This window comes from Hypanus sabinus, unplaced genomic scaffold (assembly GCF_030144855.1).
Source record: "Hypanus sabinus isolate sHypSab1 unplaced genomic scaffold, sHypSab1.hap1 scaffold_1872, whole genome shotgun sequence".
NCBI lineage: Eukaryota > Metazoa > Chordata > Chondrichthyes > Myliobatiformes > Dasyatidae > Hypanus > Hypanus sabinus.
In genome coordinates, this window is record NW_026779962.1 from 1 (window position 1) to 61,252 (window position 61,252).

A 61,252-nucleotide genomic window follows, 5' to 3' on the forward strand; every position below is an offset into this window, starting at 1 on the left:
GGTGGTGGTAGTGATGGCAACCATGGCTGCATTTCTCCTGGCTCTCTTGTGCCATCTTCTGGTTGTTCTTTCCATCTCCCGAATATGAACCCCCTCCCTACACAGCTGTCACCAAGTGTTGCGGTCAGCAGCAACATCCTCCAGGTCCTCAGGTCTGATCTTGCACTTCCTTAAAGCATTCTTCATCTGATCCTTATAGCGCTTCTTCCGCCCTCCAGCTGAGCGTCCACCATGATGTAGCTGGCCGTATAACACTCTGCGGGGTAGCCGACATGGGGGCATACTTATCACGTGCCCCAGCCACTGCAACTGACGACTGACAGTCATCAGATTTGCAGCTGACAAATCGTATCTACTATTTGTGTAGCAGATACAAAAGCCTGAAAGCACATCTCACCCTGCTCAAGGACAATTTCTTTCCGCTGTCATAAGACTTTTGAAAGCAAAACTTCACACTATTTAAAAAATGTCTTTCCTCATCAGTTAATCTGAGTCAGCCCCACCCCTATGGAATATCTCAGTCAATACACTGCACTGTAAACGCTTTAAACTACTTTTTATAAAGCTACTTACACTGTGAAACGATGGGGCTTTTGATGTTTTTATACAGATTTTACCCCATACTCAACATTAACTTCTAAATTTACTTTATATAAATCTTCATAATTATGGAAATGTCTTTTTTTGTTGTTGTTGCATGATCACCAGTACACCAACAGCAAATTCCTAGCAACACACATGAAATGCTGGATGAATTCTGGAGATACTTATCTCTCACTAAGGCTGTGAGACTGACCCCGTTTGCTTTTTGTCTGTGAACTTTGTAACTGTTTACCCCGTTAAAATGATGAAGTGAATACCAACGCTTTGGGCCTACTCCAGGCTGCTCCAGGGATTTGTATCTAAAGACTCAATTTGGTTCAGAATGTGTTGTTGTTGCTCACTTCTATTGTTTATATGATTTGTTTTGGTGTTTATTTTTCTCTTTCACTGTGGGCACTGGAGGGGTGGTCTTAATTTTTTCAACTGGATTCTTTCAAATTCCTTGCCTTGTGACTGCCTGTAAGCAAACAAAGCTCAATGTTGTATAATTTATACATACTTTCATAATAAATGCTTTGACTTTGACCTGGTAGCGTCAATGGAAATGACGATTCCGGCTGAGACCCTTCATCAGGATTGTTTTGTATTGTTAGCAAATTCCTAACACATGTTAATATTTATGGTGAATAAATCTGCTTCTTGAATGGTTTCTTACTACGACAAAATGGAGTCTCAAACTCACAATTGACCTCATCATGCCCTTTCACCTCACAGTCTCTTTGCTCTGAGCTTTCTGGGGAAATGTAACACTTCATATCTCATTCCGTTGTTGTACATATTCCTTTGTACCACCTCACTGTACTAATGAGGCGGTAGTTCTGTATGACTTGTAAAAGAAAAGTTTTACATGTCCCTCCAATTTAACAAAACAGTCAGGTTCTAGAATTGAACTGAAAACCCCAAACACTACTTCTTTCTCTCTCAGCTGGCACCAATGTGGTTGTGTTTATTTGTTCATGTAAATTGTGTTTTGCTGAGTTGTAATCGATATAAAATTGAAAGAAGCATATTGTTCAAGAGACTGTCTGACTTAAATGTATTTTGTTTTTCTATTAAATCTTTGTTTGGCCACCAAGAGAACCACCATCTGACTGAAGAGTTTATTATTCTGTGTCTATGAGCAACCAGTTTATATTAAAGAATTTGACTGTTTTGAAATTCTATAATTAATTATACATCCTGCAGAGGGCAGTAATACGCCTAGATGCGTCTGAACCGCCGGAAAAAAAGAAGAAAAGGAAGTTCTTTAAGTTTAATTTCAGTTATGTGAACAAAGAAAAAGAGGAAGAAATTTTAGTAACACACACATGTGCTGGTGGAGTGCAGCAGGCCAGGCAGCATCTATAGGAAGAAGCACTGTCGTTTCCGGCCGAGACCCTGCGTCAGGACTAACTGAAAAAATAGATAGTAAGAGATTTGAAAGCAGTGGGGGGAGGGGGAAATCTGAAATGATAGGAGAAGACCGGAGGGGGAGGGATGAAGCTAAGAGCTAGAAAGGTGATTGGGAAAAGGGATACCGAGCTGGAGAAGGAAGAGGATCATGGGACGGGAGGCCTAGGGAGAAAGAAAGGGGGAGAGGAGCACCAGAGGGAGATGGAGAACAGGCAAGGAGCGATTGGGAGAAAAAGGAGGCAGGAAATAAATAAATAAATAAGGGATGGGGTAAGAAGGGGAGGGGGGCATTAACGGAAGTTAGAGAAAGCAATGTTCATGCCATCGGGTTGTAGACTACCCAGACGCAATATAAGGTGTTGTTCCTCCAACTTGAGTGTGGCTTATCTTGACAGTAGAGGAGGCCATGGATAGACATATCAGAATGGGAATGGCATGTGGAATTAAAATGTGAGAGATACTGGGAGATACTGCTTCCTCTGGCAGACAGAGCAAAACGGTCTCCCAGTCTGCGTCGGATCTCACCAATATATAGAAGGCCGCACTGGAAGCACTGGACGCAGGCTGGGGTAAGCAGTGTGTGTGACGGTTGAGGAGAGGGGATATGCTGGGTGGCAAACTGCTGGGGTGCATACATGAATGTGGTTTGGAACTTGTTGAGGGAAAGAGAGTGGGGAAGGAGTGGGAATTGCTGGGAGGGGTTTGCGTGAGTCCAGTAATGGCAGACAAGGTGCGGGGGGGGGGGGGGGGGGTTGAGGGAAAGAATGTGGAGAAGGAGCGGGTTAGGGATTTGGGATCAGAGGTAGGCAGCTAGGGAGAAATGGATTATGGTGAAGGGAGAAATAAAGAAAATGAGGAGATAGTGAGGGGTGGATGAATGAAAACCGAGACAAAGAGAATAAAAGAATAAGAAATGACAGTGGAGAGAGTTCTGAAAGTGAGGAAGATGAACAAGTTCAGAGAGAAGGTGTTGTCATAATTAGGTTTAATGAGAAGGTGCAAGGACACATGAAGAAAATTAACCTGTCTGTGCTAACAACAACTCTGGCAGATAAGATAGGGGAAATAGTATTTGCAATAGTCCATAATGATGGCAACCTATTGGTAAGATGTGTGAATGAGGAACAACTTGAGAAAGCAACTTGAAAAAAGATAGGAAAATGTAAGGTGGAGTATACAGGGAGGGTGGGAGCACGAAATGGTGGTTGTACAGGAGTGATCATGGGTGTACCAATGAGTATAAACATGGAGGAGTTAAAGAGGAATATCAAAGGAGGAAAAGTAATTAATGTTCTAAGACTGAAAACAACAAAGGAGGGAATGAAAAAGGAAAGTGAAACAGTATTGATTGAATTTGAAGAAGAAAGAGTGCCAAGGAAAGTGTTCCTGGGTTTCATAGTTACCCGGTAAAGGTGTATGTCCCAAAGCCATTGAGGTGCTGTAATTGTCAAAGGTTTGGCATAGCTAAAAACTGTAAAAGGCAGAGGAGATGAGCTAGATGTGGGGATGATCATAAATATGGAGAGTGCAAAGCAGGAGTGCAACCAAAATGCTGTAATTGAGGAGCTCATAATGTGGCATATAGTGGGTTTGAGGTTATGAGTCGGGAGAATAAAATTCAAGAAATAAGAGTGAAAAGAAAGATCACTTATGCAGAAGCTGTAAGAATATCAAGAGAACAGAATAATGCTCCCAATGAATGGAGCAATGGGGATGCAAGAGATGCAGCAAAGAACAAATGACAGGATTTATGTAGACAAAAAGGCTCTATTAACATTCATTGCAGGAGTGATTAATAGTACGGCTGAGGTAAAGTGAAAAAGTGACAAAATTCAGCTGGTGGTCAAAGCAGCAGTAAACCATTTAGGGTTAGTAAGACTGACATGGGAAGAAGTGAGGGAGAACCTCAGTAATCAGTCAAGCCAGGAATGTCATGGGTTGGTTAATACTCATTATGGTGATTCTTTTGCAATGGAATGCAAGGAGCTTGCTGGCCAATAGCCAGGAATTCAAGCACTTTATTAAGGAAATGGTTGTAAAACCAGATGTAGTGTGTATCCAGGAAACTTGGTTGAAACCGGCTTTAAAGTTTGTGGTATATGGGTATATAATGATAAGGAAAGATAGAAATCTAGGGGGAAGAGGGGGTTGTGCTATGTAAATCAAGCAAGGTATACCATATGGGGTACTGGAAAAAGGAGATGATCAGGAATACATAGTGGTGGAAATATGGGAGAGAGGGGAAGGAGTGGTTATAATTAACTACTACAATCCATGTAAAAGGTTGGATTTGGACAGCCTATTTAGGATACAAGGACAAAACAGACATAAAGTAGTATGGTGTACAGATTTCAATGCTCACAGCACAATATGGGGGGATCCGATTACAGATTCAAATGGAATGGTAATTAAAGATTTGATGGAAGAAAGGGGTTTGGTATGTATGAATGATGGTAGAGGAACAAGGATAAACACAACAACTGGAACTGAGTCAGTATTAGATATTATGTTAGTGTCTAATGTCTTGGCTGGCATTAGTAACTGTGGAGTTTGGACTGCTTCAGCAGTAGGCAGTGATCACGACACAGTTTTATGTTCAGTGAAAGAGTAAGACCAGGTGGTGGAATCCCAAAGTGGGTGTTTGGAAAAGCAGATTGGGGTAAGTTCTAGAAGTTAAGTGAAGAAGCATTGACAAAGATTGACATTTCTGGAAATATAGATGAATTAAACAGTCAGGTGACTTCAGCAATTATTATGGCAGCAGAAGGATCTATACCCAGGAGGAAAAATAGGATGAATAGAAAACTGGTACCATGGTGGACAGAGTAATGTTGTCAGGCTGTAAAAAACAGAAATAGAGCATTCAGTCTGGTTAAAAGAACCCATAATATGCAGCATTTAATTCAATATAAGAAGACACAGGCAGTGGTGAGAAGAACTATACGTCAAGCTAAAAGGGCAAGTTGGAGGAGTTTTTGCAACAAAATAGGAAGAACAATGCCTGTGGGAGAGGTATGGGGAATGATTAAAGGGATAGGGGGAGATAGAAGGGATTGGGAGTATCCAGTAATGATATCTGAGGAGGAAACAGCAGTCTCCAGCAGGGATAAGGCTGAGATCATGGCCAAGCCATTTGTAAAGGTACATAGTTCAGAAAATTTGTCTGAAGAAGGGAGAAGGAGAAGGGAAAGAACAATGAATCAATATCCAGATGTGTTAAACAGAAGGGAAGAAACAGATGATATAATTGATAATCCATTTACTTTGGCAGAAATGGTCAGAGCAATAAAGAGATTGAGACCAACCTCTCCAGGGAAAGATCTGATACACTATGTTATGCTAAAAAATCTAGGAGAAGGAGTGATCTTAAGGTTACTGCATTTTTATAACAGAGTGTGGGAGGAGGGAAGATTAACAAGTGCATGGAAAGAAGCAGTAGTAATTCCAATAAGGAAACCTGGCAAGGATCCGTCAAAACCCACTAGCTAGGGGCCAATAGCACTAACATCAAATATATGTAAGATAATGGAAAGGACAATAACTGAAAGGTTATCGTATGATCTTGAGAAGGGAGGAATGCTGGCAAGTTAAGTGTGGCTTTAGGAAGGGAAGGAATTCCATGGATTCAGTGAGAAGGTTAGAGACTGAAATAAGAAAGGCCCAGGCAAATAAAGAATCAGTAGTTGCAGTGTTTTTTGACATAGAAAAAGCCTATGATATGATGTGGAAGGAAGGATTATTAATGAAACAGCACAGGATGGGGGTTGGGGGAGAGTCTGCGAAGCTTTTTTTTTTGTTTGGTTTGGTTTGGTTTGGTTTGGTGTGGTGTGGTGGAGGAGGAGGAGATGGAGATGATCATCGAGATCCCGAATGGCGTATGGGGTGACAGCGGATATGCGTTTGAGAAATTGTGTTTCGTTTGTCACGTGAACAAAGTGAACATCTTTGTCATGTTTGTAATGCACTGTACCGTTAAAAATCTAATGGCCGTGTCATTTATTTATACTCTGTATACTTATGCCTCGGACAACAGACTGCAGCTGCAGTTCCCCAAAAGAAAAAAAAGTTTGTTCAGTCAGCAATCTGTTGTGGTGACACCACAGTCTCCGAGCGCGGAATGGAGACTGTGGCTCTCGGATTCACATCTGAAGTCATTCCCTTACCTTCGGCACCGACCACACCAAGCTGGAGCAGAAGCGAGAAAAGGTGAACGAGTGAAAATATCCGGAGACTGAGAAGCGACATAAACTTCTCAACCCAGGGTTGACGATTCTTGGGTCCGACGCTCATCCGATCCACGTCTCTTCCCGACCGGTCGGTGCCGGGCCTGCTCCAGGATACTGACCCCGTTCGTTGGCGGACAGAGAGCAGAGGAGGGTCAGCACACCGGGTCACGGAGCTCCCCAGCGGGGAGTGGAGGAGAGTGATGTGGAGTGAACTCAGAACCATTAGTAAACAGTAAAACTGAACACGGTCAGAACTTCTTCTATTTCCGGCAGCTGAGACGCATCTAGGCGCATTACTGCCCTCCGCAGGATATAATTGTAGAATTTCAAAACACTCAAAATTCTCCAGAATAAACCAGTCGCACGAAGAAAATGCATAATAAACTCTTCTATCAGATGGTGGTTCTCTTGGTGGCCAAACAAAGCTTTAATAGAAAAACAAAATACGTTTAAGTCAGACAGCCCCTTGAACAATATGCTCCGGTAAACTTTACATTGATTATACCTCAGCAAGACTTGCTGAACTGTCTCTGGACTACCACAGTCACATAATCCAGTAGGATGTTTTCCTATTATCTTTAAGTAATAGTTTAGCCCACAATGCCCCAACCTAAGTCTTGTTGATTTCACCTTATCCCTATGATTTAAAGAGGAACAATCTGAGACATTTTTAACTAGTGGGCGCCTAGAAAAGAAATGCCTTCCCTTTAATTTTTCCAATCCTGCCATTCCTTCGCTATACCTTTTTTATCTTGCTTCTCAATTCTGCTCTGCCTAGGGGTATTCTAATTCCTACTTGCCCGCTCTGTAAAGAAGACTTTGCAATGCCACCCCAATTTCATTTACCTGCCCCCCAGCATGCCCAGGTATCCATGTAAATCTCACTTCACAGCCCACCTTCCCTACTCTAAACAAAACTAAGAGAATCTCAACAACTATGTCAGGACAAGCTTTTGATTTATTCCCTTTTATAGCCTCTAAGGCAGCAGCAGAATCCAAACAGATGATAACTCTGCATGACCGAGAGTCTTCTTTCCACCATAAGACCCAGAGGATTGCTAATAATTCTGTTGCAAAGACAGAAACACCATCTGAAACCCAGTGACCAATCTCAACTCCAAGTTGAGACACGTACGTCCCAAATCCTGCCTTACTGCTCTCTGGGTCCATTGAGACATCAGTAAAAATCTTCAGATAAGATCCCTATTTATTATTTATTTATTCATTTACGATCAACACCGTTGAAATTGCTTTGCTTCCTTGAAGCTGAAAAAGGAGGAATAGGTCTACTTCTGGTTCTGGCAAAAGCCGAAAAGGAATAGGTGGCAAGCAAATTTGGTCAGCTATGTCTTCCTCAATCAGTTTCAATTTCACAGCCGAATTATTAACTAATTCTGAAAATGGATAGCTTTTCATTTTACTTTGGTGCTCTGACATCTCCTGCAAAGGAAATTTTGATGGACAGCTGTGATTAAAGCCAATTAGTTTTGCCCAATACTGCAGGCCCAACTTAAGTCATCTTAACTGTAGAGGCGCTTCTCCCAACCCCACACACAATGCCGGGACTGATGTTGTTCAGAAAGCTCCACCATAGAGTCTAAGTGCTTTGGACTGCACAGTGTCTAATTTTTCAGGTACTGCCGTGGCAGTGGAACCATAAGCAATACAACCATAACCAATAACTGATCTAATCACAGTCAGAACTATTTCAGGTTGATACTTAACTATGGTTAATCTGCCTGCCAGCGAACATGGGCATTTCTTTTCATGACTTTTAATGGAGGTTGGCAGTCCAATTTAAAGGTGCATTACTGCCAGCAACTGGACTGGAGTGTGGTGTGTAGAGTTGGAGAATAAAACCCCCACTAGTACAGTAATTTAGTCAATGAAAAAGAAATTACCCCCAAAGCCCACATATTGTCAATAATGGAAGACAATATTCTGAATTAAATTAAAGTCACATCTATAGCTTAGTAAAGATTTTAAATGAAAACTGTTAACTCCCAAAGCTTGCATTTGTGTGAGGGAATTTAGTGAAAAAGGAACAGAAAATGTCTATAAAATGATAGGGAGATTGGAAAACAAAGTATTATTAAAACATACCGGCAAGACACTGATATAATTGCTAATGACTTCATCTCCATTCCCATTTTCCTCTTTCACCTCATCTCCTTACCTGCCCATCACCTCCCTCTGGTGTACTTCCCCCCTCCCCTTCTTCAATGGCCTTCTGTCCTCTTCAATCAGATTCCAGTCCTTTAACTCTTTCATCGATTGACTTTACTTCACCAGCTCTTTACTTCACCCCTTCCCCCACCCCTGCGTCACCTCTCACCTACCACCTTGTAGTTCTTCCTCCCCTCACCCAACTTTATTACTCTGACTTCTCATCTCTTTTTCCAGTGCTGATGAAGGGTTTTGGGCTGAAATGATGACTGTTTACCCTTTTCCACAGATGCTGCCTGGTCTGCTGAGCTCCACAGCATTTTGTGTGTATTAAGTAAAAATTACCGACCTTCATCTGTGTGTTGTTTGAATTTCCAGCATCTGCAGATTTCCTCATGTTTAACCTCCATCTGCTGTGAGTTATGGTCAGGAATGTGTTTCTAGAAGAGTGTAAATGTTCTGTTTGATCTACACATGCCCTTAATATTAAGTTGGTAGAGTTGAAGAGCTGGACTGATTAATGATCTCAGAAGGGTCCCTTGATTGGCATTTACAGTAGAGGTACACCATTTCTGGGTGTTCTTTTTGATGACCAGCTGAGAAGATCTCAGTGAAACAGTACATGCAGGCAAACCAGGTGGGCCATGGCCTGCTCTCCATTGCCACATCTTTTTTAATGATGCATTAGTTCATACTGAACCTCCATCTTGTACAGTGTGATCCTTTTCAGTGCTTGAAAACGATTCTGAGCTGACTTGGCTGGTTTGAGGAGAAGCTTTGTTAAGAAATCACTCCAGGAAAATCCTGATAAATATAGGCAAAGAGGAGATGTAAATAAATTAAGTCTGAGGATTGAAGACTGTTAAGTGCCTTGAACATTCAGTCAAGCTGACAGCCTTTTTCTGAGATCTCAAATATAATCACTATAAAAGATCCCTCTTCTGTACGTTTTCTTTCTTACATTTATTTCTTAGCCATCAGCTCTCTTATCTCAGACATTATACTTGTAATAGTATCCAGAATCAGGTTTAATAACACCAACATATGTCGTGAAATTTGTTAATTTTGCGGCAGCAGTACAATGCAATACATGATAAATATAGAAAAGATCTGTCAAGTACTGTAAATATATGTATGTCTATTAAAGAGTTAAGTTAAAATAAGTAGTGCAAAAACCAAAATATAAAAGTAGTGAGGTGGTGTTCATGGGTTCAATGTCCATTGAGAAATTGGATCGCAGAGGGGAAGGAGCTGTTCCTGAATTGTTGAGTGTGTGCCTTCAGGCTTCGGTACCTCCTTCCCGATGGTAACAATGAGAAGAGGGCATGTCCTGGGTGGCGGGGATCCTTAATGATGGATGTCACCTTTTTGAGGCACCACTCCTTGAAGGTGTCTTGGATACTACCGAGGCTCGACCCATGAAGGAGCTGAGTAATTTTACAATTTTCTGCAACTTACTGTGATCTCGTGCAGTAGCACTCCCCCTCCCCCCCCCCCCCCAACATACTAGATGGTGATGCAGCCTGTCAAAATGCTCTCCAGGATACATCTGCAGTAGTTTTTGAATATTTTAGGTGACAAACCAAATCTCCTCAAACTCCTAATGAAATGCAGTCACTGTCTTGCCTTTTTTATAGCTGCATCAAAAACAGGTTAGGTCCTCACCCAGGAACCTGAAATTGCTCACTCTCTCCACTTCTGACCCCTCTATGAGGATTGTTCATAGCTCTGTAGACAGGCTGGTGCCCCTGTCTGAGGCTTTGCAGAAGAACACGGAACATTGGGAGCTGCAGACTAGATGGTTTCTCTGTAGCAGCAACATTTGGGTTACTGGACACTAGAATACTATAGCACAGTACAGGCCCTTCAGCCCTCGATGTTGCGCCAACTCATATAATCCTTAAAAAAAAGTACTAAACCCACACTACCCCATAACCCCTCTATTTTTCTTTCATCCATGTGCCTGTCCAAGAGGCTCTTAAATACCCCTAATGTTTTAGCCTCCACCACCATCCCTGGCAAGTCTTTCCAGGCACCCACAAACCTCTGTGTAAAAAACTTACCCCTGATGTCTCCCTTAAACTTCCCTCCCTAAACCTTGTCCATATGCCCTCTGGTGTTTGTTATTGGTGCCCTGGGAAACAGGTACTGACTATCCACTCTATCTATGCCTCTCATAATCTTGTAGACCTCTATCAAGTCCCCTCTCATCCTTCTATGGTCCAAAGAGAAAAGTCCCAGCTCTGCTAACCTTGCTTTATATGACTTGTTCTCCAATCCAGGCAACAACCTGCTAAATCTCCTCTGCACCCTCTCCATAGCTTCAACATCCTTCCTATTGAGGTGACCAGAACTGAACACAAAACTCTTAAGTGTGGTCTCACCAGAGATTTGTAGAGTTGCAACATGACCTCTCTATTCTTAAATTCAATCCCCCTATTAATGAAGCCTAGTATCCCATATGCCTTCTGGACTATCCTATCTTTTGTTACCTCTTCAAAACAAACTCAATTAGGCTCATGAGGCATGACCTTCCCTTCATAAAGCCATGTTGACTATCTTTGCGTAGACTGTGCTCCAAATGCTCGTAGATACTATCCTTAACAATCCTTTCCAGTAGCTTGCAAACCACCGATGTAAGACTCACCTGACTGTAGTTCCCAGGATTCTCCCTATTATCTTTTTTAAACAAGGGAACTACATTTGCCATTCTCCAATCCTCTGGCACCTCCCCTGCAGCCAAAGAGGATTCAAAGATCATTGCTACTGCACCAGCAATCTCTTCTCTCACTTCCCACAGCAACCTGCGATATATCACGTCTGGCCCTGGAGACTTATCAATCTTAAAGTTTTTAAGAAGATCCAACACTTCCTCTTCCTTGATTTCCACATTATTCAGCACACAGGCCTGTTCTATTTTGACCTCACCCTATCGACGTCCTTTTCACTTGTGAATACTGAAGCAAAGGATTCATTTAGGACCTTCCCAACCACCTCCGCTTCCAGACACATGTTGCCTTCTTTATCCTTTAGCAGCTCCACCTTTGTTCTTGTCATCCTTCTGTTCTTCACGTACACATAGAACGTCTTGGGGTTCTCCTTAATCCTACATGCCAAGGCCTTCTCATTCCCCCTTTGAGCTCTCCTAAGTCCTTTCTTAAGCTCCTTCCTGGCTACTCTTGTATGTCTCATGAGCTCCTCTTGCTTCCTGCTTCTTATATCTAAAATATGCTTTCTTCTTTCTCTTGACGAGTTGCCTCACATGTTTCATCAGTCATGCTTCCCATTTTCTACCATTTTTTCCTTGTTTCAGTGGGACAAACATATCCTGAACCCAGCAGAAGTGGTCCCTGAACTTCCTCCACATTACTTCTGTGCTTTCAGCCTTGAACATCTGTTTGCACTTTACTCTCGCTAGTTCCTGCCTCATCCCTTCATAGTTAGCCCTTCTCCAGTTAAGCACTTTCCCATTTTGTCTGTTTTTTATCCCCCTCCATAGTTATACTGAAGCAAAGGGAGTTGTGGTCACTCTCACCAAAATGCTCCCTCACAAAGAGGTCTGTCACCTGACCCGGTTCATTATCCAGAACTAGATCCAGTATGGCCTCTCCTCTCATCAGCCAGTCCTTTTACTTTGTCAGGAATCTTTCTTGAACACACCTGACCAATTCAGCCCCATCTATCTCCCTTGCAGTCAGGAGGTGTCAGTCAATATTAGGGAAGTTGAAATCACCCATAACTACAACTCTGTATTTCCTGCACCATTCCAAAATGTGCCTGCTTATCTGCTCCTCGGTATCCCGAGGGCTATTTGGGGGCCTATAGATTACTCCCAGCACAGTGATTGATCCCTTCCTATTTCTGACTTCCACCCACACGGACTCAGTGTACACTCCCTCTGCAATGTCCTCCCTTTCTATAGCCGTGATACTATCCCTGACCACCTTTTCTACCCCCATCCTACCCCCCCCCCCCCACCTTTTCTACCTCCCATCCTATTCCTTTTAAAACACCTAAACCCCGGCACCTGCATCAGCCAATCCTGCCCTTCCTCCAGCCAAGTTTCAGTAATGGTCACAACATCATAGTTCCATGTAATAATCCTTGCTCTAAGTTCATCCCCTTTATTCCTAAAACACCTAGCATTGAAATAGACACATTTCAACCCCTCTAACTGGCTACATTTATGTTTTGTCCATTGACTGTCCTTCCTCACCAACTCAGAACACACAGCGTCATGCCCTTGTCCTTCTACCTTAATATCTGCACTCACATTCTGATTCCCACCCCCCTGCCAAACTAGTTAAACCCTCCCCAACAGCTTTAGCAAACCTGCCTGCCAGGATATTGGTCCCTTTCCAGTTCAGGTGCAGCCCATCCTTTTGTACAGATCAGACCTTCCCCAGCAGAGATCCCAATGATCCAGAAATCTGAACTCCTGCCCCCTGCACCAACTCTTCAGCCATGCATTCATCTGCCATAACTTCCTGTTCCTACCCTCTCTGTCTCGTGGCACACAAGCATTCCCAAGATTACCACTCTTGAAGGCCTGCTTTTTAACTTCTATCCTAACTCCCTATTTTCCTTCTTCAGGACCTCATCCCTACTCCAGGGACAAGTTATGTTATTGATAGGTCATCATGGAAACAGGCCATCTCGGCCCTTCTAGTCCATGCTGAATGCTTACTCTCACCTAGTCCCACCGACCTGCACTCAACCGATAACCCTCCATTCCTTTCCTGTCCATATACTAATTCTTTTTTAAATGACAATATCGAACCTGCCTCTACCACTTCTACTAGAAGCTCATTCCACACAGCTACCACTCTCTGAGCAAAGAAGCTCCCCCTCTTGTTACCCCTAAACTTTTGCCCCCAACTCTCAAACTCATGTCCTCTTGTTTGAATCTCCCCTAGTCTCAATGGAACAAGCCTATCCACATCAACCCTATGTATCCCCCTCATAATTTTAAATTCCTCTATCAAGTCCCCCCTCAACCTTCTACGCTCCAAAGAATAAAGAACTAACTTGTTCAGCCTTTCTCTGATATGCATCATCTGTTCATACAACCACCCACCACCTGCTCCTATGGCTTCACATGACCCTGGGGTGGGTGGGGCGGGGGCTAAGCAGGTGCTACACTTTGCCCAAGGGTGACCTGCAGGTTACTGGAGGGAAGGAGTGCCTTACACCTCCTTTGGTAGAGACGTATCCCACCGCAACACTCTAAGATAAAGGACATTTACTAAAATAACAATAAGATAAACAACACTAAATAGAAAAACAATAAGATAGAGAACATTGTAATAAAAAAACACAATAATTATAAATACATCCCATAGCTTACATACACAGCACTGATTATATGTCGATAAAGTGATGCTAGGTACAGGAATGTCTGTACGCAGGTGACTGACAGGAATTAATAAAACAGTAGTGGGGGTGTGGAAGGGTGGGTTATTGGGTGGAGCTGCTAATCAACCTAATGTTCCCTTTGGTTTCTGACTGAGTTATCCTATTAGCACAGCCTGAAAGTGTACTCTGAATTTACTCAATCAGCCAGTGACATTCTAATAAATTTGTGATAGATCATCAATTAAAAAAACAACAATGTTGAATTAAAAGCAATTAATTACCTGCTGCAGTCTATTTCTTTCGCCATTTCTATCTGGAATGTAATAATATGCTTCTTAATCCTTGCATTTGTTATTGATTTGTCTCACTAACTCCATTCATGTTACAGCATCTACTATGTTCATGGTCTTCTGCTGCTGTAGCCCATCCACTTCAAGGTTTGACGTGTTGTGTGTTCAGTGATGCTCTTCTGCATGCCACTGTTGTAATATGTGTTTGTTTGAGTTACTGTTGCCTTGCTGTCAGCTTGAAACAGTCTGGCCATTCTCCTCTGACCTCTCTCCTTAACAAGGCGTTATCCCCAACAGAATTGCCGCTTACTGGATTTTTTTTGTTTTGTTTATTTTTGCACCATTCTCTGTAAACTCCAGAGCCTGTTGTGTGAAAACCCCAAGAGATCAGCAGTTTCTGAGATACTCAAACCACTCCTTCTGGCACCAACAATCAATTCCACAGTCAAAGCCACTTAATCACATTTCTTCCCCATTCTGACATTTGGTCAGATCAACAACTGAACCTCTTAATCATGAATGCTTGTTTTTCCTGCACTGAGTTACTGCTACATGATTGGCTGATTAGGTTCTTGCATTAACGAAGTGTACTTAATAAAGTGGCCACTGAATGCATTCAGACAGAGTAAGATAGACAGATAAAGACTGAGACAGAAAAATGGAGACAGTGATTGATCAAACAGGAAGAGCAGACCAGAGCCAAAAATAAATTAGTCAGGGAGAGATATAGCACAGAAACAGGCCCTTCATCCCATCGAGTCCATGCTGACTATTCAACACTAATCCTAGAATTATTTAATTCACTCCACATTCCCAGCTTCTCACAGATCCCACCCCTCAGCCACACACCAGGCGCAGTATAGGGTGACCAGTTTATCCATCTACCACCCCCTCCCCTCACCCAGGGAAGTGGGCGGAAACCAGAGCACCCGGCCCAATCTCATGGTCACAGGAACAACGTGCAAACTCCACATAGAGGAGGCTGGAGGTTAGTATCACAAATGGGTCACTGGAACAGTGAGGGCAGTGCACCTCTGGGTCACCCATTTCACAGAAAATGTCCTCAACAATAAATTAGTCACAATGTGAAGTCTGAAACAAATATGTTGGATGTGACTGACATGTCTTGATGAATTTACCCTGAGGTTTACATATTCTCTAGTTTGCAAATGTTATTGCAATGCTGTCAGCTTGGGGTGATGTACATGTATACGTGCAATATAAATACAGAATCCAATGTTCCCTCAGATAGGTGTCTGAGTGATGTAATAGTGACATAAGGATGTAATGCTGAGGCTTTGGGCAGGCAGCACTTGGAGTATCCATGCAGTTAGCAGTCTGGGCCCCTTATCTAAGAAAAGATGAACTGGCATTGAAAAGGATCCAGAAGAGGTGCAAAGATAATTAGTTCCTGAACCTGGTTGCGTGGGACATAAGGTTGCTGTACCGCCTTCCTGATCGCAGCAACGAGAAGAGAGTTGGGGGAGAGGGATCCTTGATAATGGATGTTGCTGTCTTGTGGCAGTGCTCGTTGTAGATGTGGTAAGTGTTGGAGAAGACTGTTACTGTGATGGAACGGGCTATATCCACTTTTTTTTAGGCTTTTCTGCATTCATGTCCATCCCCTGTAAGCTTCCAATGCCTCGCTCAGAAAAACAGCCCCAGCCACTGCCATAAAAACACTCAAACACTATGTCTATTGTGCCTTGAGGAAGAGAGAAAAACTGTTCACCTAGTTTCAAATAGGTAACACTTTATTTTAATCACTAAACCCCTGTCTACAATCTTCAGTGAGGAAATATCATTTCCATACCCACTGTCAGTATATCTCAGGGTCTTCATGTTTAAATCTAGTTTTTTCTCACTCTTTTAAGCTACAGCAAGTGCAAACCCATGCTCCAATGACAGGTTTCCAATGCAGGTTTCAGCTTAGCAAACCTTCCTTGATCAGATTGTAGTGTATTTACACTTTTTCTTAAATAAGATGAAAACTATTCACAACTAATAAATATATTATCTATTTGTTTTGTTTTTTCTGTATTTGCGCAGTATATCATCTTTTGCACGTTGGGTGTTTGTCTTTGAGTGTAACTTTTCAATGATTCCTTTATGCTCTTTGTGTCTGATCTGAATGCCTACAAGAAAACGAATCACAGGAAATCATGGAGGAAGCGATTCCTGTGGAAAGCAGAAAGTGAGAGGGTGATAAAGATATGTTAGTAGTAGGATCCCTTTGGAGATGGCAGAGGTTGCAGAGAACGATGTGTTGGATGCAGAGGCTCATGGTGTAGTAGGTGAGGACAAGAGCAACTTTATCACTGTTGAGTCGGTGAGAAGATGCATTCAACTTGCATTCAGAGACATTCAACTTGTTGCCTCTTGCTCCCCACCACCAAAACATGACCTCCAACATTATGAGCTTCTATTTCCCCAATAACATGGAGGAGGGAAATTTTAACAGGACCACAGATGGTGCAAATATAAAAAAAAGTGGGAACATTTAGCAGGGTGGGTGATATTTCTGAAAGAGAAACAGAATATTTCAGAGTGGAGAACTTCGGTCAGAACAGTGATGAAGTTAATGTTGAAGTTGTAGAGAAGGTGGGGAAGGGGTGGATAGGATAAAAGGAACAGTTCTGATAGGGTGGGGTTGAGGTGATAAGCTTAATGTTGTACCTTATGCAAGCAATGGAAGAAAATTGGAATGTTCAGCAATGTCCACATCCCAAAAAATTAGTAAACGCATATAAAATCATGTTCTGTCCAAGTGAACGGAGGGTTAATGTATGAAAAGTGTTTGATTGGTCTGGGCTTCAACTCACTGGTGTTTAGAAGAATGAGAAGGGAAAATGTCATTGAAAATTATCGAATATTGAAAGGGTGAGATAGAGTGGATTTTCAGAGGATGTCTCCTATTGTGGGAGAGCCCACTGCAGCTCCTCAAAGGAGACTACAAACTCCTAGAATTCAGGCTAGCCCTGTACTGGGACGTGATTCAGTTTCTGAGGACTTGGAGAATGAGGTGATATTGATAGATGATGTGTTGGAACAGGGTGTACAGAATCTTGAGCACATCCTTGACTGCATACCTTCTGGAACTGAGACTGTAGCACCTGTGACTGATGATACAGGGTCAGATGTTGGTGGCCCTCCTGTTGTGGTACCCCACAGGAGTAAAAGAGTAAATGCTGGACAGCACTGTAACCCACATCACAAACCAAGGTCAGTCCTAGATGTGGCCTCCATAAGTCCTGCAGCTGTGTCACAGATACTGGCTAGAGCAAGTTCAGAAGCAATCAAAGAGGTTAAAAGTACCTTTAAAGTGAGTGAATAATCGAGGATGCTTACCATTTCTCTGACTGATTTTTATTGTTAAAGTGCCCTTCTGTATGCACCCCGGTAAGCTAAAATAGCTGACTGTGCTTTTAAGAGAAAATGGTGACATCATTATCTACATGTGGAGTAGAAACAGGAGTTACAATGTTCTAGAAGGATGGACATCCAGTCCCGGGAGCTGCTTCTTTTCCCCCCAGGAACACTGCCCATATGGTGAGGAAAGATCTTCACAAGAAGGGTGTCAGTGCTGGATAGCGTGGTCGTGCCAAGTTCCTCATTGGCCTAGTGTCATGCACTAGGAGAATTTGTTTCAGGGTCTAGCCTATATGTGTTTGGAAATTAAATACCTGTGTGCCAAAGTGAGTGTACATCTTAATTAAGATGAGATATATTTATTCATATTCTCGACATTGTGTACAAGGTACAGGGTTGGTGGGACTCTGATGTTGTTTGTATTTTTTTTAGAATTGCCACTACCGTATTGCTTTTGTATATTTTGTTTAATTTATTTTCATACTGCATACGTAACTAGTTGACAAACAAGTGTGTGGACTGAAGTTAAGCTGAGATTGTAACAGCAGGAACTGTGCATTTCTTTAAATTCATTTTGTTCTTTTTATTTTGATACCCTCTTTCTGCATTAAAACATCTAAAACAGATAAAGGAATTAAGACCATAAAAAAGTGTTTGTTGTCCTGAGTGTATCCCACCCTACAAAATGTCTGGCCCTGATTACTTTATACACCTCTACAATTTCATTCTTCAGTCTCATGGATCTATTCTTGTGTAGTATTTAAGCTAATTCAGCGAACCTCGGAGCTGTCCTCTCACTACTCTCCCGCACTCAGCTCCATCTGCTTATATTTATTTTACCGAACTGATGTAGCAATGACTGTCACTACACAGAAAGTGGTGGATACAGCCCAGACTATCACAGATTCAGATTCAAACTTGCAGTATTTATCATATGTACATCAAAACATAGAGTGAAATGTGTTATTTGTGTTAACAACCAACGTACTAAAGATGAGCTAGGTGAAGCATGCAATTGTTGCCGCGTATTCAGGCACCACCATTGCACGACCACAGGCAACAATGCCATGTTGCAGGAACAGGTATTTACAAAGTTAAAATATGTTTTCAAGTTAGGCAGCACAGTTGTGCAGCTGATCATCACTCTGCCTCACACCATAGACCTGGGTTCGATCTCCACACGCTGTCTGTGTGTGGAGTTTGCATGCTCTCCCTGTGACCGCATTCTCCCCCCCACCCCTCGAGTGTTTTGATTCCACCCACATCCCACCAAAGAACATGTTGGCCAGCGGGCTAATTGGCCTATGACAAAACTGCCCACAAGTGTGTGAGTGAGTGGTAGAATCCGGGGGAAGTTGACAGGGATTAGTGTAAATAGGTCAGCATGAGGTTGATGGGCCCAAGGGCCTGTTTCTCTGCTCTGCATTGCTGACCGCTCACTAAAAACCATAATTAAAAATATTGACATAAATATTAAAAATATTGACATAAATATTGAAATAAGTATAATAAAATTACTACTGCACTTAGAACATTTAGAAAAATACACTTCATAACAAGGGCACAGCTTTCTCCAAAATCCACTGTTCACAGACGTCACATAAAACACTCTTCAAGTGTATGAACAGCTGCTACACAGGACTCAGCACCTCAATGTCTGGTGGCAGCAGAATCTTTCCCCATGGAGCCTCTGCTCAGTGTTTGTGCTGAGTTACACTGCATCCGTCAATACACACTTCTGCAGCATTCCCTCCACAGACATCTCGCTGTGCTGGAGGGCCAACAAAATTCTGCCAGACAAAAGGGCTCTTGGTGTTTGGTTTCAACCCACTTTCGGGATGAGGGAGGGAACCAGAGCAGAATACACAGTCGTGAGGTACAATGATTATAGACTCTGAGCTCAGCAAGTTTGGAGGCCAAAGGCCCAAATGTGTGCAAGTCTGGTACCATGGCCTAGAGGTCAGAAGCCCAGAGGCTGCCTGTCCTGGGGTTAGAGGGCCACCACTGCCTCTGAGTTTGGAGGAACAACACTTCATATTCTGACTGCATAGCTTTCAACCTGACAGCATGAACACTGATTTCTCAAATTCCTGGTAATTTCCCCCCTCCACCTTGTCTCATCTTCCATTCCCATCTTGGCTTCCCTCTCACAGTTTCTCTTCACACCTGACCATCACTTCTCTCTGCTCTTCTTCCTTCCCTTCCTCCAGTTGTCCACTCTCCTCTCCTATCAGATCCTTTTTTCTTCAGCCCTTGACCTTTTCCCCCTATCACCTCCCAGCTTTTCACTTCACACCCTGCCCTTCTCCACACAGCCATGTTCCTCCCCCAAACCTGGCTTTACCTATCACCTTGTACTCCTTCTCCTCCTCTTATTCTAGATTCACCCTTATTTCTTTCGAGTCCTGATGAAGGGTCTCAGCCAAAAGTATCTGCTCTTTATTCCTTTCCATAGATGTTGCCTGACCTGCTGAGTTCCTCCAGGTAGGGGTGTGTGTGTGTGTGTGTGTGTGTGTGAGATGGACAGATGGAGGAGTGGGAGAGGGGAACCAGTGGGGGTGGTGTGTGTGTGTGTGTGTGTGTGTGTGTGTGTGTGTGTGAGATGGACAGATGGAGGAGTGGGAGAGGGGTCAACCAGTGGGGGTGGTGTGTGTGTGTGTAAATATTTCAAGATTCAAGACTGTTTTGTCATTTCCAATACAGAAATGTTAAGGCGAACAGAATTATTGTTACTCCAGATCCAATACAGCACAAAAATCAATAAGGTACAGAACACAATAATAAAAACACACAATAAATATAAATACACAAGCTGGCATATTATACCTAGATTGACTGTGTTTCTAGGCACAGGAGTGTGACAAGAGGATATAAAGAAGGCATGGGAGTCTGGAGAGGTGAATTAGAAAGCAGAAGTGTTGATAAGCCTTACTGAGGGGTAATGTAGTTGAGTCACGATGTAACCCAGCTCTATCAACTGACTTAATGACACTTAATTTTGTTTGTATATAAGTGGAGGAACCAATCGGGGGTGTTCAAACATTCAAAAACCTGTTCAACACATCATCAGTAAAATATGACCCAATGTGGCTTGAATATAATTCTGACTGACTTCAGAATAAGTTGGGAGATTTTACAAATCTCTGCTTTTATTTCAGGGGATGGTTGATGCTTTGCTGCTGCTTGTGTGTGGGAAGAGGAAATGGGGGATTTGGGCTGTAACGATTTTCTGTCGTTTCATTTTTTGCATTTTTTTCCTGCCATTTTGTGGACGTCTGCGAAGAGAAAGAATTTAAGGTTGTATACTGTACACATTCTCTGATATTAAATGGAACCATTGAACCATTGACATCAGGTATGTCTAGTGGAGTGTTCCACAAAGCTAGTTTTGATGTGGGAACAATTATTGGCTTGGAATTTTCTGGCAAAGTGGTGGGAGAAATTTAATGGAATTCAGTGTTATGAATGTGCTTCTCCTCCAGTGAGGAGTGAATGGAGTACGAGCTGGCAGTTGATTAGGTGAGAGAGAAGGTGGGTGGGGGAGCGTGAACAAAGAGAGAAGGTGAGAAGTGATGGGTGGACCATGGAGAGGGGAAAGGAGGAGGAGAACCAGGGGGAGGTGATTGACAGGTGTGGAGTTGGGGCTGAGAGGGTAATCAGAATGGGGAATGGAAAAAGAGTGAAGGTTGGGGGGAGCAATGACTGAACGATGGAGGAATCGATGTTCGTGCCATCAGACTGGAGGTTACCTAGACTGAATGTGTTGCTTCTCCATCCTGAGTTAGGCCTCATCATGGTAGTGGAAGAGACCAAGGACAGACATATCAGAATTGTTTACTGTTTTCTCTTGTCTTTATGATCCAATCACGATTTCCTTATCTTAATTACCTTTTTTTGCACTGAATATCTGCTTCTCTCCCACTTCAGTTTTCAAATAAAATTCCCATTCACGGAAGAGGTTCTGACACCACCAGGATTGCAGATGTCCCAAACTTTTGGCAGGATAGTAATTAAAACTTCTAACAGGAAAACATTTGTGTAATGGTAAACATAAATGACTGACCAAAAATAACATCTCACATTTGGCATTGATAACAATAGTGTAAAACATAACATTATCTAAATTCCAGTTAAACTCAGCTGTTCTTACTTAGTAATACTGTGATGCTTTGACTCATGATAGCAGACACACTCTAAAATAAAATAATTCATATTAGATACATCAATGTACAATGTTAGGGAAAAGCACAGTAAGAGGCACTTAATATTCAACTTCAAGTTTATCATTTAACCATACCTGAGTACCCAAATGAAACAGCTTTCTTCTGGGGCCAAGTTGCAACAAACAGTACGGACAGCAATATATAGTTCAAGGCATATATAGTACACATCTCCCTCCACCCAAGCCCACCTCCACCCCCACCAATGCACAAGGAAAGCAGGCTTGCAGCAATTTATGTAACCAATTTTGTGACTGCAAAAGAATCACCTAAGACAATCCTTCACGACTAGACAGCCAATGTCTTTTGCACACCAACTCTGAATGCTTCCTGTAGCAGGCAGTGACACGAACTGCAGCAGGGCCAGCTGCTTCACTGATGAGCAGCTCACTAATGGGATAGACCTGCAGTACGTAAAGTTCTTAATGGTGCAAAGAGCCTGCCATCTTCCCAATGAGCCGTATACCTTCATGGGACCAATTATCCTACCAACCCAAGTATCCTTGGGAAGTGGGGAGAAACGAAAGCACTGGAGGAAACCCATGCATCATGGGGAGTCTGTACAGGCACCTTAGTGATGGGAATTGAACCCGATTCACTGCCACTGCAATAGTGTCACACTAACCATAGCTGCAGTAAGTATTCTCAGCTGTAAATGTGCAGGAGATCGTCATTATCGTCGTGGCTATCCCTCGAGGTCAAGGATGATGAGCGAAGACGCCTGTGCGTGTATTTGTTTAATGTGTGCTTGATGTTGCACTGCAAGAAGCACACAATACTTCACAAATTAACCAACTGATTCCAATGGCGTGGAAACCATGACGACTGGAGCTGATGGATTAATTGTAGCCTTCATCCGTCTTCATAGCCGTTGAGTTCAAAGTAGCTTCGCCCACCTGTTCCACCATTGAGGTCTTGGTTGGATTGCTCTTTGTCAGGGACCTCACACTTGACCTTACCGCCATGGGTGACCCTACCAGGAGCATAGCTCCAGACGGCATCGCTCTCGGGATCTCAGGACCACACAAGCTTCTCCACCACGACAAGGTGACAATCCATGGAGAAGGAGATGCAAAATAATGTGCACATCTAATTTCAAGTATCTTGGCTCTGGCGGGGCAGTGCTGTCAAATAACCCAAAATATCACCAGTTCCACCAACACGAGTGAATCTGCAGATGCTGGAAATAAATTGTGTTTTTATTCAGTTCCACCAATGAAGCTTAACATGCTGGGTTCCTCTCCGCAATGTATTGTAACAATCTCTTCACGCCTGTTCAGGAAACCAGAGAGCGTAGGGTCCTGAGGATTTTAGAACAACTGAATTTAGTAATTGTTTAACAAGAGTCGTTAATCATTTAGTTTTCCTTGTGTTTTTTTTCTCAAGTGACACGCTCTTTGTAATGTGGTGTCCTGGTGCTTTCTGTTTAAAACTAGTAAGTGGGGGGGGAGGAGACGAACTGGAAATATAAGGATGGAGTCAAAGGGAAAGAGAGAATAAGAAAAGTAAAGAAAGACATCAGAATTGACGGGGCAGAAAGCTCAGGAAGGGATCGGAGAGGAATAGCCAAGAGGAATAGGGACCAATGTGAGAAGTGAGGGGAGTAATGGATTAATAGTATTATATATGAATGCATGAAGTATAAGAAATAAAGTGGATGAGCCTGAGGATCAGTTGGAAATTGGCAAGTATGTTGTTGTAGGAATAATAGAGACATGGCCTCAAGAGAACCAGGGCTGGGAAATGAATATTCAAGGGTATACATCCTATCAACAGGACAGACAGGTGGGCAGAAGTGGTGGGATGGCTCTGCTGGTGAGGAATGAAATTCAGTCCCTTGCGAGGGGTGACATAGAATCAGGAGATGTAGAGTCAGTATGGATAGAACTGAGAAATTGTAAAGGCAAAAAGACCCTAATGGGAGTTATCTACAAGCCCCCAAATAGTAGCCTGGATATAGGGTGCAAGTTGAATCAAGAGCTAAAATTAACATATCACAAAGGTAATGCTACGGTTGTAATGGGGGATTTCAAAATGCAGGTAGACAGGGAAAATCAGGTTGGTACTAGACCCCAAGAAAGGGAGTTTGTGGAGTGCCTCCGAGATGGATTCTTAGAGCAGCTTGTACTGGAGCCTACCAGGGAGAAGGCAATTCTGGATCTAGTGTTGTGTAATGAACCGGATTTGATAAATGAACTCGAGGTAAAGGAGCCATTAGGAGTTAGTGACCATAATATGATAAGTTTTAATCTACAATCTGAGAGGGAGAAGGGATAATCGGAAGTGTCAGTATTACAGTTGAGCAAAGGGGACTATGGAACCATGAGGGAGGAACTAACCAAAGTTGACTGGAAGGATACCCTAGCAGGGATGACAGTGGAACAACAATGGCAGGTATTTCTGGGAATAATACAGAAGGTGCAAGATCAGTTAATTCCAAAGAGGAAGAAAGATTCTAAGGGGAGGGGGGCAACCATGGCTGACAAGGGAAGTCAAGGACAGTATGGAAATAAAAGAGAAGAATAACATTGCAAAGATAAGCGGGAAGCCAGAGGATTGGGAAACTTTTAAAGAGCAACAGAAGACAACTAAAAAGGCAATATGGGGAGAAAAGATGAGGTATGAAGGTAAACTAGCCAAGAATATAAAGGAGGATAGTAAAAGCTTCTTTAGGTATGTGAATAGCAAAAAAATAGTTAAGACCAAAACTGGGCCATTGAAGACAGAAACAGGTGAATTTATTATGGGGAACAAGGAAATGGCAGACGAGTTGAACAGGTACTTTGGTTCTGTCTTCACTAGGGAAGACAGACAATCTCCCAGATGTAATAGTGGCCAGATGACCTAGGGCAACAGAGGAACTGAAGGAAATTCATATTAGGCAGAAAATGGTGTCGGGTAGACTGATGGGACTGAAGGCTGATAAATCCCCAGGGCCTGATGGTCTGCATCCCAGGGTACTTAAGGAGGTGGCTCTAGAAATCGTGGACGCATTGGTAATCATTTTCCAATGTTCTATAGATTCAGGATCAGTTCCTGAGATTGGAGAACAGCTAATGTTATCCCACTTTTAAGAAAGGAGGAAGAGAGAAAACAGGGAATTATAAACCAGTTAGCCTAACATAAGTGGTGGGGAAGATGCTAGAGTCAATTATAAAAGATGAAATAGTGGCACATTTGGATAGCAGTAACAGGATCGGACTGAGTCAGCATGGATTTATGAAGGGGAAATCATGCTTGACTAATCTTCTGGAATTTTTTGAGGATGTAACTATGAAAATGGACAAGGGACAGCCAGTGGCTTTAGTGTACCTGGACTTTCAGAAAGCCTTTGATAAGGTCCCACATAGGAGATTAGTGGGAAAAATTAGAGCACATGGTATCAGGGGTAGGGTACTCACGTGGATATAAAATTGGTTGGCAGACAGGGAACAAAGAATAGGAATTAACGGGTCCTTTTCAGAATGGCAGGCAGTGACTAGTGGGGTACCACAAGGCTCGGTGCTGGGACCGCAGCTATTTACAATATACATTAATGATTTAGAGGAAGGGATTAAAAGCAACATTAGCAAATTTGCAGATGACACAAAACTGGGTGGCAGTGTGAAATATAATGTTAGGAGAAGGCAGGGTGACCTGGACAGGTTGGGTGAGTGGGCAGATGCAGTTTAATGTGGATAAATGTGAGCTTATACACTTTGATGGCAAGAACAGGAAGGCAGATTACTATCTGAATGCTGTCAAGTTAGGAAAAGGGGAAGTACAACGAGATCTAGGCGTCCTTGTTCATCAGTCACTGAAAGTAAGCATGCAGGTACAGCAGACAGTGAAGAAAGCTAATGGCATGTTGGCTTTCAGACCACACCTTGAGTATTGTGTTCAGTTTTGGTCTCCAAATTTGAGGAAGGACATTCTTGCTATTGAGGGAGTGCAGCATAGGTTCATGAGGTTGATTCCTAGGATGGCGGAACTGTCATATGTTGAAAGATTGGAGCGACTGGGCTTGTATACACTGGAATTTAGAAGGATGAGAAGGGATCTGATTGGAACATATAAGATTATTAAGGGATTGGACACGCTAGAGGCAGGAAACATGTTCCTGATGTTGGGGGAGTCCAGAACCAGAGGTCACAGTTTAAGAGTAAGGGGTAGGCCATTTAGAGTTGAGGAAAAGCTTTTTCACCCAGAGAATTGTGGATCTATGGAATGCTCTGCCTCAGAAGGGAGTGGAGGCCAATTCTCTGGATGCTTTCAAGAAAGAGTTAGATAGAGCTCTTAAAGATAGCGGAGTCAAGGGATCTGGGGAGAAGGCAGGAACCAATTACTGATTGTGGATGATCAGCCATGATCACATTGAATGGCGGTGCTGACTCAAAGGGCCGAATGGCCTACTCCTGCACCTATTGTCTATTGTCTAAATCTCTCAGGTTTGTTTTGATAGGCTCAGGGATTGCGTGTCACTTGTATTATTGAAGCAGACACCCAATCGGCACTAATGGCGGGATTCTAGTTTTGAGAATGTTGTGTCTTGTGGGGTCGCTCAGCCGAGCCTCTGATGCTCTATTGGAATTATTGTGAATAAAATCTGGTCACCATTGGCATCTGATTTCCATTCACAACTTGGGTTCCGATATTGCCAGCGTGCATCATGACATGTCTGGCTATGCGATTGATGGAGATTATTAGAAGAAGCAAGTGAATATCATTCATTGCCTCCATTCTCAAGTGGCCCTTGATTCATTCCTATCTGTTCCTGAAATTAATACAATTCATTTGTAAGGTGCAATAACAATATCCCCACAGAAACAATCAGTACTTAGACAGAGTCGGATAGACAGGAAAATACACACAGTGAAATGGAGTATCAGAGAGTCACAGAGCACAGACACAAGCCCTGTGGACCAACTAGTCCAGGTCGAGCAAGACGCCCACCCAAACTAGTCAGCTAGTTCCATTAGCCGGCATTTAACGCATATCCCTACAAATCTATCCATCTGTGTGTCTCTGTCTTTTAAAAGTTGTTAATGTTCCTGCCTTATCCATTCTCGTTGGCAGCATATTCCATAAATGGACCACTCTCTGGGTGAAAAAATAGCTTCTTGGGTCCCTACTAAATCTCTCTCCTCGAACGTACCTGTGCCCTGTAATTATGGACTCCCTATCCCTGGGATAAGTGCCAGCCAGTAGTGCAGTGGCATCAACACCAGACATGCATTGGTGTGATGCAAATACAGTAGGTGTGTACTCCTTTCCTTTCTTCCATGGTCCAAACTCCTCTCCTTTCAAGCTCCTTTTTCTCCACCCCTTTCCCTCTTCCATCGATCACCACCCAGCTTCTCACTTCGCACCATCGCCCCCACCCCCAACCTTTTCCCTTACCTGGCTTCACCTATCGCCTATCAGCTTGGACTTTCCCTCCTCCTTCCCATCTTCTTATTCCCCCTTCCTTTCCAGTGCTGATGAAGGAATCTTAACCCATAACTTTAACTGTTTATTCCTTTCCATGGATGCTCTTTGACCTGCTAAGTTCCTCCAGCATTTTGCTGTGTTGCTCTAGATTTCTAGCATCTACGATTCTAGTGTGTGGTGCGTGATGTTATTAACTGTATCCAATATTCCCCCGATATGTGTCCATAAGATTATTAGCCCAGCCTGAAAGCACACTCTGGGTATATTCAGTCTACCATTGACATTCTAAATTCATAATAAACCAGCATTAGATCTTAAATTTTAAAAAAACCTACAACATTGAACTAAAGGATTAATTACCTGTGGTGTTCCTTCATTGTTTCATTCACTGCTTGAACTGCTACCTCCTAAATTGAAATAAAATGTCTTTTAGTCCTTTAGTCATTTATACTATTAAACGATTTATAACTGCCTGCGATTTATTGTTGTGCTTTTGTCCATTGGCAAGTGTCTTCCATTGTTATTTGAACAGTCAAAGCTGATGGTATATCTAGCTAACAGGCATAAGGAAGGTGCAGGTCCTGACAGTGGAAATGACAAAACATTCAAAAATCTTAACACTTCACCTACCAGGTCCTGCACAGGATTTTGAGGAGAATTTGTTTTTCATTAGAAATCTGGTACAGTGGCTGGACGGAATCTCTTGGAATTGGAGAGGAGTCAGGACACCATCTCCTACCCAAACACTGGTGGAAGTGGGAAGATCTCTCTTTGCGTTACATGTCTGGCCTCTGTGCATGAAACTCCCTCAGAGGAACAAAAAAAGTCGTATCCTGTGGATTTCTGGGAATTATTTTATGCATCTGTGTTCTCAAATGTTAATCATTAGTGGATATTTTTGCATCCATGGTTTAAAAATTTTCGAACAGTTAGAATTCATAAGCATTTAATACCTGGGGTCTCTGATACCATGGACGAGGCACAACTCAATCACACCACTGGCCCCATCGCACAAACCTGCACTTGCCCCAGGATGTGCTGAAGATGGAATACGTGCTTCTGTTTACTTAACGTCCTGTTCCCTGAACTCTACATCCCTCCCATCCTCCTATTGAGGCTTCCAGAATTCCAAACATGAACTTCCACCACTCACCCCCTCCTGTCTGACTAATGAGATCAAGTTTACTGTCATCTGCTCAAGTACATTGAGGTACAGGTACAATGAAAACATTACTCAAAGGCACACACGTACAAACACACAGAATGTAGATAATAAACTGTACAAGAGTGAAGAGAGAGAGAGAGAGAGAGAGAGAGAGAGACCACCAAAATGTCCTAGAGCAAAGGGAATTGGGAATACTGGCCCATAATTCATTGAAAGTGGTTAGACAGAGTCATAAAGAAAGCATTTGGCACATTGTTGTTTGTAAATCAAAGTACTGAGTACAGAAGATGGGATGTTATGTTAAACCTGATGAGGCCTAATTTGGAGTATTGTGGCTGTTTTGACACCTACCTGCAGGACAGATGTAAACAAGCCTGAATTAATACAGATAAATTTTACAAGGATGTTACTGGGTCTGGAGAACCAGTGTTATAAGGAATGATTGAATAGGTTAGAACTTTTATTCCTTGGAACATAGAAGATTAAGAGGATATTTGATTTAAGTATACAAAATTATGATGGGTATAGATAAGGTAAATGCAAGCAGGCTTTTTCCACTGAGGTTGGGTGGGACTACAAACAAAGGTTGTAGGTTAAAGATGAAAGGTAAAAAATTTAAGGGGACCATGAGGGGAAACTTCTTCACTCAGAGGGTTGTGAGAGTGTGAAATGAGCTGCCAGCACAAGTGGTGTATGCAAGCTCGATTTCAACGTTTAAGAGAAGTTTGGATCAGTACATGAATGGTAGGGATATTGAGGTCTATGGGACTGGTGCAGTTCGATGGGAGTCGGCAGGTTAAATGGTTCAGCATGGACCAAATGGGCCAAAGGGCCTGTTTCTGGGCTGTACTTTATTTTTTTACTTCTAATGGGATTGAGAGCGATAAGAAATCAGCCTGATGGAATGGTGGAGTAGACTTGATGGGCCAGATAGCCCAATTCTGCTCATATGTCTTATGATCTTGTGGTTTTAACCCAGACACCAAAAGACAAAGGTCCCACGACTGACCTCTGTGGACCAGGAAACATCTCAAATCATATCCCAGCTGTAACAGGTCTACCTGAGATAATGCTCCATTCCGTTGTTGCACCGAATTACAACCCGTCCCACACAGAACACCAGGCATTTGGCCCGCAGTGTAAACAATGGTAATGTGTGATATGAAGGAACAGAACTGAGTCATTTCTAACTAAATACTGCTAGAGCTAGACATAGAGGCAACCTGTTACACAGCAACATACTCTTTTTGTCAAATATGCTTAGCTCTTCAATACTTACTCTTCCATACTATTAAAAATGAAAAGAAGATTATCGCAGCAACTATGATCAATGGGGCCACCGTGCTCCAGGTTAGATATGACACATGACAGCCTTGATCTGAAAAAGTGAAAATTGAATTGTGCAAAATCACAATGAGATTCTCAGCATGAGAAATTTAACAGTATTATTATTATTGGTTTATTATTGTCAAGTGTATTTACATACCCATCGTCCTGACTCCAGAACTTAGTTCCTTGACTAATAAAGGTGAGCATGTCGTATACCTTCCCTACAAGCCTCATCAACTTGTGCAAACACTTACAGGGAGCTTTGGACTTGGCCCGAAGAACCCCTGTACTTCTGCAGGCAAATGGGACTAGTGTAGATGGGCAAAAGGTCAGCATGGACCTAGTGGGCTGTGTTACGTACCCCATAACTGGGTTAACAGACTAGCAGAAATGGAAGGATACGTTGGAGCCTGGTGGTACTGTAACTAAAGGTGTTTATTAGTAAACAAGTCAATACAGTATCAATAACACAAATATACATATAAAACAGGTTAGCAATAATAAACATATAAGTGTAGAAATAATAACCAATAATAAGAAACAAGCTCTATCAATGTCTAGGGGTAAACAAATTGTCATAGACGAATATAAAGTTCAGTTCAGTTCGTGCTGAGGTAGTTGTTGTTGTGTTGCAATTGTTGGAGAGAGAGAGAGCGAGCTAGCAAGAGATCGAGAACTGCAGTAGGCAAACCTTCTGTTGTCTTCTTATTCCATTGTACTGTTGTGGTTATTCGGTTATGACCCTCCCGTTCTCGGCTAGACCGTCCTTCCATGGTGGACGCGTCACTCTGGCATGAGTGGACACGCACACAAGCCCCCACCGGCCCTGCCATCACACTGTGAGCTTTGTGACTGATCTTCTGATTTAGTCCTCAAAGGCCCCACCTTCCTGTGGGTGCACAACACTCTTTCAGTGTCTGAGGGGTGTCTCCCCAGACCCATCTTTTATCCCCACTGACGGGGTATCAACCATCCATCAACTCAATATGTCTATGTCCATCTAACTAGGCCTTCCTGCTGTCTCCTCAGGAATGTTAACGAGCAAAGAAACGTCCTTGTAGCGAAAGGTAAATAATCAGTGAAGAAGCCATAATACATAAATCATCCCTCTCTCTCTCTCTCTCATCTGTAGCAGATGTCTCTACCTCTGTTCTTCATCTCTCTCTCTCTCATTAGCAGCATAGTTCCTGGGGGGGGGGGTTAACTCTGGACCCCATTTTCATCAGGTCTGTTCAGCACTCATAACAGCTGAAGGGCCTGTTTTACGTTGCACATGTGTGCAATCGGAGGGGAGATCCTTACCTTGAACCAAGCAGCTGAAGAGCTGCACCTGTATTTACTGTGTTTCTGACAGCATTCTCCCTTTCTCTCGTTTTCCATTCCCCATTCTGGTTGCCCTCTAACTACTTCCCATCAGCCCATCACCTCCCACTGGTGTGCCCTCCCCTTCCCTTTCTTCCATTGTCCACTGTCCTCTCCATCATATTCCTTCATCTTCACACCTTCCAGTCCACCATGTGCAAAGCCCTCCCCACTATTAAGCACACCTACACAGAGCGCTGTCGTAGGAAAGTAGCATCCATCATCAGGACCCCACCATCGAGGTCATGCTTCCTTCTCAGGAGAAGCCTCAGGACTCACACCTCCAGGTTCAGGAACAGTTATTACCCCTCAATCATCAGGCCCCATCACTGAAATGCTCCCACAATTTATGGCCTCACTTTCCACGACTCTTCATCTCATGTTCTTGTTATTTATTGCATGTTTCTTTATTTATTATTATTTCATTTTGTGTTGCCACAGATGTTGTCTTTTGCACACCGGTTGTCTGACCTGTGGGTGCGATCTTCCACTGATTCTACTATGGTTATTATATTTATTGAGCGTGTCCACAGAAAATAAATCACAGGGTTGTACATGGTGACATATATGTACTCTGATAATAAATAAATTTACTTTGAACTTTGAAATATCACCTCTCAGCTTCTTACTTAATCCCATCTCCTCCACCTGCCCCCTCAGCTGCATTCACCTGCCTGTTTATACTTTCTCCCCACCCTCCTCTCCTTCTGTCCCTTCCTTTCCAGTCATGGTGAAGGCTTTTGGACTGAAATGTCAACTGTTTATTTCCCTCTATAGATGCCGCCTGAATTTCTGACTTTCTCCAGCATCTTACGTGTGTTGCGTAAGACTTCCAGTCTGCAGAATCTCTGTGTTTATGACTATCTACTTGTAATCCACTTGCTACTGACAATAACCATTATAATCAACGGACCAAACCCCCATTCCTAGGTCTGATGAGCATCATCTGCCTTTATCTCTTTTAATCAGACACAGTCAGAGTTCTTTTTGTTACTCTCCTCTTTCAGTCCTAATCAGTGGCCTTGCCTGCCTCAATCTGATGGAGGGATTAAATAGATAAATGAGATCACTTAAATTCTCCCCAAGTCTCAGTCAGCCTTTCATTCAGCTGTTTACAGTGGAGACTTCTCAAAGCTGAACACAATCCATAGAATTAAAACAAAAGGCACCGAGGGGCTGTTGGTAAACTCACTGCTTTGCTGAATCTCCTCAGTGAGGATGACAATGGAAATGGCGATCACAATGACGGAACTCATGACGCCACAGAAGTCAATCGAAGCGCGTAAACCTGGTAAGTGTGAACCGTGGATTGGATTAGGACAGTTTCAACATTCACAATGGGATATTTTTCTGATAAATCATCTTCTATTTACCTGTGCAGTCTAAGAACTTTCCGATACACTGGCAGCCCTGATTCCAAATGGTGATGGTCAGGCACACATTCAAAGGCAGCAGGGCAACCACAATGAACAGGGTAACCACAGATGCAGAGGCAGCTCCTAGAGTTATCACCCACAATAAATGAAGGGATGTTAAGTGAACATAATGTTTTATTACCATTCAGCAACTCACTCATAGTTCATACATGTCAGCTCTGCTTGTGTCTGACACTGGGACAGTTTAGTCCAAGTTCCTTTATAAATTGGTGAAGGACCTTCTAAGAACACAACTCTAAAGCACAAGCAGGTTCGTTAATCTCTGAATCTGCTCAGAATGGACTGAACACAGGTCTGATCCAGAATTGACTCCATTCATGCACATCTTCCACTTTCTTCATACCTTTACTCCAATACCCGCTAATCTCCATTGAATGCAAACACCAGATCTTTTATCCAGTTTTCCTTCCAGCATCTCTTGTTTTCATTCCCTTCACTCTGAACGTCAGCTGTTTTTACCGACTCTGTTCATCTGGTATAAGACTCACAAACTAATAGAAATACTTGCTCCCCAACTATGCCACCAGTTTCCATGAAGTATTCAGAACTTTGCAGAGAGACATTTATAGGATGCAGAAATGGGCTGAGAAGTGGCAGATGGAGTTCAACCTGGAGAAGTGTGAGGTGATACACATTGGAAGGACAAACTCCAAGGCAGAGTACAAAGTAAATGGCAGGATACTTGGGAGTGTGGAGGAGCAGAGGGATCTGGGGGTACATGTCCACAGATCCCTGAAAGTTGCCTCACAGGTAGATAGGGTAGTTAAAAAAGCTTATGGAGTGTTAGACTTTCATAAGTCGAGGGATAGCGTTTAAGGGTCGCAGGGTAATGATGCAGCTCTGTAAAACTCTGGTTAGGCGACACTTGGAGTACTGTGTCCATTTCTGGTCGCCTCAGTATAGGAAGGATGTGGAAGCATTGGAAAGGGTACAGAGGTGAATTACCAGGATGCTGCCTGGTTTAGAGAGCATGCATTATGCTCAGAGATTAAGGGAGCTAGGGCTTTATTTTCCGGAGAGGAAGATGAGAGGAGACATGATAGAGGTATACAAGGCATTAAGAGGAATAGACAGAGTGGACAGCCAGCACCTTTTCCCCAGGGCACCACTGCTCAGTACAAGAGGACATGGCTTTAAGGTAAGGGGAGGAAAGTTCAAGGGGGATATTAGAGGAAGGTTTTTTGCTCAGAGAGTGGTTGGTGTGTGGAATGCACTGCCTGAGTCAGTGGTGGAGGCAGATACACAAGTTAAGTTTCAGAGACTACTAGACAGGTATATGGAGGAATTTAGGTGGAAGGTTATATGGGGGGAGGGGCAGGATTGAATGGTCAGCACAACATTGTGGGCTGAATGGCCTGTACTGTACTGTATTGTTCTTTGAAATATCCCCAATTCTAAAAACTTCTAGCCACAGCCCTTATCTGTGCAGTCTCTGGTCATAATTTGACCCTTTGAACCGAGCTATTATTTTGACCATTTATTTTGTATTTCCTAATTTATGGCCTGCAGAAACACTAGTCCTTCAAATATGAATCATAATAAAAATCTTGTTTAATATCACCAGTATATGTCATGAAATTTGTTAATTTTACAGCAGCAGTACAATGCAATACATAATAGAGAAAAATGTTGAATTACAGTAAATATATATACATACACAGTCTAACTATATGTGAGTGTGTATATTATATATATATATTAAATAGTTAAATAACTAGTGTAAAAATAAAAACAAAAAGTAGTGAGTCGGGTGTCCTGAACGATGGATGCTGTCTTTTTGAGGCACCGTTCCTTGAAGATCTAGGAGTCCTTGTTCATCAGTCACTGAAAGTGAATGAGCAAGTGCAGCAGGCAGTAAAGAAGGCTAATGGAATGTTGGCCTTTATTACAAAGGGAATTGAGTACAAGAGCAAGGAAATCCTCTTGCATTTGTACAGAGCCCTGGTGAGACCACACCTGGAGTATTGTGTACAGTTTTGGTCTCCAGGGTTAAGGAAGGACATTCTGGCTGTAGAGGAAGTACAGCGTAGATTCACGAGGTTAATTCCTGGGATGTCTGGACTGTCTTACGCAGAGAGGTTAGAGAGACTGGGCTTGTACACGCTGGAATTAAGCAGATTGAGAGGGGATCTGATTGAAACATATAAGATTATTAAGGGATTGGACAAGATAGAGGCAGGAAGTATGTTCCAGATGCTGGGAGAGTCCAGTACCAGAGGGCATGGTTTGAGAATAAGAGGTAGGTCATTTAGGACAGATTTAAGGAAAAACTTCTTCTCCCAGAGAGTTGTGGGGGTCTGGAATGCACTGCCTCGGAAGGTAGTGGAGGCCAATTCTCTGGATGCTTTCAGGAAGGAGCTAGATAGGTATCTTATGGATAGGGGAATCAAGGGATATGGGGACAAGGCAGGAACCGGGTATTGATAGTAGTTGATCAGCCATGATCTTAAAATGGCGGTGCAGGCTCGAAGGGCCAAATGGTCTACTTCTGCACCTATTGTCTATTGTCTAATGATGTCCTGGATACTATGGAGGCTGGTGTCCATGATGGAGAAGACTAATTAGTCAGTTCCATGACTAAATAGCTCCACATGTAACTGTTCCATAACTCTTACTCCATACCAAGGGAAAGGGTCAAGGTGAGAGAGTGGGGCAGATATGAAAGGTGAACCATGATCTTGCTGAATGGTGAAGTGGGGATGGGGATCAAACTAGCTTGTTCACCTTGACGAATGATATTAATTGATTCAGTAATGGATTCTTTCCCTCCACCAATAGGTTTTTGATTGATCAAAAAACCCACAAACACTTGCTCATAATTCCTCTTATGCTCTTTTTTGTTTTGTAATCGTTAAGTCTACATCCCTCTGCACCCTCTTTAGATTCTGTGAATTGGAGCCTCCATACCAGGTTGTGATGAGACCAGTCAGAATTCTCTGTAGGAATTTGTTAAGAGTCTTTGGAGACATACGAAATCTCCTCAAACTTCTAATGTAGTGGAACCACCACCAAGTCTTCTTTATAATTGTTGGGCCCAGAATAGGCCGTCTGAGACATTGACGTGCAGGAACATGTTTACAGGCTTGCCTATCACATAGACAGCCATGATGCAATGACCATGGTTGACCTTGACCAGTGGAGGTCTGTCAACATCAAAATATCAAGACATACAGAGAAATGTAGGGTTTTCATCAACGACCAACACATTCCGAGGATTGTGCCGGGGCAGACGGCCAGCGTCACCTTGCATCCAGCGCCAACATAGCACACCCTCAACTTACTAGCCTGTGTGTCTTTGCAGTGAGGGAGGAAACAGGAGCACCTGGAGGAAACCCACGTGGTCAGAGGGAGAATATACAAACTCCTTGAACTCAGATAACAACTACAACACCATGCCATCCATGAGCCATATCGCTCCATTCCCTGTGTCTAAAAGCCTTTGGAATGTCACTGCTTCCACCCCCATCCCGGGCAGCCCACCGCTGGGTGAAAAACATGTCCCCCACATCACCTTTAAACTTTCCCCCTCTCTCCTTAAAGTGATAGCACCTAGTATTCAACATTTCTACCCAAAGAAAGAGATTTTGCCTAAACATACCACGTCACCCATAACTTTAATGAGACCAATACACTCTGTGATGGAGAGGGCACACAGCCTTCTCCCGCCCCCCTTGCCTGAAATGATCAGGTTCACATGAATAACAAATATTATTTTTGCACATACCTTTTATTGCAATCCAGGAAATGAGGGCAATGGAAATAACAAGAAGAGACAGTGTGTTACAGATAAATAGGAGCAAAAACAAGTATTTGAACTGCCTCAGTGAACCTGTGGAGAAAATAAGACAGATGTTAAGATACTTGGAACCCTCCATACTCCACTGTAAGAGACTGGATACGCCACAGGTTGTTTAACCATGAAGCGTAGGGGACAGAGGGGTGGTCTAGAGGTTTTCAAGATCATGAAGGTCATTAACAAGATGAATAGTCTCCCTCTTTTTCCAGGGTAGGGGAGCCTAAAACTAGAAGGCAGAGGTTTAAGATGAGAAGGCAGATCTAAAGGGGGTTAGAGAAGGATCTTGTTTGACACTGGGGGTCGTGGGTACATGGAACTTGAGAAAAGATTAGGTTCCAGTACAATTACAACATTTAAACAGATAGGTTACGAAAGGAGGGATAAAGGCCAAATACATACTGGTTAGAATGGAGCAGTTTTCCCTGCAGTGAAGGATGGATGAACATATGGAGCTTTATATGTGAGGGGCATTGATAAGATGTATTGTCACACTTGTTCTCATTTTTCTGAATTTTTATAATTACTTTCAACAGGGCTTTGGGAATGCAATGAAATTCCCACCATCACACTAAATTTTTCAAATTAGATCAGATTAACTTACCATGGATTTATGAGAGCAGAGATTTGACACCTACCTCTTTCCTTTTCCCTCCTAAAGAAACACAGGAGCAGCAGACCAAAAAATGACACAACGGAGAATACTATTCCGATAATTGATGTGACCACAATGCTAGTCTCCACCAGAGGAAGACCTGCCAACAGAAAGGTTCCACATTAGAGTAACAAAGGGATTCTCAGAGAAAATGACCAACTTCTTATTGTCACAACCACCTGTTCAATTGAAGTCCTTGTATTTGGTTAAACCAACACAGGACATGCATTGTGTATAAGTTGATGAAAGATATTGATTGTGTGGATAGCCAGAGGCTTTTTTCCCAGGGTTGAAATGGCTAACAAATGGGGGCATAATTTTAAAGTGCTTGGAAATGGGTATTGAGAGGATGTCAGGGGTAAGTTTTTCACACAGAGAGTGGTGGATGCGTGGAATGCACTAGGGATGGTGGTAGAGGCAGATACATTAGGGTCTGTTAAGAGACAAATGGAGCTTAGAAAAATAGAGGGCTATGCAGTTGGGAAATAGTAGCCAGTTTCTAGAGTAGGTTACATAGTCAGCACAGCATTGCGGGCCGAAAGGCCTGTAATGTGCCGTAGATTTCTATATTTCTAATTTTTCTTAATAAATTCATTTTCAATCTGGACACATCCAAAAAGGGCAACATTAATTACCCATCCCTCATTGCCTGTCAGAAGGTGGTGATAAGCTGTCATCCTGAAACACTGCAGTACTTTTGGTGAAGGTGTTTCCACAGTGCCAGGACTGAGATCTGTTAGCAATGAAGAAGAACATAGACCAGTCCAGGAAAAGACACTGGCCCATGATGTTATGCAGAACTAACTAAGCTAATAATTAAATGATTAACTAAACTAATTCCTTCTGTGTACACCATGTTCACATAGGTCTATTCTCCATCCAATTCTTTGTACCTGTCAAAGACTCTTTTAAATTCCTCATCCCTTCCTCGCTGACCATCAATACAGATGCACTTTAGAGTTGCACGTTTAGCCCACTGCTCCAGTCTCTACACACTCTTGATTGAGTGGCTAGCTACAGCTCTAACACCATGCATAAATTTGCCGATGACATCACCGTAGTTGAGAGAATTTCAGATGGCGATGAGAGAGTGTACGTCAGATAGATCAGCTGGACTGAGTGGTGTTGCAGCAGAGAACCTTGCACTTAATGTCCGTAAGGAGAAGCCCGGAGAACATATTGAGGAGTTAGCAGTGGAAATGGTGAGTAGCTTCAAGTTCCTGGATGTCAGCCTCTCAGATGATCTATCCTGGGCCCTATGTATTAAGTCAAACATGAAGAATGCACACCAATGCCAATGCTTCATTAGGAATTTGAGGATGTTTCATATGTCACTAAATATGAGGGTTTTTTACAGCTATATGGTGGAAAGCATTCTGACAATGATTGCATCACTGTCTGGCACAGAGGTTTAAACACACAGGAACAAAAGAGGCTACAGAGGTTGTAGGTTCAACCAGCTCCATCATAGGCAGATCCTTCCCACCATCAAGGACATCCTCAACAGGCAGAATGATCTGCCAGGATACTGCCTGGATTAGAGAGCATGACTTTTGAGGATAGGTTGAGCAAGCTGGGGCTTTTCTCTCTGGTGTGAAGGAAGATGAGATGTGACTTAACAGAGGTGTACAAGGTAACAGGCATAGATCATGTTCCAGGGCAGAAATGGCCAATGTGTCGGGGCATTACTTTGATGTAATTGGAGGATAGTATTGGGAGGATGTCAGAGCTGAGTTTTTTTTAAAAAGAGTGTTAAGCTTATGGAATGTGCTGCTAGCAGTGGCGGTACAGGTGGATACATTAGCGAGGTAAAGGAAATCATCGGTAGGCATGTAAATAATCGAGAAATGGTGGGCTATGTGGGAGGAAATGGTTAAATTGGTCTTAGAGTAGGTTAAAAATTTAGCAGGACATCATGGGCCGAAGGGCCTGTACTGCTCTGTGTTTTATTCCTCTTTTGCATATTTATTCATTTGATTTGTACTATAGCTTCTAGTAACCTTTAACTCTTTGCATGATAGTGCTGCTGCATAACAACAATCTAGGCTTCAGTAACCTAATACAAAATATTCCCTCACTACCCATATCATTTTGTGAGGGACAACTTCTATACATTGAAGAAATAAGAGACCAAAACCTTTGTTTTCAGGGGAAATAATTCTTCCTTTTCTCATTCAACCAAACTGCTGATGACTTATATTTAAAGATTTTTAATTAACTTTTGCTCTCTCTGCTCCACTACGACTGTGTTCAAAAGCTGAGCACCAGCAGTGATGATGAACTGTACCCTCATGATGTCATCCACAAACAAGCTTACCGTGAATAGTTAGCGAGTAGTTTGCCTGGACAGAGCTGACGGGGTTGGTGACATCACAGGTGTAAGTTCCACAGTCACTTCTGGAAGCGCTCGGGATAACAAGGCTTTTGTTACCGTCCAGCAACTGATCCTGGGAAAGCTCCCTTCCGTCTTTCCGCCATTGGTAGCTCAGAGAATCTCCGTCAACAGTACAGTTGAGCTGGATGGTGGAATGCAGAGAGCTGCCGTTGTTCCGGATGGATAGTTTGGACAGCTTCTCTAAGAGAGAAACTACTGATTAATGAGATGCAATGTTAGCAACGAGCTCTCTCACTGTGACAAAGAGACCAATGATCGGCAGGTCAGGTAGGTGCAGTAGAGGGAGAAATACAACTGGTGTCTCAGATCCAACACATCTCTTCCCCCCCCACCCCCACTGGTAATTTGCTAATGGGACCAATGGAAACAGCTCTACAGAGAAATAGTTGTGGGAGGCAGATTGGTGTCTATGGGATAGCTTTAAGTCAGTGGACTGGGCTGTATTCCAGGTCTCATCTGGGAATCTGAATGAATACATTATTGTTGTCACGGACTTTATTAAAACAGCTGTTGATGAGTACATCCCCACAAAATCATTCAGAATTTCCACTATCAGAAGCCCTGGATGAATCATGAGATTCAAAATCTGCTGAGAGCCAAATCAGAGAAATTCAAGTCGGGTGACCAGCAAAGTTACAAGAAGTCCAGGAATGATGTCTGGAAAGCCATTTCACAGGCTAATTACAATTCTAAATTAAACTTGAATCAATGAAGGTTGCTCAAAAGTAGGGCTTGAATATTATTACCACTTATAAAATTAAATCAGGTGTCATAAGTTACAACAGGGCTTCACTTCCAGATGAGCTCAATGCCTTCTATACTGGCTTTGACGATCAGGACATGGAGGAACCATCACAAAGTCCCATCGCTCCCGGCGATCTGATGATTTCCATCTCTGAAGCCGAAGCAAGCAACCTTCACGAGGGTGAACCCGTGGGAAGTATCCAGACCAGGGATGAAAGACCTGTTCACTGAGATCTGTAACCTCCCACTTCGGCAGTGTGTCATTCCCAATTGTTTCTTTTCTTTTTGGGAGGAGGGAGAGAGGGGGGTGTGTAGAGGGAGAGAGGTGATGGAGAGAGTGGTGGGGGTGTTTCAAGAGAGGGCTGGGGATGGGGGAGTAGGGTGTTTGGGAGGGGGGAGGGAAAGGTATGTTTATAGAGGGGTGGTGTGTGGGGGGTGTAGATGCAGGGGGTACAGAAAGGGGGTAGATGCAGGGGGATAGGGAGGCTGTGGCATGTCGATTTGTCGAGTGAAGACATAGTTTTTGTTGGACTGCAGAGTATGGTCTCCCTTTGGGGGGTTTCGTTGTTGCTTTGCTGGTGGGTGGTGGGTGCTGATGCTTCCTGCTAGAACACGTGGGGGAGGGTGAGAGGGAGAGTTGATGTTTTGCTGCTGCTTGTGTGTGGGAGGGGGAGCGAGGCTTTGGGTTCTGAGGTTTTTTCCTGTCATTCATTCTTCGGTGTTCTCGTCTGCTTTTGTGGGTGTCTGTGAAGAGTAGGAATTTCAGATTGCATATTGTTTATATTCTCTGATGTCAAATGAAACCTTTCAACCATACAGGAGGGAGATTGCGAATCTGGCTGAGTGATGTCAGCAACAACCTCTTACTCAATGCCAGCAAGTCCAAGGAACTGACTGTAGACTTCAGGAGAGGGAAACCAGAGTCCATGACCCAGTCCTCATTAGAAGATCAGAGGTGAGAGTGTTAGCAAATTTAAATCCTGGGTGTCATCATTTCGGAAGACCTGTCCTGGGCCCAGAACGCATTTACGAAGGAAGCCCGGCAGCAGCTCTGCTTCCTCAGGGATTTGCAGAGATTTGGCATGACAACTAAAACTTTAACAAACTTCTATCGATGTGTAATGGAGAGCATATTGATTGGCTTCATCATAGCCTGGTATGAAAACACCAATGACCTTGAACAAAAAAATCCTTTAAAACATAGTGGATATGATCCAGTCCACCACAGGTTAAGCCCCACCCCCAGTAGTAACTCTGTCTTTGGTCGTATTTGTTTTTCTCTCAACTTGCACCAGTGTTGTCATGGGCAATGATAAACATGCAAGTTGTATATAATTTATGTTAACTTATCTCTGTCCTTACCTTGCAATGCTCTGTGCTGCTGCTGCAGAAAGCTATTTTTCATAGCATTCAGACCCTGCATATAAACAACTATAAACCTGAATGGTCCACTGAAATCAGAGATTGATCTTGTGTGTATCAATGTACAGTCACTGTAAATACTGTAAACACTTCTCAAATACTCTTTTGGACTTGAAAAATGAGCCTTTCAGAAGTGAAAGTTAACGAATCACTTCTGTACATAAAATTAGACAGAAGTTTAAAGAGCTGCTTTGTACGACAGGTTGCGTTAGTTATTGGTTCTGATCAGAGATTTCAGAGCCACTTGTGAATCACTGTGGTTAGAGAATGCGGACCTTGGAACAGACACCAATAAGAAAAGGAAAATGCATTAGGTTGCACATTCCTTTCTCTCATACTTAAGTTGAAGTGGATTTACTTTGTACATCACGGGCACATCCCTCCCTGATCAAAGATCCCCACCACCCTGACCATGCCATCTTCTCACAGCTACTATCAGGCAGGAGGTACAGAAGCCTGAAGTCCCACCCCACCAGGCTCGAGAACAACCACAGCACTTCAACCATTTGGTTCATGATCCAACTGACAAAATTTTAATCACTGTCTCGGTTCAGTAAAACAATGATCACTTTGCACTAAAATGGATGTTTGCTTTGTTCTAGTTGTGTTCTCCATTGAAAAATCTCTATCATCTATGTTTTTCTTGTGAATGTTGCTTATCTGATGCTGTGTGCCTGTGATGTTGCTGCACGTTTTTTATTAAACCTACACAGACATGTACTTGTCCATATGGCAACACACTTCACAATAAACCATATCGAGGCTGAAAATGACTCAGGATGAAGGAGAGAATTTCATTTTTCTTGAAACATTTGGGCAATGATGCCCAAGGTTCCACAGGCAGCAGTCCCTCTTCAGATCTCTGGGATCTGTTTGGGAATATTGTTTAGGAAAATGCCACCTACCACTTTAAATACAGCAGACTGACCATAATACAAACATAACAATTATATGCAGATAAACTAATGGAATTATGATTGCTTGTGAATTGATGGAAACTCTATAAAGCCTCTGAACCCCTTCCGTCTGCTAACCAGGGCATGCTCCCAGAATCCCAGCCTCTCAGCCCCTTCCATCCTCTACCCTGGAGAGGCTCCCAGAATCCCAGCCTCTCAACCCCTTTCATCCTCTACCCTGGAGAAGCTCCCAGAATCCCAGCCTCCCAACCCCTTTCATCCTCTACCCTGGAGAAGCTCCCAGAATCCCAGCCTCCCAACCCATTCCATCCTCTACCCTGGAGAGGCTCCCAGAATCCCAGCCTCTCAACCCCTTCCATCCTCTACCCTGGAGAAGCTCCCAGAATCCCAGCCTCCCAACCCCTTCCATCCTCTACCCTGGAGAGGCTCCCAGAATCCCAGCCTCCTAACCCCTTCCATCCTCTACCCTGGAGAGGCTCCCAGAATCCCAGCCTCCCAACCCCTTCCATCCTCTACCCTGGAGAGGCTCCCACAATCCCAGCCTCCCAACCCCTTCCATCCTCTACCCTGGAGAAGCTCCCAGAATCCCAGCCTCCCAACCCCTTCCATCCTCTACCCTGGAGAAGCTCCCAGAATCCCAGCCTCCCAACCCCTTCCATCCACTACCCTGGAGAGGCTCCCAGAATCCCAGCCTCTCAATCCCTTCCATCTTCTGCCCTGGGCATACTTCCAGAATCGTAGCCTCTCAACCCCTTCCATCTTCTACCCTAGTCAGACATCCGGATTCCCAGCCTCGATCTCAGTATCTAATCAGCAAGTAGAAAAGCTTAATACGACATATTGAAACTCACCAGGGAGAACCGAAAATCCTTCTCCCATCCTCACATTACTTCTCCCCCACCTGCTCTCTCTGCCCTTCAGCCCCTCTCTCCAGTGACCTGCCCAACAGGAAATTCCAACCTTCTGATAATAACAAAGAGCCCACCTGCAGAACAGTAGACAGAGAATCTGTTACTATGGTAAGGCAGGTATCTCACAGTCACTGTGAGCATTCAGAGTCTAGTCACAGATTCTGAGTCCTCCTGCACAGAAAAGGCTGTTCAGCCCAGCAAATCCATGTTGACTGCTTTCCCCATTTGCCTGTTAGTACAGTATCTTTTATTTCAAATTTTACCCTGGTAGGTGAGGCCTTTAATGGATCCCACAACCACAGATTCTGCCACGAATGACTCATTGCCACATCACCAATAAGTGCAATACTCACCAAAGACGAGCACGCTTATTACTTTCAACAGTCGGCTATCCATCGTGAAGCTGTAATCTCCTTGATCACCGGCTTGTAATCTGTTCACCATCAGAGAGCCATTGAACTGAATAAACTGTAGCCGGGAGTTGAACTGTTCACTGGGTTCTGCCCACTTCTGGAAACTTGGGATGTAATGCAAAATGGTGAGAGGACTTTTGTGGCTGGAGGTGAACGACCAAAGAATTTCATTCTTCTCGGGATTAACTTTGACACCGGGATCCAGTAAAATGGATGAACCACGGGCACCAGCTACTGTGCTGCCTGCTTAGGATAGGAAAATATAAACGATGAAACTGGTGTCAGACATGAAATATTAAAATGAACAGGAGAGTAAACAAGCACCTATTGCATGGGCAGATGGAATGGGTTATTGGGGGTATGTGGAGGCTATTCGGACGAAATTAAGTTTATAACGTCAATTCAATTCTGAATAAACTGACTGAAAAAGGTCAAAGGTGAAGGCACCTCAAATGCAAGTGAGTTGTAATTTATTACTCAAATTACAAAAATTGCAATTTATTTTTTATTGAAGTTTGTCATCAAACTAACATTTCCATTAGATGTATTTCAGATACGATATATATCATATAATCATATTGGTCACAAATCTCCACATAATTATCTGAGGTATACACTCATAGAAAGGAGAGAAAGAACAATCAAAGTAAGAAAACTATGTACAAACTAGGGAGTGATTTTTTTTTTACAACATATTCGTTGATTTGTGAGAATAAAATCAGGCCTATGAGGTGTTATGTGATTAAAACATTTAAACCATTCCCAGTATGAATCAAATTGTTCCAACTTATGATTAACACATGCTGTTATCTTCTCCATTTTGTAAATGTCCATTGTAATTTCCATCCATGCATTTAAAGTTGGGCTCTCCTGTGATAACCATTTCCTAGTAAGGGCCTTTTTGCCAACCACCAGCAGTATATTCATTAAATATTTATCTCTTACCAACCATTCTTGAGGTATATATCCAAAACTTACTCTCTAAGGGTATTTCACATTTAAAGCTGTCTTGCAGGGCATTGTGTATCCCACTCCAACAGTCTTTGATAACGTGGCATTCCCAGAAAATATAATAATGGTTTGCATTTTGATTTCCACAATTTCTCCAGGAAACGGGGATGTTACTATCATAATGGGATTTCTGAGAGGGTGTAATAAAATATCTTATCAAGTTTTTCCACCTGAACTCCCTCCATTTCTGTGAACTGGTACACTTCCATTGATACCTCCATATTGTTGTCCATTCTTCCTCAGATATAATTATCCCTCCTTCCTTCTCCCATTTTGTTTTAATGTATGAAGTCCAATGTGTTTTAAGATCTGACAAACCCTTATACACACGAAATGATTCTACTACCGTTGTCTGAATTGTATGCTTTTCTAAATAGATCTATGAGACATGTACGTGACCTGGTTACATTCTTAACCGTCCTATTATCATACTGTTGCATCTGTAAATACCGATAAAAGTCTTGTTTTTCTAATAAGTGTTTCAAAACTGAACACTGTTCCTCCTTCAAGTTGCAGACAAAATTACTTGTACCCGTGTTCCTTCCGATTCAGATCTCCCAGTCACTTTAATAATTGTTGCTAGATCTGCAAACTTTCTGATAACCTTCTCTGCAACAAGTTACCAATGGCAGTTCACAGTCTCTTCGCAAAACAGTAATCACTCATCAACAAGACCTTTGTGGTAAATCCCCTCTGCGTCCTCCCCAAAGCCTTCACTCCGTTCCTATCATGCGTAGAATCGGGCACAATTTTTGGGCTGGTTCCAAGTCTTTACATGGGATTATCACAACTCCCTTCATTTATATTTTGTAAATGAATCCCAGGATCTTTTTCTCGGTTATTTCTTGCTGTATTAACTGACCGACAATGGCTCAGGGAACACTTCAGATACACAGAGGTATTAGGCAGAGGAAAACTCTGATCTCAAACCTCCATTACCTTGCAACTCTGGACACGTGTGGGGAACACTTCTGGAGTAAACCCTAAGGAGAACTCTGGAGCTGAAGTCTCTAATGCAGTCATTCATTAAGTCCCATGTTGCTGGCAACTCTTGCCATGCTGCTGGTGCCAAAACTGTATCAGTCTCTGCCATTCCTTTGGATTCATCAGCTTCATGGAGAGGGAGAGCCTGCTACATGGGCAACGGCTTGCTCTCCATATCACACTGCCCTGGCTTGCGTATCACATAGACAGCCGGGGTGCAACATCTATGGTCGATCCCGACTAACTGATTGTCTCTCCCTCATGAGGCAGAGGGATTCTATATTCAAACTTTAATTGTCTCAATACGTCAGTATTCTGATCAATAACAGTTAAGGCTGATGAAACAAGAACTAAAACAAGTTAGGTGAGTAATTTGTTACACAAGATGACCGGCCCAGTTCACAATGTTGAACAATGTAGGTCAGATCTCTTTTTCCCTGACGTAGAACGATTGTGAAAATGAAACTACCCTCACACCCCAAATGTAGAGAACTTAGGATTAAAGATTAGCTTTATTTGTCACATGTACATCAAAACATAAAAACTCAGTGAAATGTGTTGAGTTTCATCTTTGACTAACATAGTAGAGGGTCATCTCTTTATAATAGCTTTGTTTCTACAGAGATGTGCATCTGTGTGGATTTTCCATCCTTCCTTATATTCCCCATGGAGAGTTATTTTTTCATTTACATAGAAATATAGAAAGCCTACAGCACAATACAGGCCCTTTGGCCCACAAAGCTGTGTCGAACATGTCCTTACCTTGGAACTACCTAGACTAACCCATAGCCCTCCATTTTACTAGGCACCATGGACCCATTTGATGAATTTGGCTCTTGTTTGATAAGCTTCAGTCTAGATGTCATAGTTCAGTTTCTATAGTGACTTGGTTTTCCATTCATAACTTATCATAACCAAGTATTTCAGCAGTCTGACACTCATTTGCTGCCGCCCAACAGGGAGGTGCAGCGCCAGGGGCAGTGTGGTGTGGTGTCCAAGCTGGGGTCGGCATGCAGTGCTGCACTCAATGTCCCCCCCCCCCCTCCCACCCCCGTGTTTGCTCAGCAGAAGACGAGCCACATTGTGTTTAACTGCAGACATGGTCTTAGGGTCTTGGACTCTATTTGTGTGATGCTATTTTACAGATGTCTTATATCTGCTATACAGAGGCATGCAAAAGTTTGGGCACCCCTGGTCAAAATTTCTGTTACTGTGAATAGTTAAGTGAGTAGTAGATGAACTGATCTCCAAGAGTCATAAAGTTAAAGATGAAGCATTCTTTTCAACATTTTAAGCAAGATTAGTGTATTATTTTTGTTTTCTACAATTTTAGAGTGGGGAAAAAAGGGAAGGAGTACCATGCATAAGTTTGGGCACCCCAAAAGATTTGAGCTCTCGGATAACTTTTACCAAGGTCTCAGGCCTTCATTAGCTTGTTAGGGCTGTGACTTGTTCACAGTCATCATTAGGAAATGACAGGTGATGCAAATTTCAAAGCTTTATAAATAACCTGACTCCTCAAACCTTGTCCCAACAATCAGCAGCCATGGGATCCTGTAAGCAGCTTCCTAGCACTCTGAAAATTAAAATAATTAATGCCCACAAAGCAAGAGAAGGTTATAAGAAGATAGCAAAGTGTTTTCAGGTAACCGTTTCCTCAGTTTGTAATGTAATTAAGAAATGGCAGTTAACAGGAACGGTGGAGGTCAAATTAAGGTCTGGAAGACCAAGAAAATTTTTCGAGAGCACTGCTTGTAGGATTGCTAGAAAGGCAAATCAAAACCCCCGTTTGACTGCAAAAGACCTTCAGGAAGATTTAGCAGACTCTGGAGTGGTGGTGCCCTGTTCTACCGTGCAGCGACACCTGCACAAATATGACCTTCATGGAAGAGTCATCAGAAGAAAACCTTTTCTGCAAAGTCACCACAAAATTCAGCATCAGAAATTTGAAAAGGAACATCTAAACAAGCCTGATGCATTTTGGAAACAAGTCCTGTGGATTGATGAAGATAAAATAGAACTTGTTGGCCTAATGAGCAAAGGTATGTTTGGAGAAAAAAGGGTGCAGAATTTAATGTAAAGAACACCTCTCCAACCGTTAAGCACGGGGGTGGATCAATCATGCTTTGGGCTTGTGTTGCAGCCAGTGGCACAGGGAACATTTCACTGGTAGAGGGAAGAATAAATTCAATTAAATTCCAGCAAATTCTGGAAGCAAACCACACCGTCTGTAAAAAAGCTGAAGGTGAAAAGATTATCCTGCTTCTACAACAGGATAATGATCCCAAACACACATCAAAATCCACAATGGACTCCCTCAAGAGGCGCAAGCTGAAGGTTTTGCCATGGCCCTCACAGTCCCCCAACCCAACATCATCAAAAATCTGTTGATAGATCTCAAAACAGCTGTGCATGCAAGATGGCCCAAGAATCTCACGGAACTAGAAGCCTTTTGCAAGGAAGAATGGGCGAAAATCCCCAGAACAAAAATTGAAAGACTCTTAGCTGGCCACAAAAAGCGTTTACAAGCTGTGATACTTGCCAAAGGGGGTGTTACTAAGTACTGACCATGCAGGGTGCCCAAACTTTTGCTTCAGGCCCTTTCCTTTTTTTGTTATTTTTAAACTGTAAAAGATGGAAATAAAAAAGTAATCTTGCTTAAAATATTAAAGAAATGTTAAGAAATGCAGAGACAACAGCCGCCAGAGATAGGAATGGACATCACAGCAGAGCCAGCTAAATCAGCCCAACCCTCGCCTCCAGTGCTGACATTCGGGCTTTCCAGTCAACCTGGGTCAGCGTTTAAATTGTTCAAGCACTGAGCAGTGGCTCACTGTAAGACCCGGATCCCAGTACTTGGTCCACACAGCTCAAAGCTGTTCTCCATCTCACCAAATCAGCTCAGCACTTGGAGCGATCCAAACCTGCACCCGGGTTTGGTGAACGGGCACTGACTCCTCTCCAAATCGTTCACTCCAACAGCAACAGTGATACAAACTCTGTCTGTGACCCTGTCTCGAACACGTTGCCCCTTGGCTCTGCAATGCACCCGCACGGCCCATCCTTCGAATCAGCCACCTCTGCTTACTTCTTTAATGTTTGCGGTGACAGTTGACCCCAATTTATTTCAGTAAAGATGTAATTAGTGATGCCTTTAGTCATATTTCTTGCCACCTGAAATACCAGTAGAGTCAATAATATAGAACCATAAAAATCTACAGCATATTACAGGCCCTTCAGCCAACAACGTTATGCCAACCATGTAACCAACTCTAGAAACTGCCCAGAATTTCCTTAGCACATACCCCTCCATTTTTCTAAGCTCCATGTACCTATCTAAGAGTCTCTTAAAAGGCCCAATTGTATCCGCTTCCACCACTGTCGTCAGCAGTGGGTTCCACTCACCCACCAATCTCTATCTAAGAATTTACCCCTGACATCCCCCTTGTGCCTAATTCCAAGCACCTTAAAACTATGCCCTGTCATAATAGCTATTTCAGGCCTCGGAAAAAGCCTCTGACTATCCACATGATCAATTCCTCTCATCATCTTATACACCTCTATCAAGTCATCTCTCATCCTCCATCACTCCAAGGAGAAAAGGCCAAGTTTACTCAACCTCTACAACCACCCTTTGTCTTCTGTGGACAAGCCATTTCTGGATCGACAAAGTGAGGTCTCCTTGGATCCCATGCCTCTTTACTTTCTGAATAAGCCTTGCATGGGAAATCATATAAAATGCCTTGCTGGAATCCATATGCACTATATCCACTGCTTTACCTTTATCAAAGTTTTATCTTACATCCTCAACTCAATCAGGTTCATAAGGCACGACCTGCCCTTGATAAAGCTATGCTGACTATCCCTAATCAAATTATGTCTCTCCAAATGCTCATAAATCCTGCTTCTCAGCATCTTCTCCAACAACTTGTCTACCACAGAAGTAAGGCTCACTGGTCTATAATTTCCTGGGTAATCTCTACTCTCTTGTTGAGCAAGGCAACAACATTCGCAACCCTTCAACCTCCAGTACGTCTCCTGTCCCTATTGATGACACAAAGATCAATGCCAGAGGCTTAGCAATCTCCTCCCTCTCTTCCCATAGTAGCCTGGGGTGTTTCTCATTCAGTCCCGGTGACTTATCTAACTTCATGCTTTTCAAATGCTCCAGTACATCCTCTTTCTTAATGTTTATATGCTCAAGCCTTTCAGACTGCTGTAAGTCATCCCCACAATTGCCAAGGTCTTTATCCTGATGAATACTGAAGCAATGTATTCATTAAATATCACTGTTACCTCTTTTGACTTTTCTCTTCTTCTTTACTAGATCTTCTACATCCTTTGTACATCATGGTTCTTTCATCCTACCATCCTTTCCCTGCCTCAATGGAACATACCCATGCAGAATGCCATGTAAATGTTCCCTGAACATTTGCCACATTTCTGCCACGCATTTCCGAGAACATCTGCTCCCAATTTATTTCTGCAAATCCCTGCCGAATAGCTTCATAGTCCCCCTACCGCAATTAAATGTTTTCCCAAATTGTCTGATCCTATCCCCTCCAGCACTATGATAAAGGAGATAGGGTTGTGATCACTACCTCCAAAATGCTCTCCCACTGAGAGATCTGACACCTGACCAGGTTAATTTCCCAATAACAGATCAAGTACAGCCTCTCCTCCAGTTGGTTTATCTATATATTGCGTCAAGAACCCTTCCTGAACACACCTAACAAGCTCCACCCCATCCTCTTGCTCTAAGGAGAAGCCAGTTAATATCAGGAAAGTTAAAATCACCCATCACAACAACCCTATTACTATCGCACTGTTCCAGAATCTGCCTCCCTATCTGCTCCTCAATGTCTCTATTACCATTGGGGGTCTATAAAAATACCCAGTAGAGTTATTGCCCCTTTCCTGATTGACTTCCAGCCGCAATGACCCAGTAGACAATCCCTCATTGACATGCTCCTTTTCTACTGCTGAGATAATATTCCTGATTGGCAATGCCACTCCCCCATCCCTTCTGCCTCCCTCCCTGTCCCTTGTGAAATATCTAAAGCCTGGTACTGCCAACAGCCATTCCTGCCCCTGAGACATCCAAGTCTCTGTAATGGCACAAATTCATAAATGATCCCACACACTCTGCTCACAGACTGTTTCTCCCACTCCTATCAGAGAGGAGACCTCATAGCATCCATGCCAGGACCACCAGACACAAAAACAGTTACTTTCCCCGGCAATGAGGCTGATCAACACTTCCACCCACTAACTCCACCACTACTTTATCATTTCCCTTATGTCAGCTTAAATAAAACCGAGTGCTATTTTATGGACATACAATTAATGTATGTATATAAGCTATTTTATGTACACTAATTATATTGATAAGTTTTTAGTATTATTATTATTATTATTATTATTATTATTGTGCTCTTGATCTTTTTGTGCTTCTTTGTGCTGCATCGGATCTGGAGTAACAATTATTTCATGCTCCTTACACCTTTGCACAGGAAATGACATTAAGCAATCTTAAATATTGACACTCAGGGCAACCAGGGATGATCGTAAAGAGGTGTTTAAAATCATGAGGGCAGAAATAAGGTGAAGGCACTCAGACAATTTCCCAGGGTGGGAGACCTGAAAATTAGAGAGTTCAGAGGGAAAAATTTAATAGGAACTTTTTCCAGAGGGTGAGTTGGGCCAGAAGGCCTGTTTCTGTGCTGTTCGACACAATCCACAGCCAGCTTGTCCACACCGATCACCACCCAGCCTCTACCTTTCCCCCAACTCAATCTGTCTGCCAATCAACCACACATCAACCAGTTCCACCAATCTCCTGCCAGGTTTTGTCCCACCCCTTCCCTTCATCTCTTTTTACTGGCCATGCCCCCTCAATCTTTTGGTGCAGATCAAGAGTCCCAACCTAAAAGGACAAATGCCCATTTCCCTCCACAGATGTCACCGAACTTAGTAAGCTAGCTTTTCCAGCTGATCATTTTGTAGTTGCTGAATATTTAACCGCTGCATTTTTTAAACTTACAGCTGACGTATTATTTGATGTCCAGTTAGTCATTCATGTGCTATTTCAGTTCCAGTTTACTCATTTCTTGTCTATTATTCATCGTATTTGTACCTGCAGTTCCTCATACTGGTTCCAGTGGTATTGCCCCAGAAACCTGTTGGTACTTGTACAACTATTTCCACATTCCAACTATTTAAGTCTACTGTCATTTGTTTAAGCAGGGCAACACTGAGAGGATCGTGTTTTTTGATTTTTCTTGTGCCTTCAATACCAAACAGCCCTCATGCTGGGTGGGGGGAAGCTCCAATCAATGCAGGTTGGTACTTACATTGTATCCTGGATAATGGACTACCTGACTGGCAGATCACAGTTTGTGCGGCTTCAGAGCTGTGTCAGACACGGCTATCAGCAGCACTGGGGGCCCCATAGGAGACTGTATTGGCTACCTTCCTGTATACTCTGAATAGCTGGGACTTAAGATAAAACATAGAGTCACATCATCTGTAGAAATTCTCTGATAACTTAACAATAGTTGGTGTATAAAGAGAGAAAAGGAGGATGAATACAGGGTTCTGGTGAAGAACTTTGTGAATAGTGCAGCTCAACATCAGTAAAATGGAATTGGAGATGGAATTTGGGAAGACCAAGCCTGCACTGCTCCTGTTACTATTGATGGTGAGTACGTGGATGTGTTGAGGACCTACAAGTACCTGGATGTGCACCTGAATGACAGGCTTGCGTGGAGCACCAACACAGAGGCCATGTAGAGTCACCTCTACTTCCTGAGGAAACTGAGAACCTTTGAAGTATGCAGGCCTCTCCTTCACATTTTCTACCAGTCTGTTGTCGCCAGTACAATCTTCTATGTGGTGTGTGTTACAGCAATGGCTGCAATACAGGTGATGCCAAAAGGCTCAATAAACTGATTAGAAAGGTTGGCTCTGTTATAGGAATCAAAGTGGACACACTGAAGGCTGTGGTAGATCAAGGGACCTTCCAGAAAATCCTGACAATTCTGGACAATGTTTCCCACCCTCTGCATGCCACCTTGGCTGAACAGAGGAGTATTTTTCAGTAACAGACTGAAACAACTGTGCTGCTCCAAACGGCAAAATATGAGATCATTCTTACCCTTGGTAATGAGTCAACCTATAGCTGGGGAAGTGATCTGGTAATCTTTGACTTGAAAATCTTAAACATCTTATTTTTATTCTTTCCTACTTCTCTTCTAATATTTGTATACCTTTGCAGCTACAATGTTACAGTGACACTGTGATTTCCTTTGATATCAATGAAGTATCTATCTACTATTTCCTTGACTGTATGACACAGCACCTCCAAGTATATTTTTAGCTGTTGGTTTTCTATCTCCTACTGGATCACCTTCTGCTCTCTTCTGTTCGTTCACATTTCTTCTGAAGCTCAGCTTGTGATACTGATGCCTTTTTAAAGTATTTTATTTCTACCTTTCTTTGTCATTTTGCTTTACTCTGACTTTCCATTGCTATTATCTGCCATCCCTGACCAAGCAGAGTAATGATCAAGAACATATTGTTAAAGAACAGACACAATGCTGAAGGAACTCAGCGGGTCGGACAGCATCTGTGGATGTGAATAAACAGTTGTTTCAGGCTGAGACCTTTCATCAGGACTGGAAAGGCAGGGAGAGGGCAGAAGGCAGGATAAGAAGGACCACTCCCTTCCTTTCCAGGAATAGGAGACAAGAATTGACTGCAGCTTCACTTAACATCCTCCAGCTTGTGCTCCTTCCCCTTCCTTTTTTTCTGACTTCTTCTCCACTTGTTTTTCAGCCCTGATCATGGGTTTTAGTCCAAAACATTGGCCACTTTATTCCTCTCTGTAGATGCTCACCAACCTCCTAAATCCCTCCAGCATTTTGTGTGTAGTCATCTGGATTTCCAGCATCTGCAGAATCTTTTGTGTTTATATTATTCAAGAATACCTTCCCAAGCATTAGATTAATTACTAACCTGCCATCTTGTCATATATGCATCAGTCTTGTTCCCTTAGTTAGCTCATAACCAAAGTATGAATTTAATTGGCTTGTCATATTGTTCAACCCCATTTTTAATTTCCCCGTTTCTGACTACAAGAAACATTCATTCTCCTTCTCACATCGTTTTCCTCTTCACATATTTATAGGAGAGTTTGAAGTCAGTGCAAGATCATTCATAAACTTGAATCAGGACTACGTTCTCTTCATTCCAAATATGCCATTAGATTTGATCAGAATATGTCAAGACACCAAAGCATTCCGTCAGTGATGGGTTTCAAAGGATATTGTACTGGACTGATGGTGGAACAAAGGTGTTTTAATGCTTTGTTGGGTGGGAATGAGCTTCAGAGTCTTTTTCCCACCCACAACCACCAACCCCACCCCCCCCCCACCACACACACACACACACACACACACACATACACACACACACACACACACACACACACACATACACACACACACACACACACACACACACACACAAAAACTTCGGGGAATTCTATCATGGACATGAAACCCCACTCTGGTTCTCTGCCTGCTCTTGACCTTCTCATCTCTAATTAGTAATGAGACATCACCAACACTCCTCTCTCTGTCTGCACTGCCCTCCACTCTCTCTTCATCAGTCAACTATACCTCTTCTCACCCTATCTCCTGTAAAAATGCCATTCCCTTTTCTCAGGTTCTTGCCTCCTCTGCATCTGTTCCCAGGATGAAGCTTTCCATTCCAGGATATGAGAGTTGTCCTCCTTCTTTGAAGAAAAGTGTTTTCCTCCTTCCCTCTACCATTAGTACTGCCCTCATTACCTCCATTCCTCCATTTCCTGGACATCTCCACTCACAGTATCTTCCTGCTCTCTTAACAGTGATAGATTTCCTCTTGTCCTTACCTACCACCCCATCACCTTGCACATCCAAGACATCTTCTGCCATCTCCAAAGGGATCCCACCACTAAACGTATCTTTACCACAACCGCGGCCCCCACTTTCCACAGGGATTGCTCCCACTGCAATTCCCTTGTCCACTCATCCCTTCTCATTAATTAACTTATTATTATTTAATTATCTAAGGTTTTATATTGCAATATTTCTTCACTATTCTTGGTGCGGCTGTAATGAAACCCAAATTCCCTCGGGATCAATAAAGTATGTCTTTCTGTCTGCCTGTCTGTCTAATCTCCCACCAAGCATTTATCCCTGCAACAGGCCAAAGTGCTACAGCTGCCCACATACCTGCTCCCTTGCCTCCATTCCAGGCTCCAAACGCTCCTTCCAGGTGAGGCAACACTTCACCTGTGAATCTGCTGGAGTCGTCTATTATGTCTGGTGCTCCCGACACAGCCTCCTCTACTTTGGTAAGACCCATTGTAAACTGGGGGATCAGTTCATTAAACACACCCACATCATCCGCCATAGGCGGGACCTTCCAGTGGCCAAACACTTTAATTTCAGTTTCCATTCCCATTCTGAGTGTTGGTCCATGGCCTCCACTTGTCACCCTGAGGGCAGAGGAGCACATGCCTGAGCCTCTAACTCACTAGCATGAATATCGATTTCTCCTTCCACTGAACAAATTTCGATAAGACCATCGGATACAAGAGCAGACCAAGCCATTTGGCCCATCGAGTCTGTTCTGCCACTCAATCATGGGCTGATCCAATTCTTCCAGTCATCCCTCCTCCCTTGACTTCTCCCCTTCCCCTAGCTAATCAAAAACCTATCTATCGTTGCCTTAAATACACCCAATAGCTTGGCCTCCACAGCTGTTCGTGGCAACAAATTCCACAGATTTACCACCCTCTGACTAAAGTAACTTCTCCGCATCTCTGTTCTAAATGGATGTCCTTCACTCCTGAAGTCATGCCCTCTTGTCCTAGAATCCCCTACTGTGGGAAATAACTTTGCCATATCTAATCTGTTCAGGCCTTTTAACATAGGGAATGTTTCTACGAGATCCTCCCCCATTCTCCTGAACTCCAGGGAATACAGCCCGAGAGCTGCCAGACATTACTCATATGGTAACACTTTCATTCCTGGAATCATCCTTGTGAATCTTCTCTGAACCCTCTCTAATATCAGCATATCCTTTCCAAAATAAGAAACCCAAAACTGCACATATTACACCAAGTGTGGTCTCACAAGTTCCTTTTAGAGCCACAGCATCACATCCCTGCTCTTATGTTTGATATCCCTAGAAATGAATGCCAACATTGCATTCACCTTCTTCGACACTGACTCAAACTGGAGGTTAACCTTTAGGGTATCCTTCACAAGGACTCACAAGGCCCTTTGCATTTCTGCATTTTGAATTCTCTCCCAATCTAAATAATAGTCTTCTATCAAAGTGCATGACTATATGCTTTCCAACATTGTATTTCATTTTCCACTTCTTTGCCCATTCCCCTAAACTGTCTTAAGTCCCTCTGCAGGCTCTCTGTTTTCCTCAACACAACACATTCCTCCACCTACATTCTGGCTAAATACAGAAATACATGCCATAGACCAAATCATCGACACACATTGTAAAAAGCAGTGGTCCCAACACTGACCCCTGTGGAGCTCCACTGGTAACCGGCAGCCAGCCAAAATAGGTTCCCTTTATTCCCACTATCTGTTTCTGCTGATCAGCCAATGCTGCACTCAAGCTAATAACTTCCCTGTAATTCCATCGACTCTTGTCTAAGTAGCCTCATGTGCAGCACCTTGTCAAAGGCTTTCTGAAAATCCAAGTACATCACCTCTACCGCATCTTCTTTGTCTACCTGCTTGTAATTTCCTCAAAAAACTGCAGTAGGTTGGTCAGGCAGGATTTTCCTTTCAGGAAACCATACTGGCTTTGGCCTATCTTGTCCTGTGACTCCAGGCTCTCCGTAATCTCATCCCTAGCAATTGACTCCAACAACTTCCCAACCACTGATGTCAGGCTAACACGTCTATAGTTTCCTTTCTGCTGCGTCCCACCCTTCTTAAATAGTGAAGTAACATTTGTAATTTTCCAGTCATCCGGCACAATGCCAGAATCTATCAATTCTTGAAAGATCATTGTTAATGGCTCTGCAGTCTCTCCACCAAATTTCTTGGTGTTCACCTGGTGGAGAATTTCACCTGGTCCCTCAACACCAGCTCCATAGCAAAGAAAGCCCAGCAGCGTCTCTACTTTCTGTGAAGGCTGAGGAAAGTCCATCTCCCACCCCCCATCCTCATCACATTCTGCAGGGGTTGTACTGAGAGCATCCTGAGCAGCTGCATCACTGCCTGGTTCGGAAATTGCACCATCTCGGATCACAAGACCCTGCAGCGGATAGTGAGGTTAGCTGAGAAGATCATTGGGGTCTCTCTTCCTACCATCACAGACATTTACACTACACACTGTATACACAAAGCAAACAGCATTATGAAGGACCCCATGCAGCCCTCATACAAACTCTTCTCCCTCCTGCCATCTGGGAAAAGGCACTGAAGCATTCAGGCTCTCACGACCAGACTATGTAATAGTTTCTTCCCCCAAGCTATCAGACTCCTTAATACCCAGAGCCTGGACTGACACCTTACTGCCCTATTGTCCTGTTTATTATTTATTGTAATGCTTGCACTGTTTTGTGCACTTTATGCAGTCCTGGGTAGGTCTATGGTCTAGTGTAGTTTTTTTCTGTGTGTTGCTTTTTACGTAGTTCAGTCTAGTTTTCATACTGTGTCATGGTCCTGAAAAACTTTGTCTCATTTTTACTATGTACTGCATCAGCAGTTATGGTTGAAATGACAATAAAAGTGACTTGACTTGAGATACTTCCTTCAGAACCTGAGGGTGCAGTCCCTCAGGTCCAGGAGATTTATCCACCCTCAGACCATTAAGCTTCCTGAGCACCTTCTCAGTTGTAATTTTCACTGCACGAACTTCACCTCCCCGACACTCTTGAACGTCTGCGATGCCGCGGATGTCTTCCACTGTGAAGACTGATGCAAAATACGCATTCAGTTCCACTGCCATCTCTGCATCTTTCATTATAATATCTCCAACATCATTTTCTATTGGTTATATAGCTAACCTCAACTCTCTTTTAACCTTTATATACTTAAAAAAGGTTTTAGTATCTTCTTTGATATTAGTCGCCAGCTTCCTCTCATAATTCATCTTTTCCTTCCTTATGACCTTCTTAGTTTCCTTCTACAAGTTTTTAAAAGCTTACCAATCCTCTATCTTCCCACTAGATCTGACTTCCTTGTATGCCTTCTCTTCTGCTTTTACTTTGGCTCTGACTTCACTTGTCAGCCACAGTAGTTTCCTTCTTCCATTCGAAAAAGTCTTCTTATTTGGAATATATCTGTCTTGCACTTCCCTCATTTCTCACAGAAACTACAGCCATCGCTGTTCTGCTGTCCTTCCTGCTAGTATCGCCCTCCAGTCAACTTTGGCCAGGTCCCCTCTCATGCAATTTCCTTTATTCCACTGAAATACCGACACATTGGAATTTAGTTTCTCCTTCTCAAATTTCAAACTGAACTCAGTCATATTGTGATCACTTTTCTCTGAAGGTTTCTTAACCTTATACTCTCTTATCACTTCTAGATCATTGCACAACACGCAATCCAGCTCAGCCAGTCCCCTAGAGGGCTCAGCACCAAGCTGGTCCTAAAAGCCATCCCTTAGCAGGGGTCAGCAACCTTTACCGCTGAAAGAGCCACTTGGACCCGTTTCCCACAGAAAAGTAAACACTGGGAGCCGCAAAACCCGTTTGACATTTAAAATGAAATAACACTGCATACAACGTTTTGTTTTGCCTTTATGCTATGTATAAACAAACTATAATGTGTTGCATTTATGAAATTGATGAACTCCTGCAGAGAAAACGAAATTACATTTCTGCATGCAACAAAAACATTTTGAACTCCGAAAAAGAGACGTTGGGTTGAAGGTTACTTTTAAGTAAAATACTCAACGTCTATTTGAGTCCTTCTTGTATTTATGAAAAACGCCAAACTTAAATTTGCCGCCAGCAGCAAACCAAAAATAACGTCAGCCAGCTGTCAACCTGAAAAATAAAAGGACTATTTCACTGAACAATGAAAACATATGAATATACGTAAAATAATAGGCAATTAAAATATTTATCATACTTGTTCAGGTTGACTCACACCTGACTATGCAGTCGTATTCAGTAGGGATGGATCGATGCTTAGGGGAGTGACCGGGAAGGATAATGTGTTTTTTTCCTCTCTGAACTCACAGAAGCGTTTCCCAAACGATGTTTGCATTGCGATGATTGCAGAATGTAAATACTCCGAATTTATCATGTCGTGACCTTGTTTGAACTCTCTCAAATTGGGGAAGTGAGACAAAGTGCCTTTCTGTAAATCTCTGGCAAGCAACGTCAACTTGCGCTCGAATGCCAAAACATCCTCCAACATGTGCAGGGCTGTACGTCCTTACCCCGTTGAAGAGCTGTGTTCAGCGTGTTCAGGTGCGCTGTCATGTCTACCATGAAGTGTAGCTTTTCCAGCCACTCTGGCTGTTCCAGCTCAGGAAAGGTGAGCCCTTTGCTGCCCAGGAAAGTTTTCACTTCTTCCAGACACGCGACAAAGCGTTTCAGCACCTCCCCTCTGGATAGCCAGCGATAAAAACAAGTTGCAGCGGCATGCTACACGCAGTCAGTAAACTGCAGTCAAAGATAGCTTTATTCGAACTAAACAGCCTTGCTTTTAAGCCTCCCTCAACCCGCCCCCCCCATGGGCGCGGATGCTCCAAAAGACACGTACTCACAAACCCCCGTAGGCTATCTCCCTTAGCCTGAACGCTGGCTAATTGTGAGCCGGTTCGGATGTGTCAGAAAATGGGTCGCCACAACGTCTTATTTAGATTGTACAAGATCACCATAATCTTCAAATTTAGATTTACATTTCAAAAACTAACAAACTAACATAAAATACATTTTAATTAAATACTGACCATGTAGCGGTGTGCTACACGCAGCGCTAAAATTACGACACGGAGTCGGTAATTGCAGTCGAAGGAAAAAACTTTATTCGAAATCTTCAGCCTCACTTTTAAGCCTCCCTCAACCTGCCCCCCCCCCCCCCCCCATGGCGCAGAGGCTCCAAAGCTCTGTGCTCGCAAACCCCCGTAGGCTATCTAATTGTGAGTCGGTTCGGATGTGCCAGGAAAAGGGTCGCCACAACCAATTATTTCCCAAAGCAACAGGGAGCCGCAGCACAGACGTAAAAGAGCCACATGTGGCTCCGGAGCCGCGGGTTGCCGACCCCCGCCTTAGACATTCTATAAATTCTTTCTCTTGAGGTGCAGCACTGGCCTGGTTTTCCCAGTCTACTTTCATGTTAAAATCTCCAATGATTATCATGACATTGCCCTTTTGTCATGCCTTTTCTATCTCCTGCAGTAATTTGTAATCCACTTCCCTGCTGCTGTTTTACGTATACAACTGCCATTAGGGTATCTTGCCATTTCTTAACTCAACCCATGGAGACTCTACATCTTCCGATCCTGTCATCCCTTTCTAATGATTTAATATTATTTTGTATACACAGGGCCATACCACCAACTCAGCCTACTAACCTATATACTGTATATACTTGGACATTCAGCTCCCAATGGCAGCCATCCTTTAGCTAAGTTTCAGAGATGACCACAATGTCATATTTGCCACTCTGTAGCTGAACTTCAAGATCATCCACTTTATTTCTTATGCTGCATGCATTCCAATAACAGTCAGTCCAGTATTTGTTGTTTTTTGTTTTAACTGCACTATGCTTCAATTGCCCTGTAACTCATCCCACTGGATGTGATTATGCCTCATCTCCTGCATGTCCTTTCTACCATCTCTATTGCTTACTATCTTTGATTTATTTCTGTTTTCCCCTTCCTCAGCCTTATCACTCTGGTTCCCGTCCCCTAGCAAATTAGTTTAAAACCCTCCCTAACAGCTCTATTATACCTGCCTGCCAGGATATTGGACACTTTTGGGTTCAGGTGTAACCTGTCCTTTATGTACAGGTTGTACCTCTCCCAGAAGATGCCCCAATGATTCAGGAACGTAAAGCCCTGCCCCGTACACCAGTCTCTCAGCCACGCATCAATATGGCTGATCATACTATTCTTGTGCTTGTTAGCACGTGGCACAAGCAGCAATTCTGAAATTACTACCTTGGAGGTCCTGCTTTTCAGCTTCCTACCGATCTCCCTGAATTCTCTCTTCAGGACCCCTATTCCTCACTCTGACCTTTCACTTCTTCACTCCTTTCCTTTCTCACATTATCTTCTCCAGTCTTCAACCTTTCCTGTCTCCCAGCTTCACCTATCTCCTTCCATCTAACATCTTTCTCTTTCCCCACCATTTTATTCTGGCATCTTCCCCTTTCTTCTCAGTCCTCAAGAAGGGTCTTGGTCTGAAACATCACCTGTTTATTCATTTTCATAGATGCAACCTGGCCTGCTGAGTTCCATCTGCATTCTGTGTGTGTTGCTTTGGATTTCCAAAATCTGCATATTTCTCATATTTGTCTTCTTCAGTTGTCCATTGGAACCCGATGACAATGTCCACTCCTTTAACAGTGAGATCTTTGATGACGATACAGTCCTATCTTAGGCCCACAAGTTCTTTTGCAGGTGGGACATGTATAATATGTGT

General features: G+C 43.0%; 1 protein-coding gene across 1 annotated transcript; it reads right to left on the reverse strand.

The window, feature by feature from the left end:
* Positions 1–13,466: 13,466 nt before the first annotated feature.
* LOC132387452 (uncharacterized) lies at positions 13,467–58,567 on the reverse strand. The gene is made up of 10 exons (XM_059959809.1): positions 58,551–58,567; positions 43,513–43,815; positions 39,088–39,345; positions 36,754–36,870; positions 36,047–36,151; positions 32,260–32,385; positions 32,079–32,174; positions 29,475–29,573; positions 27,391–27,437; positions 13,467–22,922 (listed from the first exon to the last, which is right to left on the reverse strand). Exons 2-9 carry the CDS (start codon positions 43,601–43,603, stop codon positions 27,412–27,414), a joined length of 918 nt encoding a protein of 305 aa, XP_059815792.1. The 5' UTR covers positions 43,604–43,815; positions 58,551–58,567; the 3' UTR covers positions 13,467–22,922; positions 27,391–27,411.
* Between the last annotated feature and the right edge of the window lie 2,685 nt (positions 58,568–61,252).

Excerpts from the sequence above, each read along its gene's own strand:
- LOC132387452 (XM_059959809.1), bottom strand. The coding sequence starts at position 43,603 with ATGGTGAACAGATTACAAGCCGGTGATCAAGGAGATTACAGCTTCACG. Across the intron at positions 36,152-36,753 it reads TAGGAGGGAAAAGGAAAGAG|GTTCACTGAGGCAGTTCAAA; the intron begins GTAGGTGTCAAA and ends TTTTCTCCACAG. Across the intron at positions 32,175-32,259 it reads AAAGTTCTTAGACTGCACAG|GTTTACGCGCTTCGATTGAC; the intron begins GTAAATAGAAGA and ends CACACTTACCAG.